Below are 72089 nucleotides of genomic sequence, written 5' to 3' on the forward strand. Positions count from 1 at the left end.
CACCCTTAGAGTGAGTAATTCAGTTGAAAAATAGCCCAGCAGCAATACCTTTTTACTTAAAAAGGAAAAGGTTAGTTTATTTCACACTATTGCTCTGGAAGTTACCGAAGAAAAGATGGGCCTGAACTTAGCGCTCATCGGGCGCACGTAATTGGCAGGCCCGGCAGTGAACGGGAAACGGGACCCCGACAGCAATCGCACCACCCCCCACCCCCCCCCCCCCCACACCGGGAATTCACACTGGCTGGCCAATTCGTGCCCAGAAAAAGCTCAGTGCTGCCAGTGAGGGCAGGAAGAGGGGGGGGTACTGCGGGCACAGGTCCGCACTTCCACTGAGCTCCCTGAGGGCAGACAGCCGCCTCAGAGAGCTGCAGACCACCAAATAATTAAAGGAAGCACAAAAATGCTGCAAAAACTGTCCATGCAGCCCAATCAAGCACCTGAAAACATAGCTCATTAAAACAAAACAGTCCCCAGATATTTCTTTTTATTTTAAATAATAACAAAGTTTTCATCTCTCCCTTGGATGAGGAAATGATTAAAAGGTGAATTCCGCCCACCCATTTCACATGTGCGACAAGTTAAAAATTGCACAGGCAACATAAAATCACAGTGAACAGGCTTTTTAATTGGCCCTTTAATTGTCGGCGGGCACTGCTCCGACACCTGCGTGCCCGCCAACCTCAATATTGTACCCGCGTGCGCGATGACGTCAGGACGCACACCCAACATCTTTTCGCGCCATTTTACGTGTGTTTGGGTCGGGCGTGTGCCCGACCTTAGAATGCAAGATTCAGGCCATGGAGTTACTAACACGCACACAAATTAAGATAAAACTATACTTATAAATGTAAAATCACGATTAGCCCATATTGGGTGCAGGTCTGATATGTTTTGAGGTCGAGGTGTTGTGTTGTCTGAAGTGAAGGTCTTGAGGTTGTAGAGTTGTCTATGCAACTGCGATGGCTTCCACTGTCAAATTGCTGAAGCTTGCTTTCACAAGTAGCTTAGTAAAGGGAATCAGATGGAGGGAGAGGTGTTCCTTTCGTGTTCTTTCAAGGAACTGTGGTGTGTCCCCTTTTTAGTCTAGCTGATGACAGCAACTCGATGGCTGAGCTTGTTGGACCCTCTCTCCCTGTGTTGAAGCTCCTGTCTGCTTCTCTGAAGATGTTTTTTTCTCTCATTTCATGAGCTCTAACTTTGCTCACAATCAGTAGTTCAGCACTTTATCAAATGCATTTTGGAAGTCCATGTCCACCACATGTAGGGAAGAATGGGCAGAGGCAAAAGATACAACTCTAAAGAGGGTGCAGGAGCAGAGGCACTTGGGGGTATATGTGTACAAATCATTGAAGGTGGCAGGACAGGTTGAGAAAACAGTTAAAAAGGCAAATGGGATCCTGGGCTTTACTAATAGAGGCATAGAATACAAAAACAAGGAAATTATGATAAACCTGCACAGAGCACTGTTTCAGCCTCAGATGGAGTATTGTGTCAAGATCTGGGCATTTTAGGAAGGATGTGAAGACATTAGAGAAGGTGCAGGAAAGATTCTCACAACTGGTTACAGGGATGAAGAATTTCAGTTACGAGGATAGACTGGAGAATTTGGACTGTTTTCCTTGGAGAAAAGAAGGCTGAGAAGAGATTTGATAGGGGTATTCAAGATTATGAGGGGCCTGGACAGTAGCTGGGGAGAAACTGTTCCCATTGGCAGAAGGACTGAGAATCAGGGGGTACAGATTTAAGTTAACTGCAAAAGAAGCAATAGTGAGATGAGGAAAATTGTTTTTACACAGCAAATGGTTAGGACCTGGAATGCACTGCCTGAGTGTGGTGGAAGCAGATTCAATCACGGCTTTCAAAATGGAATTGATTCATTACCTGAAGGGGAAACATTTGTGGGGCCATGGTGAAAAGGTGAGGGAGTGGCACGAGGTGAATTTATCTTAGAGAGCTGGCACAGACTTGACAAAATGAATGCCTCCTTCTGTGCTGTAACCATTCTGTGATTTTATGAGGGAATGAGGTGATGAATGAGCTGATCGTATTGAAGTTAAGATGTGATGGTGTGAAGATGAGATGCTTGACGAATGAGATGATACATACTCAACTACTTGAAGGAACAAATGCAACTGAACTTTGAGGCTATGGTTTCTCCTATTGCTGGTCACCTTACAAACACCACTTTACAGCCAGCCATGACTATGGAACACTGATTGCCTGTAGCATTCAGAGCTGCCATTATATGCTGATTACTTTTCTGGTTCTAGTGTTTTGCACCTGGCAGTGTGGGAAGGTCACCCCACCGAGCTGGATGTTTCTGGGACTGGACATATTTACATTGGAAAATGTTAAATGGAACAGAAAGCAATTGAGTGAGGAGAATAGCACTGAGGGTGCTACATGACAGATGGCTCGCTGTGTGGAATATAGTTAAACAGGTTCAACTGTCATGCGCAGTAAATTTAGGAGGCATCAGATCAGAGGCTTCTTCAAGAAACATACCTTGGGGAATAATTGGCACTAATTGGTAAAGACACAGATTTAAGGTTTTGGCAAGAGATACAGGAGGGAACTGAGGAAGAACTTTCTTATGCAGTCATTTGCACTAATTAGTCGAGACATATTGATGGCAATGAAACATCTCTCAGCAGAAAAACTGCATAAGGGTCAGATAATAAACCTCCTGACTAAATAATTGTACCCTCAGCAGATGGGAGAGAATGAGAACGAAAACAAGACGGGAATGTGACATTCTAAAGCGGGTTTACATGGAGACAGAGATATGAACAGATGCAATTCTAGCAATGTTGGACAGGAAGTCTTTATTGATTGATATTCCCACAATAACCGATAGCAACCTGTATTAGAGCCAGAGAGTCATTACAGCACAGGAGGAGCTCATTTGGTTCATGACAGCTTTCAGTAAAGCAATCCACTCAATCCCATTCCCTCACTCAATCCTCAGAGCTCTGCATGGCAGCATCCTCTTCCTTAGGACTTACCCATACATATAGAGTATCCCAGCCATGCCCTACACCTCTAAGCATACATCACTCTCTTTGTCCAGTTTGGACCCAGCCCACCTCTTATTAACCATTTACTATTTGTTTGTCAGTAGATTTTTTGGGTTCCCTTTTATGTTAACTGCCATTCTATTCTCATTCTCTCTTTGTCAGGCTTATTTTCCTTTTCACTTGCCCTCTCAACTTATTCTATTTGGCCTGGTTCTCACTTGAAGAATTCACCTGACATGTATCATTCACCCTCTTTTTTTATTTCATCACATTCTTACCCTCCCTCATCATCCAAGGAGCCCTGGCTCTGGCTCCCTTACCTTTTGCCTCTTGTTGGAATGTTCCCAGCCTGTATCTGAAACACCTCCTTAAAGATCACCCATTGTTCTGTTACAGATTTCCCTGTCAGTCTTTCGTTCCATTTTACCCTGGCCAGATCCCTTTTCATCCCATTGAAATTAGCCCTCTTCTAACTTACATGAGTAAGTTTATTACTTTAGATTTAGATTAAAGTAAATTACTTTAGATTTTTCCTCGCTTTTCTCCAATTCTAATCTAAGCTTTACGATATGATACAATGAGCAAAATACTGCAGATGCTGGAAATCTTGAAATAAAAACAGAAAATGCTGGTGATGCTCAGAGGTCTGGCAACATCTGTGGTGAGAAACAGAGTTAAGGTTTCAGGTCAATAACCTTTCATTTGTTGAGAAGGTGGTGGTGAACTGCCTTCTTGAACCACTGCATTCCATGTGGTGTAGGTACACCCATTGTGCTGTTAGGAAGGGATTTTGACCCAGTGACAGTGAAGGAACGGCGATATATTTCCAAGTTAGGATGGTGAGTGGCTTGGAGGGGAACTTCCAGGTGGTGATGTTCCCATGTGTCTGCTGCCCTTTTCCTTCTAGATGATAGAGGTCGCAGGTTTGGAAGGTGCTGTTGAAGGAGCCTTGGCAAGTTGCTACAGTGCATTTGGTGATGGTACACACTGCTGCTACTGTACGTTGGTGTTGGAGGGAGTGAATGTTTAAGATGGTGGTTGGGGGCGCCAATCAAACAAGGTGCTTTGTCCTGGATGGTGTCGAGCATCTTGAGTGTTGGTGGAGCTGCACTCATCCAGACAAGTGGAGAGTATTCCATCACAATCCTGACTTGTGCCTTGTAGATGGGGTGGACAGGCTTTGGGGAGTCAGGAGGTGAGTGACAATGCACTGAATCTTGCTGATTAACCCCATGATGACTGTTTCTGATGAAACCTGTGCTAGCTATCACTGATTAAACTGTGCTCGCTCTCTTGGATTAACACATTTCTGACAGTGTCAGATTAACTGTGTGCTGACTGTCACTGATAGCTCTCTACCACGTGTCACTGATTGACCTCCTGTGCTGACAGTCTCTCATGAATACTGTGCTGACTCACTGATTAACGCTGTACTCACTGCCTCTGATAGCCCTGGCTGACAGTCTGAGAGTTATCACAGAATTGTTACAGGGCAGAAGGGGAACATTTGGCCTATCTTGTCAATACTGGCTTTCCGAGAGTAATTCACCTAGTGCCAGTACCCCGCCTTCTCCCCGTAACCCTGCACGTTCTTCCCTTTCAAATAACACCCTAATTCCCTCGTGAATGTTTTGATTGAACCTGCCTCCAACACACTCTCAGGCAGTGCATTCCAGATCCTAACTCCTCGCTGTGGGAAAAAGTTTCTGTCATGTGGAGAGTATTCCATCACACTCCTTCTTTTGCCAATTACCTTAAATTTGGCCCTTCCACCAATGGGAACAATTTCTCTCTATCTACACTGTCCAGATTCCTCATGATTTTGAAAATTTCTATCAAATCTCCTCTCAACCTTCTTTTCTCCAAGGTGAATAGTCCCAACTTCTCTATTCTATCTACGTAACTGAAGTTCCCCCTCCCTGGAACCATTCTTGTGAATATTTTCTGCATTCTCTCTAAAGTGTTCAGATCCCCCTGTGATGATCATACAATGCCTGTGAAGATAATTGTCAGTGACTCTGTACTTTTCAAAAAAGAAGAAAGCCACGGAATATAATAATGGACACTGTACCCTTTCAAAATGGATGCAAGAAAGTCAGGTGACTTCTATTTGTTCCAGGACAGACAGAGTCATTGAATCATATCTTCTGCAGAGTTGCAATCACTGTCGGATTCCAGTCTGCTCCTATTTACTTCCTTTGCACTGGAGCTCCACGTTTCTCACCCAAGCTTTTGAATTGGGCTTCCTGAGAAATGTGGAGCTCCTTTGTAGTGTAAGAGCTGTGAGGGAAGCCCTACCACACTCTTTTTTATGGCACTAACTGTTGTATTCCAGTCAAGTTAAATGTCCCAAAGCCACTTTGATAAGCTATGGAGAAAAGGTAAGTGCATAAGGGTAAGTGAGTAGGGTGGGTCGGGGGGGATAGGTGGGGAGGGGTGGGGGGGGTTTGGTGTGATTGTTGAAAGGTTGGGAGGATAGCTGGGGGTCGGGGTATTAATAGGTGGGGCGTCGGGGGGGATAGCTGAGGAGTCGGGTTTATTCGGGGGGCCAGGGTTAGCCAGGTGGGGGGCTAAGTTGTGGAGTTGGGTGGGGTGGTGGTAGATAGTTTCCTGGGCCAAATGTCTTCTAAAGATCCCCCCTGAGCTAGCCCTGAACTCATACCTTTCTCTAGTTTCTCTCCTATCAACCCTTATGCCCTCTCCAAACTCATCTTGTCCATGAGACCTGTTCCCTCGACCTGATTGCCACTAAATAAACATTCAGTTTCCCCTCCTGGCTTCCATGTTAGCTGATACTGTTAATAGTTTTCTCCCTTTAGGTACCGCCTGATCTTCAAATATTCCACTATCATCCTGAGATTGAACCCTAAGATGAGCATCCAACCACATAAGGAGATATTAGGTCAGGTGTCCAATAGTTTGGTCAAAGAGGTATGTTTTAAAGAATGTCTTAAAGGAGGGTGGAGGGGTGGAGAGGTTTAGGGAAGGAATTCCAGAGCTTCCAGAGGTCTAAGCATAAGAAGTAGGAGCAGGAGTAGGCCATTCAGCCCCTCGAGCCTGCTCCACCATTCAATAAGATCATGAATGATCTGACTGTGGCTTTAACTGCAGTTTCCTGCCTGCCCTACATTAACTGTGACTCCCTTGTCAATCAAAAACCTGACTAACTCATACCTGAATATATTGAATGACCCAGCCTCCACTACTCACTGGAGAAGAGAATTCCAAAAACTAACGGCCCTCTGAGAGAAGAAATTCCTCCTCATCTCCATCTTAAATGTCTTGAAAGGAGTGACCAGTGAAATAGTTGATGCAATGATTTTAATTTTCCAAAGTTTCCTAGATTTGGGGAAGGTTCCATTAAATAGGAAAGTAGGAAATGTAACTCCTTTATTCGAAAAGGGAGGGAGACAGAAAGCAGGAAATTACAGTCCAGTTAGCCTAACATCAGTCATAGGGAAAATGTTAGGGAAAGGTTCTAGTGGATTGGAAAAAATGGTAATAATAACGCCTTTATTCAAAAAGGGGGGAGGCAGAAAGTAGGAAACTACAGACCAGTTAGTTTAACGTCTGTCATTGGGAAATTGTTGGAATCCATTATTAAGGAAGTAGTAATGGGGCATTTGGAAAGTCAAAATGCAATCCATCAGAGTCAGCATGGTTTTATGAAGAGTAACTCGTGTTTAACTAATTTGCTAGAGTTCTTTGAAGATGTGACAAGCAAAGTGGATAATGGGGATCCTGTAGATGTAGTATATCTGGACTTCCAGAAGGCCTTTGATAAGGTGCCACACAAAAGATTAATACACAAGATAAGATCACATGGAGTTAGGGGTAATATATTAGCTTGGATAGAGGATTGGCTAACCAACAGAAAGCGGAGAGTCGGGATAAATGGGTCTTTTTCTGGATGGCAAGCTGTAACTAGTGGGGTGCCATAGGGTTTGGCCCTTGGGCCCCAACTATTTACAATCCATATTAATGACTTGGATTCAGGGATAAAAGGTACTATAGCTAAATTTGCAGATGACTCCAAAATAGGTGGGAAAGTAAGTTGCAATGAAGAAATAAGAAATTTACAAATGGATATGGACAGGTTAGGTGAATGGGCCAAAATTTGGCAGATGGAGTTTAACGTGGATAAGTGTGAGGTAATCCATTTTGGTCAGAAGAATAAAAAGGCGACTTATTATTTAAATGGAGAAACTTCAGAATGCTTCAGTGCAGAGGGATCTGGGTGTCCTCGTGCATGAATCGCTGAAAGCTAGTATGCAGGTGCAGCAGGTAATAAGGAAGGCAATGGAATTTTGGCATTTATTGCTAAATAAATAGAGTATAAAAATAGGGAAATGTTGTTGCAACTGTACAAGGCATTGGTGAGACCGCACCTGGAGTACTGTGCACAGTTTTGGTCCCCTTACTTGAGGAAGGATGTAGTTGCACTGGGGGTAGTTCAGAGGAGGTTCACTAGATTGATGCCAGAGATGCGGAGCTTGTCTTATAAGGAGAGATTGAGCAGTTTAGACCTATACTCGCTAGAGTTTAGAAGGATGAGAGGAGATCTAATTGAGGTATATAAGATATTAAAGGAGATAGACAAAGTAGATGTTGAAAGGATGTTTCCCCTTGTGGGGCATTTTGGAATGAGAGGCCATAGTTTTAGGCTAAGGGGTGGTAGATTTAAATCAGAGATGAGGAGGAATTACTTTTTTCAAAGGGTCGTGAATCTGTGGAATTCACTACCTGAGTGCAGTGGGTGCCGGGACACAGAATAAATTTGAGGAGGAGATAGACAGATTTTTAATTAGCAATGGGTTGAAAGGTTATGGGCAGCGGGTGGGAAATTGGAGTTGAGGCCGAAATGAGATCAGCCATGATCGTATTGAAAGGCAGGGCAGTCTCGAGAGGCTGAATTGCCTAGTTCTTATGTTCTTATGTTCTTACGTTAGAAGCTATTATTAAAGAAGTTATAGCAGGGCACTTACAAAAGTTTAAGGCAATCAGGGGGAGTCAAAGGTTTTGTGAAAGGGAAATTATGTTTAACCAATTTATTGGAGTTCTTTGAAGGAGTCACATGTGCTGTGGATAAAGGGGAACCGGTGGATGTACTGTACTTAGATTTCCAGAAGGCATTTGATAAGGTGCCACATCAAAGGTTATTGTGGAAAATAAAAGCTCATGGTGTAGGCATTGGCATGGATAGAAGATTGGCCAGCTAACAGGAAGCAGAGAGTTGGCATAAATGGGTCTTTTTCTGGTTGGCAGGATGTGATGAGTGGTGTGCCACAGGGATCAGTGCTGGGGCCTCAACTTTTTATATAAATGACTTTGCTGAAGGGATGGTGGCTAAATTTGCTGATGACACAAAGATAGGTAGGAAAGTAAATTGTGAAGAGGACATAAGGAGGCTACAAAGTGACATAGATAGTTTAAGGGCAAAAATTTGACAAATGGAGTATAATGTGGGCAAATGCGAAATTGTCCATTTTGGCAGGAAGAATAAAAAGGAAACATATTATCTAAATGGTGAGAGATTGCAGAGCTCTGAGATTCAGAGGGATCCGAGTGTCCTGGTGCATGAAGCACAAAAGGCTAGTATTCAGGTACAGCAAGTGATTAGGAAAGCTAGTAGAATGTTTCTTGTGACCGGAATTGATTATAAAAGTAGGGAGGTTATGCTTCAGTTGTACAGGGCACTGGTGAGACCACATCTGGAATATTGGCCAGAATTTTTCCGTTGGCGAGCTGGGGGCGGGACCCGCTCGCCGATGCGGGATGACATCGGGAGGTACCCCTGACGTCATCCCACCCCATTTAAATATTCAGGAAGGCAGGCGGACAGTGAAATCAGCTGTCTGCTCGCCTATCTGTCAATGGCCAATTGAGGCCATTGACAGGATAATTAAGCCAATTAAAGGCCCTGCCTGTCCAACCTTAAGGCTGGTGTGCAGGCCAGGAACCCCAGCGGGATTCTGAAAAAACATGAAACCTCATCCACTGGCGGAATGAGGTTTCATGTCTGTTTTTAAAAACTTTAATAAACATTAAGTGATATTTATTAACATGTCCCATCTCGTGTGGCATTGTCACATGTGGGGAACATGTTAATAAGTTTTTAATTTTTTTATCTTTTAGGTTTATAAAACTTTCAGCGCTCTCCCTGAGGCAGCACTCAGTCTAAGGGAGCTGTGCGTTCTTTCACGCGCATAGAGCGCGCTTTGACAGTTGGGGAATCCCTCCCCCTCTGCATAGCGCTTACCGTCGGGTAGCCCACTCAGAATGGCAGTGGGCCCCATTTTGGCAGTGGTGATCAGCTGCCCACCCGCCCATCAAGGGCAAAATTCTGCCCAGTGTGTACAGTATAACTTATTTAGTGTCCTGATTTAGGGAAAGATGTAAATGCATTAGAAGCAGTTCAGAGAAGGTTTACTAGGCTAATGCCAGGAATGGGCAGGTTGTCTTATGAGGAAAGGTTGGACAGGTTAGGCTTGTATCCACTGGAGTGGAGAAGGGTAAGAGGTGACTTGATCGAAACCTTTAAGATCCTGAGGGGTCTTGACAGGGTGGATGTAAAAAAGACATTTCCTCTTGTGGGAGAATCTAGAACTAGGGGTCACTGTTTAAAAATAATGGGTTGCTCATTTAAGGCAGAGATGAGGAGAAATTTTTTCTCTGAGGGTCATGAGTCTTTGGAACTCTTTTCCTCAAAAGGCAGTGGAAGCAGAGTCTTTGAATATTTTTAAGGCAGAGCTAGATAGATTGTTGATTAACAAGGGGGTGAAAGGTTATCAGGGACAGGTGAAAAGTTACAATCAGATCAGCCATGATCTTATTGAATGGTGGAGCAGGCTTGAAGGGCCGAGTGGCCTACTCCCACTCCTAGTTTGTATTTTGAGTATTGTGCAGTTTTGGTCCCCTTAAATAAGAAGGGATATACTTTCCAGAGAAGGTGTGCAACGGAGGCTTACCAGATTAATCTCTGGGATGGCAGGATTGACGTATGAGGAGAGACTGAGTCTGTATTCCTCAGAGTTTCGAAGAATGAGGGGTGACCTCATTGAAACTTACAAAATTCTTTCAGGGTGTGACAGGGTGGATGTAGATAAAGATGTTTCCTCTGGTTGGTGAGTCTAAAACTAGGGGACATAATCTCAGGATAAGGGGTAGGCCATTTAAGACAGAGATGAGGAGGAATTTCTTCACTCAGAGGGTGGTGAATCTTTGGAATCCTCTACCACAGAAGGCTGTGCGTGTTCAAGACAGAAACTGATAAATTTCTGGAGACCAATGAAATCAAAGGGTTTGGAGATAGCATGGGAAAGTAGTGCTGAGATAGATGATTAGCCATTATCTAATTGAATGGTGGAGCAGGCTCGATGGGCTGAATGGCCTACCCTTGTTTCTATGTTCCTTGCAAGGCTAATTGCGAATGCTGTTGGAGAGGATTTTAATTAACTTGGCAGGGGTGTGGGAACCAGGAGGAAATATCAACAAGGAATACCAATGTGCGCAGAACACAGGTAACACTAGCGTAGGAAGTAGTAAGTTATTAGGTGGGATCAGAGTAAGGGAAAAAGTAATAAAGTCTAAACTAGGGTTACTGTGCATGTCTGTGAATGCATGGAGTGTGGGAAATAAGATTGGTGAGTTACGGGTGCAGACTGCCATGTGGAAATTTGATGTTGTGGCTATAACAGAGACCTGGCTCAAAGAAGGTCAAGACTGGGTGTTAAATATTCCTGGATACAAGGTGTTCAAGAAAGCTAGGAAAGGAAGAAGAGGGGGAGGGGTGGCAGTATTGATTGAGGAGAGCCTTGCAATGCTGGAGAAAGAGGATCAAGGACAGAATCTATTTGGCTAGAGCTAAGGAACAAAAAAAAGAAGCAATTACTTTGCTCGGTGTAGTCTATAGGTCACCGATTAGTGGGGAGGATGTAGAGGAACAAATTTTCAAGGAAATTACAGAGAGGGGCAAGAATTATAGAGTAGTTATAATGGGGCTTTAAATATCCAAATATAGACTGGGATAGTATGAGTGTAAAGGGCAGAGAGGGGCAAGACGTCCTAGCGTGTGATCATGAGAATTTTCTGCAGCAGTATTTTCCAGTCCAACAAGGAAGGGGGCACTGTTGGACCTGGTTCTTGGGAATGAGGTGGCCATGTGGATCAAGTGTCAGTTGGAGAACATTTAGGAGACGGTGATCATTCTATCATAAGGTTTAGGCTGGACATATAAAAGAACAAGGAACAATCCAGAGTAAGAATAGATAACTGGAGGAAAGCCAACTTCAATGGGATAACAACTGACCTGGGCCGAATAAATTGGAATCAAAGGTTAGCAGGAAAAACAGAAACTGAACAATTTTATCCTTTAAACATCCTTCAGGCTACCTTCAAAGGAGATAGTTTGGGCTCCAGTCAAAGTATATTCCCTGGAAAGGGAAAGCTTGGGTAAACAAAGCCAGAGTTCCCTGGATGACAAAAAAAGATAGAAACAATTAGATGAAGAAGAAAAAGTGTGCTTATGACAGATGTCAAGTAGGATACAATTAAGAGCCAGGCTGAATATCAAAGATTCAGTGGAGAGGTGAAAAAGCAAATAAGAGAGGCAAAGAGGGAGTATGAAAAGAGACTGGCAGCTAACATAAAAAAGAACCCCAAAGTCTTCTGTAGGCATATAAATAGTAAAAGGGTGGTGAAAGGAGGATTAAGGATGATGAGGGGCCAAAAAGGGGATTTACACATGGAGGCAGGGGGCATGGCTGAGGAATTAAATGAATACTTTGCATTTGTCTTTACCAAGGAAGAAGATGCTGCCCAGGCCATGGTGAAAGAGGAGGAAATTCAGACACTAGAAAGGTTCAAAATAAATAAGGAGAAGGTATTGGATAGGCTGTCTGTACTTAAAGTTAACAAGGCACCAGGACCGGATGAGATGTATATTTCTATGCATATAGATATTCGTATAGAAGACTTTGGGATTCTGCTGTCAGTGCCTTTTCATGCTCCCTCTTTGCCTGTCTTATTTGCCTTTAAACCCCACCTCGGGGGGAAATGGGAGTAGAAATTGTGGAGGCACTGGCCATAATTTTTCCTTTTTCCTTAGACTCGGGGGAGGTGCCAGAGGACTGGAGAATTGCAACCATGAAACTCTTGTTCAAAAAAGGGTGTTGAGATAAGCCCAGCAACTACAGGCCATTCAGTTTAACTTCTGTGGTGGGGAAACTTCTAGAAACAATAATTCGGGACAAAATTAATAGTCACTTGGACAAACGTGGGTTAATTTAGGAAAGCCAGCATAGATATCTTAAGGGAAAATCATGTTCAACCAACTTGCTGGAATTTTTTGAAGTGTTAACAGAGGGTTGATGAGGGCAATGCTGTTGATATGGTGCACAGGGACTTCCAAAAGGCGTTTGATACAGTGCCACACAACAGGCCTGGGAGCAAAGTTGTAGCTTATGAAACAAAAGGGACGGTGGCAACCTGGGTATGGAATTGGTTGAGTGACAGGAAACAGATTAATGGAGGATTTTCAGGCTGGAAGAGATTTTGTAGTGGAGTTCCCCAGGGGTCAATGTTGGGACCCCTGTTGTTCCTGATATATATTAATGACCTAGACCTTGGTGTACAGGGTGAAATTTCAAAATTTGCAGATGATACAAAATTTGGAAGCATTGTGAACTATGATGAGGATAGTGTAGAACTTCAAAAACACATAGACAGATTGTTGGAATGGGTGGACAGGTGGAAGGTTAAGTTCAATGTGGAGAAATGTGAGGTGATTCATTTTGGTAGAAAGAACACGGAGAGACAATATAAAATAAAGGGTATAACCACAAAGTGGGTGCAGGAGCGAAGCAACCTGGATGTATATGTGCATAAGTCATTGAAGGTGGCAGGACAGGTTGAGAGCACGGTTAAGAAAGCATACAGCATCCTCAGCTTTATTAATAGGTGCATGGAGTAAAAGAGCAAAGAGGTTATGTTGAACTTGCATAAGACACTAGTTTGGCATCAGCTGGATTATTGTGTTCTGTTCTGGGTGCCCCACGAGAATTATTCCAGAGATGAGGAACTTCAGTTACGAAGATAGATTGGAGAAGTTGGGACTGTTTTCCTTGCAGAAGATTGAGAGGAGATTTGATAGAGGTATTTAAAACCATGAGGGGACTGGACAGAGTAGATAGGGAGAAACTGTCCCCACTCATGAAAGGATGGAGAACGAGAGGGCACAGGTTTCAAGTAATTGGCAAAAGAAACAAAAGCGATATGAGAAAAAAACTTTTTCATGGAGTGAGTGGTTAAGGACTGGAATGTACTCCTGAGAGCGTGGTGGAGGCAGGTTCAATCGAAGCATTCAAAAAGGATTTAGACTGTTACCTGAAAAGGAAGAATGTGCAGGGTTACGAGGAGAAGGCAGGAGAATGGCACTAAGTGAACTGCTCATTCAATGAGCTGGAGCTGACACGATGAGCTGAATGGCCTCTTGCTGGACTGTAACAATTTTGAGATTCTGTGAACCTATTACAGTCGTTATTTTAATATTTCTAACTCTCATTCTATTTTCTCCAGTTTTCTGGTCATTCTTCATTGGTTTTGAAAATTTTCCCAACCTGCAGGCTTTTTATGCATCTTCCGTTAATCTAATAAATTCCTTAGTTAACCAAAGTTGAACTACTTCCCTGTAGAATTTTTAAATTTCAGAATATTCTCAGAACCATGACTTATTTCTTTCAATGTTCCCCATTGCTTGTCCACTTTCAAATCTTTTACCACTTTCCCAATCCACCTCAGCCAGCTCACCTCTCATACCTATGTAATTGGCTTTGTTTAAATTTAGGATCCTCTTTTCAGATTTAACTACATCATTCTCAAAAGTAATATAAAATTCACCATATTATGGTCAGTCCCCACCAGTCAATCCATTACTGTGCTATAAGATTACTAATTAACCTTGTCTCACTACACAATACTCGAATCTCTAAACTAACCTGTTTCCTTGCTGGTGTCTCAACATATTGTCTCGAATGTATTCCATGAACTTGTCTTCCAACTAATTTTGCCAGTTTGCTTTGTCCAGTCTATATCAAGACTAAACTGTCCGTGGATGATTGAATTCCCTTTTTTTGGGCTCCTCTGATTTCCTGATTCATATTCTGTCCAATTCTATGATTACTGTCAGGGGGCCTACAAGCTGCTCCTGTCACTGTTCTCGCCTCCTTGTTATTTCTTGCCTCCACACAGACCGATTCTACATCCTCCTTTTCTGCACCAAGATCCTTTCTCACTATTATCTTTATCTCATCCTTTAAAATCAGGGCTCTCCCCCAACACACCTTCTTTTCCATTTTGCCTAACTTTTCTAAAAGTTAAGTTCTCTGAAATACTTAATTCCCATCTTTGATCACCCTGTACCCATCTCAGTAAAGGCTACTAGATTAAACTCTTTGTGCCATTAATTCATATATTATTATGAATACTTTATACATTCAAATATTGCACATTTAATTTTACTTTTTACTGTTTTCCAATGATGTGGCCTTAGTTGCTAATGTCCTGTTACTGAGATTAAACTCTTTAGCTGAGAAGTTTTGATCAGTAGATCTAGCTGCAGTGAGCATGCAGCATATCCAGTGCAATCCACATGGATCCCCAAGCCAGGAAGGGGCATATGAACATACTTAACCTATCTATATCCCTTTGTAGCCTCCTTACTTTCCTACCTATCTTTGTGTCATCAGCAAATTTAGCAACCATACCTTCGGTCCCTTTATCCAAGTTATTGGTATAAATTGTAAAGAGTTGCAGCCCCAGCACTGATCCCTCTGGCACAGCACTTGTTACATCCCGCGAACCACAAAATGACCCATTTATTCCCACTCACTCTTTCCTGTTAGCTAGCCAACCTTCTATCCATGCCAATATGTTACCCCCCTACACCATGAGATTTTATTTTCCACACTAACCTTTGATGTGGCACCTTATCAAATGACTTCTAGAATTCTAAGTACAGTACATCCACTGGTTCCCATTTATCCACAGCACATGTTACTTCTTCAAAGAATTCCACTAACTTGGTTAAACAGGGTTTTCCTTTCACAAAACCAGTTTGACGCTGCCTGATTACCTTGAATTTTTCTAAGTGCCCCACTATAACGTCTTTAATAATGGCTTCTAACATTTTCCCTATGACAGATGTTAAGCTAACTGGCCTGTAGTTTCCTGCTGTCTCCCTCCCTTTTTGAATAATGGAGTTACATTCGCTATTACCCAATCTAATGGAACCTTCCCCGAATCTAGGGAATTTTGGAAAATTAAAACCAACGCATCTCACTGACCACTTCTTTTAAGACCCTAGGATGAAGTCCATCAGGACCCAGGGATTTGTCAGCCCCCTGTTCCAACAATTTACTCAGTACCACTTCCCTGGTGATTGTATTTTTCTTGAGTTCCTCCCTCCCTTACATTTCCTGATTTTAAAATGTGCATTCACTGACCTAGACCACCTGCGTGAGGGTATTAAATGCCTTGTGAAACTGCTACCAGGTCTTCAGGGTCTGTCTGATTGCAGTGACCTCCTTTTCCACATGCTCCCAATCCTTTCGAATGGTGGCCTTTGAGTACCTCCTGGACTCTTGTGGACAAACTCTCCTCCTCTGCATCTCCATGACTAAAGCTTCAGAGCTGCATCCATGAACCTAGGAGCCCCCTCTCTCTCTTCTATGGTGACCCAATTTTTGCAAAACCTACATGCAGAAAATGACAGTACAGGCAGCCTGAACAAGCTCCCTTCCACTGAATGCAGCTGAATGCTGACTGCACCACATGATATCAGTGCACTCTGCTAGGTCCCCCTGCTGAGTGATTAGGCAACCAGCAGTTGCAACCCCACTTGGACCAAACTACAGTCAGGTAAATGGGGAAGCAGCACTAAATTTGTACACTGAATCATAGAATCATAAAAGAACACAACACAAAATGAGGCCATTTGGCTCATTGTACATGTGCCGACTCTTTAAAAGAACTATCCCATTAATTCCACTACCCCAGCTATTTCCCCACAGCCCTGCAAATTTTCCCTCTTCAAGGATTTATCCAATTGCTTTCTGAAAGTTAATATTAAATCTGCTTCCATCACGTTTTCAGACAGTATATTCTAAATCATATGCATTGTTCCAGTGAAGCTCAACGCAAACTGGAGGAACAGCACCTCATCTTCCCTTTTTCCAATAATTTATTATTTTTTTAAAATATATTTTTCTTTTCCCACCTATTTCCATTATTTTTAAATGTATTTCCATTCATTGTTTCATCTCCACCTTTTAGCCTATTTCGATCCCTTCCCCCCACCCCACCCCCACTAGAGCTATCTGTACCTTGCTCGTCCTGCTTTCTACCCTTAATTAGCACATTCCTTAGCTAATATCACCACCGTCAACACCTCTTTGTCCTTTTGTCTATGACATCTTTGGCAATCTCTTCTTTGCCTCCACCTATCACTGGCCCTCTATCCAGCTCTACATGTCCCACCCCCCCTCAAACAGCTTATATTTCACCTCATTTCTATTTTTCCTTAGTTCTGATGAAGAGTCATACGGACTCGAAACGTTAACTGTGTTCCTCTCTGCAGATGCTGTCAGACCTGCTGAGTTTTTCCTGCTATTTTTGTTTTTGTTTCAGATTTCCAGTATCCGCAGTATTTTGCTTTTATCATTCTAAATCTTAACTTGCTGCATCAAAAAATCTTCCTCTTGTCACCTCTGGTTCTTTTGCCAATCACATTAAATCTGTGTCCTCGGATTACCAACCTTTCTGCCATAGGACACAGTTTTCCTTATTTATTCTGTTAAAGTCCTTCATTTTGTTTTGAACACCTCTATTAAGTCTCCCTTGAACCATCTCTGTTCTAAGGAGAACAACATCAGGTTCTCCAGTCTCTCGGTATAACTTAAATCTTTTGTCCCTGGTATCGTGCTTGTAAATCTCCTTTTCACCCTCTCTAAAGCCATGGCATCCTTCCTAAAGTGTGGTTCCCAGAAATGGCCACAACACTCTAGCAGGGGTCGAATCAGAGTGTATAAGGGTTTAACATCACCTCCTTGCTTTTCTCCTCTATGTCTATACATATAAAGCCTATATGACTAACAGTCCTGACACCTTCAAAGGCTTAAAGTACATACGCCCACGGGTCTCTCTTTTCTTGCAGCCTATCCTACACTGCACTATTTACTGTTTATTGCCTATCCTCATTCTTCCTACTAAAATGAGTTACTCTCTACCTGTCGGCAATGGGTGCGGGCACCTCATCAGCCCTGATGCCCATACCTGGAAATGGATTATAACAAATTTTAAATCTATTGTCCTTCCTGGTATGATCAGCTTGATTTTATCCAGATTACTACGTTACTCTACAGCCTTGACTATTCTCTTCAGACTTACACGTTTATTCCTATCTGAACCCTCCCGCCCCCTTATTAGCTTAAAGCCCCATCTCCCACTCAGGTTATTCGGCTTGTTGGGACAGTGATCCTAGGCTAGTTTAAGTGGAGTCTTTCCCAACAGAACAGCTCCTTTTTCCCCAGTACTGATGCCAATGCCCCATGAATCAAAACCTCTGCCTCCAACAGGGCAAAGTCCAATTTTATGCAAAAGACAGGCCAGGTTGTTTGCTTATATGTTGGTCAGTCTAGCTTCGGAATAATTACTGAGATGTTGGTATGTTCAAACAACAACTGGTTTATTTTATGCAACTGATCTATGTACAGATACCCATGTCTAGGTGTTACACTGCTGAAGCCGTGAACATTCTCGCTGCCTCCTTGCCCAGTCATACGTTCTCTTACATCATCATTATGGGAGATGCTATTTACACACTCCCACACATTAACCCTTACAAACCTTAAGACTACATCTCCTACCAAGTCTTCGTCCATATTTTTTACATTCATATTTCAGTACAAACTGGATGGGTTACACCTGGGCAGGACCGGGACTGATGTCCTAGGGGGAATATTTGTTAGAGTGGTTGGGGAGGGTTTAAACCAAAATGGCAGGGAGATGGGAACCTATGCAAGGAGTCAGAGGAGGGGGAATCAAGGACAAGAACAAAAGACAGAAAGGAGAATAAGAAAAGTGATAGGCAGAGAAATCAAGGGCAAGAATCAAACAGGGCCTCAGTGAAAAATAGTGGGAACGGGACAAGTAATGTTAAAAAGACAAGCCTTAAGGCTTTGTGCCTTAACGCGAGGAGCATTCACAATAAAGTGGATGAATTAGCCACGCAAATAAATGTAAACGGGTATGATACAGTCGGGAATACGGAGACATGGCTGCAGGGTGATCAGGGATGGGAACTGAACATCCAGGGGTATTCAGTATTTAGGAAGGACAGACAAAAAGGAAAAGGTGGTGGAGTTGCATTGCTGCTGAAAGAGGAAATTAACGCAATAGTGAGGAAAGATATTAGCTCCGACGATATGGAGTCTGTCCAGATGTGGAATCTGTAAGGGTAGAGCTGAGAAACACTAAGGAGCAAAAAACGTTAGTGGGGGTGGTATATAGATCCCCAAACTGTAGTGATTGTGTTGGGAATGGCATTAAACAGGAAATTAGAGACGCATGCAATAAAGGAACATCTGTAATTATGGGTGACTTTAATCTGCATATAGATTGGGCAGATCAAATTCGTAACAATACCGTAGAGGAGGAATTTCTGGAGTGCATACGGGATATTTTTCTGGACCAATACGTTGACCAACCAGCTAGAGAATAGGCCATCCTGGACTGGGTATTGTGTAATGAGAAAGGAATAATTGACAATCTAGTTGTGCGAGGCCCCTTAGGGATGGGTGACCATAATATAATAGAATTCTTCATCAAGATGAAGAGTGACGTAGTTGATTCTGAGACTAGGGTCCTGAATCTTAATAAAGGAAACTACGATGGTATGAGGCGCGAGTTGGCTATGATGGATTGGGAAACGTTACTTAAAGGGATGACGGTGGATAGGCAATGGCAAACATTTAAAGAGCGCATGGGTGAACTGCAACAATTGTTTATTCCTGTCTGGCGCAAAAGTAAAACAGGAAAGGTGGCCAAACCATGGCTTCTAAAGGAAATTAGAGATAGTATTAGATCCAAGGAAGATGCATACAAATTGGTCAGAAAAAACAACCTGAGGATTGGGAGCACTTTAGAATTCAGCAAAGGAGGACCAAGGGATTGATTAAGAAGGGGAAAATAGAGTATGAGAGTAAGCTTGCAGGGAACATAAAAACTGACTGTAAAAGTTTCTATAGGTATGTGAAGAGAAAAAGTTTGGTGAAGACAAATGTAGGTCCCTTACAGCCAGAAACAGGGGAATTTATAATGGGGAACAAAGAAATGGCTGACCAACTAAATACTTTAGTTTTGTCTTCACAAAGGAGGACACAAATAACATACCAGAAATGTTGGGGAACACAGGGTTTAGTGAGAGGGAGGAACTGAAAGAAATCAGCATTAGTTGGGAAATGGTGTTGGAGAAATTGATGGGATTGAAGGCCAATAAATCTCCAGAGCCTAATAGTCTACATCCCAGAGTACTGAAGGAAGTGGCCCTGGAAATAATGGATGCATTGGTGATCAACTTCCGAGATTCTATAGACTCTGGAACAGTTCCTACAGATTGGAGGGAATCTAATGTAACCCCACTATTTAAAAAGGGAGGTAGAGAGAAAACAGGGAATTATAGACCAGTCAGCCTGACGTTGGTAGCGGGGAAGATTCTAGAGTCCATTATAAAAGATTTAATAGCTGAGCACTTGGAAAACAGTGGCAGAATCGGACAGAGTCAGCATGGATTTACGAAAAAGAAATCATTTTTGACAAATCTACTGAAATTTTTTGAGGATGTAACTAGTAGAGTTGATGAGGAGGAGCTGATGGATGTGGTTTATTTGGACTTTCAGAAGGCTTTCGACAAAGTCCCACGTAAGAGATTGGCGTGTAAAATTAAAGCGCATGGGATTGGGGGTAGTGTATTGAGATGGATAGAAAACTGGTTGGCAGACAGGAAACAAAGAGTAGGAATAAACGGATCTTTTTCCGAATGGCAGGCAGTGACTAGTGGGGTACCGCAGGGATCGGTGCTGGGACCCCAGCTATTCACAATATATATTAATGATTTAGATGAGAGAGCTAAATGTAATATCTCCAAATTTGCAGATGACACAAAGCTGGGTGGGAGGGTGATCTGTGAGGAGGATGCAGAGATGCTTCAGTGTGATTTGGACAAGCTGAGTGAGTGGGCAAATGCATGGCAGATACAATATAGTGTGGACAAATGTGAGGTTATCCACTTTGGTAGCAAAAACAGGAAGGTAGATTATTATCTGAATGGCTATAAATTGAGAGAAAGGAATGTGCAACAAGACCTGGGGGTCCTCGTACACCAGTCATTGAAGGTAAGCACGCAGGTGCAGCAGGCGGTAAAGAAGGCAAATGGTATGTTGGCCTTCATAGCGAGACGATTCGAGTACAGGAGCAGGGATGTCTTGCTGCAATTATACAGAGCCTTGGTGAGACTACACTTGGAATATTGTGCACAGTTTTGGTCTCCTTATCTGAGGAAGGATGTACTTGCTATAGAGGGAGTGCAGCAAAGGTTTATCAGACTGATTCCTGGGATGGCGGGACTGACATATGAGGAGAGATTGAGTCGTTTAGGATTATATTCACTAGGGTTCAGAAGAATGAGGGGGAATCTCATAGAAACCTATAAAATTCTAACAGGGCTAGATAGGGTAGGTGCAGGAAGGATGTTTCCAATGGTGGATGAGTCCAGAACCCGGGTTAACAGTCTGAGGATACGGGGTAGACCATTTAGGACTGAGATGAGGAGAAATTTCTTCACCCAGAGAGTGGTGAGCCTGTAGAATTTGCTACCACAGAAAGTAGTTGACGCCAAAACATTGTATGTTTTCAAGAAGGAGTTAGATATAGCTCTTGCGGCGAAAGGGATCAAAGGGTATGGGGAGAAAGCGGGAGCAGGCTATTGAGTTGGATGATCAGCCATGATCATAATGAATGGTGGAGCAGGCTTGAAGGGCCAAATGGCCTACTGCTGCGCCTAGTTTCTATGTTTCTATGTATGTCTATATTTACATACTACTCCATCTCCCCCAATTCTTTGATATCACCATTTCAGCCTGTCAGAGGGCTTCAAAACTCTCCCTGATCGTGTTCCTGTCAGACTTGGAAGATCAGTCGACTCTCCCTGAACTCCTTTTTCTCGACTTGGATAGTCTTCATTGAGAGTTGTAATATCTGGTTCTTTATTAATTTCTGACTCAATGTCTGGTTCTCCCAAATGTAGACAAATTGGTTGTCGTCTTTGATGAATAGAAATAAGATTCCTCCAGTTTCTATATATAGTATCTTCTGAAGCAGGTACTAAATAAGATCTCTGTTGATTGTCATCTCACTGGGCTATTACTCCTTCTCTCCCTTGGCGTGACTTCTGGACTTGGTCCATTTCTTCCTCTCTTTACTGTTATACTTTTTTCCATCGCATTTCCCTCTCTTTATTTGATTTTGCAGGTTTATCCTTTTCTTTGCATTTTGCATGCTTCTTATCCTTGCTTCTGAGTTTGCCCTCTTTCCCATTTGGTTTAATCTGTCTTTCTTTACTTCTGGAGCGATGACTCCTTGTAGTCTCTCTTTCTTGAACTCTTGGATAGTCCTGAACCCTCGGCCCTGGAAGTATTTTCTTTGGGTAGCATGGGAAGCTGTGAGGAACCCACCTGATCAATGTCTTGATTTCCCTCAAAATCTAGCAGACCTGGTTCATCAATGAGTCCGTTTTCTCCCCAAGTAGAAAAAGCAGACATTGTGTGTCTAGGTTCCATGTCTAAGTTTTGACTTCTTTGACTGCTAGCACCCTTGATGACCACTTTTGGTGGATGGATAGGTGTAGATGTACTTTCTACAAGGTCATCACTGTTGGATGAATGTGGTATTTGAACAGAGTATTCCATTACCAGATTTTCCTCTTCCACACTTTTGAAGCAATATTCCAGAGTGATGATCACTCTCATTCTCAGGTTTTCTCTGGTCTAATTTTTTCACTGTGCATTCATTGTGAGTGAGTGGACTTCCACCCCCCCCCCAAATCTGCTTCCTGGATGTCCTCTTGCAAAATGGCTGGATTATCAATCTCCGTTAAGCGTGTCATAAAGTCAGCGTTGAAGTCACAATCCAGATCTTCATTGCAGTTGGATAGTTTCAGGGATTCATTTCAAAAGTCAAACTTGGATTCTTGCTGATTGACATCTTCTATTTTCCTGATACGACTGAGGTCTATATAAGCTCTTCTACTTAAAAGAAAGAGTACCTGATTCTGTAGAACATATAATGTTTTGAATATCTGCTTTCCCTGGGACTGGAGTGTTTCCTGTAACATTCCCTTGACTTTTAGTTCAATCCCTCCTGGACTATTCAGCTTGGTTTCCATTCACTACAGGCAATATATTGGTAACATTGGTTAGTTGCCTGATAAACCTCACTCCAGTATCTAGTTTAAAGTTGGTGATATGTCTGTTGACATATATCTGCATTCCAGAATGTTTGATTGGGGTCATTGATCTCAGCCAGGAAATGGTTTTGTTGCTCTTCTGGCAGAAATTCTTCAACTTCATTAATAGCCTTATCCATGAAGACGCCTTCAAAATCTGTGAAGTTAGAAGTTTTACTTCAGCAATTATTCCCAAAATGGCCAATCTTTCTGCGGAGGAAGCATTCTGCAATCTTTGTGACACTGTTTGTGCCTGTGGGTCTTTTTGGTGCCACAGCGCCAGCAGAGGTTTCTGGCATCTTGTACTTTCTCTCCAAATTGTACCTTCTTTTCTGATGTTTCTTTTACATTCCTGGGCTTAAGGAACTGCATGTTCACTGGATGTTTTCTGAGCTGAGGTTTTTCTTCACCTCTCAGTTTTGCCCTGTTCTGTTTTTGGACCTCTGCTTGTCTCACCAGCTGTATTGCTTTCTCTAGTGCAAGGCCTTCCTTAGATTGCAAAAAGTCTGATAGGGATTCATCGGTAACACCGACTACAATGTGGTCTCGTATTAATTCTGTTTTTAGGTCTCCATACTTGTATCTATCAACCAGCCTGTAAATGTCATTAATAAAAACATCAACTGGTTCACCCGGTTTCTAGACCATTCTGTTGAATTTGGCCCTTTCCAGAATCTTATTGCTCCTCAGATGGAAATAGTCATCAAAGGCTTTTAAAACTTCTTCAAATTTATCAGAGGTCTCATTGATGTCCTGTCTTGCAATAGCATTATCTGCTACTGTTCCTATAGAGTAAAATAATGTGTTGACCTGTTCAGCTTCCGACTTAGTGTCTAATCCTGAAGCAATTCAGAAACCCAAGAATATTTTCTTCAAATTGCCCCGTTTGGAGTTTGATTTGGTCCTTCCATATCCAAACCTCTCAGGTAGCATAAATTTAAGATCCATGGCTTTTCTAAGATCTTGGGTAGTTTACCTGAAGTTTAAATTTTCCTTCTAGTATTTGAAGCATTTTTGCACTGTTCAGCCTTTCACTGAGACCTGCTGTGGTCTCACTGGGGGATCTCTCAGTTAGACTTGGTATTTATTTGTTGAACACTGTGAAGCTGGTAAAAACTGCTTCGCTTTAAGTTATTTCAATAATCTCTTCATTCCCTTCCCTTGGAGCATTGAGTATTTGCAGCCACTTATTTTATCTCTTTTTGCTTTTGTGCTGCTTCATGGTTGCCATGTGTAATGGTGCCAACCTTGGATGCAGACTGCAGGGTATTTGGGTAACCCGCTCTTAACAGGGATCTGGTTTCCCCAGTGCTGCTTGCCCAGTGCGCCATTAAAAGCAAATTTTACCCTTTTTTAAGAGTTGTTCACCAGTTCCATGACCATTGTTTGGTTTTCTGTCTCAAAACCTACGATCGGTGGGCTGGGATTTTCTTCACAGGCCACCATGTGCTGTGGTGCAGCCCTGAGTGAGTTTGAAAGCTGATTTTCTGACTCTTCCTGCCTCCACCTCACCTATGGAGCAGCTTTGGAGTTCTTCAACCGTCTCTTACAGAGCTCTGCAGTTTTGGCACCATATTTAGAGGTCTGACATCTATTCTTTAAATTTGAATTTTCAGTGTTTTGAGGTCTATCACTGTTGCTGCCATGTTGTATGTTGGTTACTCTAGCTTTGGAATGATTACTGAGACGTTGGCATGTTCAAACAAAACTGGTTTATTTTATACTCAGAACTATGAACAGTTATCCATGGCTAGGGGTTACACTGCTGAAATCATGAACATTCTCTGTCTCCTCTCCTGATTATGTGTTCTCTTACCTCATCATTATGGGAGGTGCTATTTACACAGTCCCACACATTAACCCTTACAAACCTTAATACCACAGCTTGATCTGTAAGTTAGTTAAGATACAAAGCCTTTGGTTCTGGTGATAATTAAACAATGTAAAGTCAAAATATTACAGCTGGCAACATCAGCTTATAAGTCCCTCTGTTTACCAGAAGCAGTGTGTTTTTGAGGTTGATTGCTTGGCAACTTTAAGATCTTTGCTGCAGGAAATACAAACAATTTCTCTCATTTCTTTGGCTTAGTTCCATTCATTTGTAAAGTAGATCTGCATGAGGTCAACATCAGTTCAAGATGATTGCTTTGGGACACCTACAAAGACTTCAATGAAAGGTCTGGCTGATTATCACATTGTAAGAAATGCACTCTAAAGTGAGTATTTCAAATCCCTGCAGAGTAAGTTTATTATTAATATTGACATTATTGTCCTACACAACTAGTTTTTGTTTTGCCTTATTGTAACTCTGCATTACACTGATTATAAGTCTAATGATAAAGTTTATTTTGAGAATGATGTTTTCCCTATTGTCAGAGAGACTGTGTTGGACACCCACGTTTTACAAAGAAGGAACCTTGCAGAATTCAATGCAGTTTTAGCAATCCAGAAGGATTGGTATTAAACTGTTGGTAACCCAGCCGGCCAAACATCCATTTTGAGCCTGAATAGGATTGTATTATGTTTGGAGAATGTATCTTTTTAAAAATTCATTCATGGGCTGTGGGCTTCGCTGGCTATGCCAGCATTTATTGCCCATCACTAGTTGCGATTGAGAAGGTGGTGGTGAGCTGCCTTCTTGAACTGCTGCAGTCCATGTGGTGTAGGTACACCCACAGTGCTGTTAGGAAGGGAGTTCCAGGACTTTGACCCAGTGACAGTGAAGAAACGGTGATATATTTCCAAGTCAGGGCGGAGAGTGACTTGGAGGAGAACTTCCAGGTGGTGGTCCATGTTCCCATGTATCTGCTGCCCTTGTCCTTCTAGATGGTAGTGGTTGAGGGTTTGGAAGGTGCTGCCTATGGAGCCTTGGTGAATTCTTGCAGTGCATCTTGTAGATGGTACACACTGCTGCCACTGTGCATCGGTGGTGGAGGGAGTGAATGTTTGTGTATGGGGTGCCAATCAAGTGGGCTGCTTTGTCCTGAATGATGTCAGGCTTCTTGAGTGTTGTTGGAGCTGCACTCATCCAGGCAAGTGGGGAGCATTCCATCACACTCCTGACTTGTGCCTTGTAGATGATGAACAGGCTTTGGGGAGTCAGGAGGTGAGTTTCTTGCCACAGGATTCCCAGTCTCTGACCTGCTCTTGTAGCCACAGTATTTATGTGGCTAGTCCAGTTCAGTTTCTGGTCAATGGTATCCCCCAGGATGTTGATAGTGGGGGATTCAGTGATGGAAATGCCATTGAACATCAAGGGGCAATGATTAGATTCTCTTGTTGGAGATGGTCATTGCCTGGCACTTGTGTGGCGTGAATGTTACTTGCCACTTGTCAGCTCAAGCCTGGATATTGTCCAGGTCTTGCTGCATTTGGACATGGACTGCTTCAGTATCTAAGGAGTCGCGAATGGTGCTGAACATTGTGCAATCATCAGCGAACATCCCCACTTCTAACCTTATGATGGAAGGAAGGTCATCGATGAAGCAGCTGAAGATGGTTGGGCCTGAGACACTACCCTGAGGAACTCCTGCAGTGATGTCCTGGAACTGAGATGATTGACCTCCAACAACCACAACCATCTTCCTTTGTGCTAGGTATGACTCCAACCAATGGAGAGTTTTCCCTGATTCCCATTGACTCCAGTTTTGCTAAGACTTCTTGATGCCACACTCGGCCAAATGCTGCCTTGATGTCAAGGACAGTCACTCTCACCTAACCTTGGGAGTTCAGCTCTTTTGTCCATGTTTGAACCAAGGCCTTAACCATGAATCTTAAAAAGTGACTTATATACTTTTAGGGTTTGTTTTATTGAATATTTTATATTCAACAATATCTGTCTTTCATTCCCATTTGTCAAGGCCTGAACATTGGAAATAACACACTATGTTAGAATCAACTACACCCTCAGCCCAGGTTAGATACAGGGTAAAGCTTCCTGTACACTCACTTAGTCTGTGCTGATCACACAATCACCGAGGTACAGGGTTAGTGTAAACTTATACCCTCACATTCCTCTGTTTCTTCTCTTTGTTCTTTATGGTCTAGTTAGTTTAGCCCACCAGCAGCATTGCCCACTTGTAGTTCTTTTTTCAAACATGTTATTTTGTAATAAATCCAAATTTACCAACTTCCACATGTCCAGTCTGATCCAATGTTATGTGAACATTCTCAATTTCAGCCATGTGATGCTTAATATCCTCAACAAGTACTTGATTCAAATATTAAAGCTATTGAAACCTTGCATTTCATTTCCACATCTCCTTTCTCTAAATAGCAAAATGATTCAGATCAAGTCCACAACTTAATCATTCACCCCCTCCACCACCAACACACAGTGGCAGCAGTATGTACTATCTACAAGATGCACTGCAGGAACTCCCTGGGAAATGAGTGCAGACCTTCATCCTGTGGTCACACTCCAGTTGTATGTTCAAGGAGTGAAAGCTTTTACAGTTCACAAATGCAGCTAGCTGTTCCCAGGCAGCTCTGATAGCCATGTGAGTGCGGTAAATGATACCTTACACGGAAATCCAGCGATGGCACCCAACACAGTTCACTTTGCTGTCTGGCTGTCTTCCTTGGTGGAGAAGTGGACAAATTCATTTGCACGGCTAAATAGGGCATCAGACACCTCTTTTATGCACCTACATGTTGCAGCCTGGGAGATGCCATCCATGTGCTGGAAGCCACCACTGGCATAAAAATGGAGAAATCCTGAGGGCACTGGCATTGAGCTCCCACCAAATCCACGTGGCTGCCTTAATGAGCAATCTGACATATCTCAGTGTCCATGCCCCAGGCCAACCTCAGACGTCTCTGGTATTGCCTCTCCGACATCTGTTCTTGTGCGCTAGATGTGTTGATGCACCAATGCTTATCTTCGCCGATGTCTTCCCTGGATGTCTGCGTCTGGATCAGCCTCTCTCTCTGGTGCAGCTGCTATTGGCCTTGAAGCCTCTGTTAGTGGGCAGCAAAAGCTCTCCTCCTGCTCCTGAGTATGCAGGAATAGCAGGGGAGTGAGGCCGATGGCTATTGCAGTAATTGCACTGCGAATTGTTCATGTGAGAACATACTTGTCCATTGTTCTCATTCACAGAACTAATGACCAAGGCGTGCCTTTAATCAGCCAATTGTGTGCACCCAGAACTCCATCCACCCAAGATGGTGGTCCTCCCATTCTAATCTACATTCCTTACATGCAAATGTGTGTTTTTCATGAGCCCCCAATACCATGTGTGTGAACTTCCAAACTCATTCTTGTACCTCCCACTCTTCTCCTGTCACCCTCACCCTTACCCCCATCACCCTTGACCCACCCAACATAACCCTTCACCTTCCCTCTGTGACCCTTGAACCTCACCCTGTTACCCTGAACCCTATCAACCTTTCCCTTGACATTCCATCTGTCTCCCCCACCCTCATGCCTATACCCATGACAGTCCAAATGCCTACTCTGACCCTGAACCCTTCTGTTATTATCTTTGTTGCTTTTGTCCACTCCCATAACCCACCTCATGAGACCTTTGAATACCAAACCCTGACACTAGACCTGCCCCCTACCAAATCCAAATTCAAATTCTCCCTGTGACTGTGACTGTTCCCTCTGCCACCTAGCAACCTCAATTCAACACATAGGACCCTAATATTGACAGCACCAACCCCACCTTTAGGTTCATCATTCACCTTACCACCCCTGCCTGGAACCAGCCTCTCCTTCACCCACTTACAGGAGCAACACATCAGGACACTAGGTCTTCCCTCCTCTGCACTTCCCTGCACCCGAATGTCTACTTTCCACACACACCTCCCCTTTGTACCACACAGCTCCGCATGGATAGCCACTCACCCTAGGCTTTGCAGCAAAAGTTGTTGAACTTTCCGAGATGTGAGTAGATAATGAAGTTATGGGTAGCAGAACTACCAAACTAAGACAAGTTGAGATTTCACCTGAGAGAAGTCTGGCAGTGAAGTAAAAAAAAAAGGCCAAGACTAAATTCTACGGTAGAAAGAAGACATGTAGGAAGAGGATGCAGAGTTACTGATGAGGCGCTGTTTTCGAACAAGACTAAGCCGGTACTTCCCAATTTGGAAGAGAAGGTGGAGAAGAGTCAAGGGAACCAAAAAGTGACTCATGATTTGCATAGTTGTGAGCGACAATTTACCGTTGGAGAAGCGTATATGTAAGGAATTTCAGTGGAGGAACGAAGTGGTTACCTGGTAAAGTCAGCTCTGTGACCGGACCATTGTCGTACCACATGGATGTGGAGGGCCAGATGACCCGCAAGCATGTGGATCATTTAAGAAGAAGGGAGATACCCCAACAAAATGATGTTCCACTTGTAACCACTGCTGAACCTGTGGTTCCTGTTGAAGTTGCTCAACCAAGGACAGACATGCCCGATGTCTCTGTTGGAATGGACGACACTGAACTGCCTGTGCCTAATGAGGTACCTGATGTTAATGCGGTTCCAGAGAATGTGGTTCCTGCAAAAGAATCGGAAGTCGTGGAGCTACAACATTCCACACGGACCAGGAAACCACCTGAAAGATTGAACTTGTAATTTCATGACCTGTGTAAACATTATAATGTCATGAGATAAATATCCTTGTAAATACAAAATATACAGAAAAGTTAAAGGAGGAGGAATGTAGTCATTATAGTTCTGATAAACATTAGGACTGTAGCTTTAAGAATAGCCTTGTGTTGTAAGATCACATGATCTGTGTAACCCAATGAGTTAGCAGCACGGGGAACCTCTAGGGGAGAGTTCTTCTTTAGTTATAGAGTTTGATGCACACATGTGGCTACTGCTGCTGTCTTGTAAACAAAGGTCAATGTTTCCACCAAGAAAAGCTGCCCAGAAAATCAACTCTATGTCATTGGGTAACCTAAAAAGAGAATACTGCTCCCAAGTGCCGTGCCAGTTCATCTCCAGGAGGGCACCACATCCTCTACTGCTGAAAGTCAAAGAGGAACTTGACCACATGCTGCACAGGGGTGTTATATCACCTGTCACAGAACCAACCCAGTGGTGATCCCAAACCCTGTGCATTGCCCTCACACAATTAAACAAAGCAGTCCAGAGGGAAGTCCACTTCCTGGCCTCTGTGATGACAGCTTGGCAAAGCTTGCCACCAGTGTTGTCTTCACCAAACTTGATGCTAATAGTGGGTTTCGACCAGGAGTCCAGGCTGCCAATGACCTTTATCACACTGGATGCTTTTGTCTTTACTGCCTTCCCTTCGGCATCTCATCATTTATGGAAATATTCCAGCGCACCATGTCCTGTATCTTAAAGTAAATAAGGAGTCATTTGTCACATGGATGATGTCCTTATCCATGACTACAGGGTGTGGGAGGTTCTCAGGACCCTCCAAGAAGCAGAGCTCACTCTAAATGACGTGTGAATTTATCAAAACCATAACATTTCTGGGGCATATCACTCAAAGACAGAGTGTAATGCTAGACCCTCAGAAAAGGAAAAGCATCAGTGACTTCCCCAGCCAAAGTGTGTCACATACGTCCGGTAGTTCCTAGGGATGGGAAATCAGGTGAATAACATTATCCCAAATCTAGTCCCCATCGCGGAACCTTTAAGAGATTTCCTACGAATAGCCCAACAATGGTTCTGGGGCTTTGAAGTAATCAATGCCTTTCAATGTATTAAACAAAGGTTGGTCTCTTCAAATGTACTAGAACATTATGATCCAGCATTGCCTACAGTGCTGGCCACCAATGCATCCTCCTCTGGCTTTGGCGCTGTATTCATCCAACTCTTGAAAAACGGCAATAGGAAGCCTGTGCACTTTGCCTCCAGAGCACTGACAGAAACTGAATGATGCTACGCCACCACCAAGAAGGAAGCACTGACATTCACATGGGCCATTGACAGATTCTCTTACTAACTGATGGGTTTACCTTTCCACATTGAGACACATCACAGACTGCTCATAACTCTCTTACATTCCATGGAGATCATTAAAATGCCCCTATGTTTTCAACTGTTTTGCTTTCATTAGATGTGTTATCAATACATGGCCATCTGCATTCCAGGAAAGTTGTAAACCATGGCTGATGCTCTCTCCAGAGCTACAGTGGACTAGGCTTTCTCAGGGGTGAAAGCATTCTCTTTGACCATACTGAACTTATTGCCAATCTCCATCACAAAGCTCCACGATGTCCGAAGTGCACAAACAGAGGAATGTGCCCGAATGCTAGAACTCTGCTTGAAAGGTTGATCTAAATTCAGTCCTGCAGACCAGCTCCTCTGTAAATACCATGAGCAGCGCAGATGCTTAACCATAATGGATGACCCCTTAGTTTTAGATCATTGCCTGGTCATTTCTCAGTCCAAGCAGGAAGACATCCTCCACAGGCTCTATAGAGCCACCGAGGGATTGCAAAGTGCAGAGTATGTGGTGTCCATTCATTCCTCGGACTGGCCAAGATTTCATTCTGTCCTGTCACACCTGCCAGCCAGACATCCATGGAACCTCTGGTGCCGTCCTTCTTCCCAGAATGACCTTGGCAGAAACTGGGCCTCGACCTCTTTGATTATCGGGGTAAGTAGTGTGGTGATATTTTATCATTCCAGATGGCTGAAATTGGTCAGACTCCACACCAAGACAGCTGAGTCAGTGATCAGGGTGCTGCAAGACCATCTTCTATACGCATGGATTTCCTCATGAAATTATCTCAGATAACGGTTCACAATTTGCTAATGACCACTTCAGAAAATTTGCTGATGACAATGGGATCACCCACATAGACAGTTCTTTCCTCCATCCACAAGCTAATGCAGAGGTTGAATGAGCAGTGAGGACCATCAAGGCCCTAATGTTCAAGAATTCTGATTGGCATTCAGCCCTGCTGCAATATTACATTGAAACATAGAAACTAGAAACTAGGAGCAGGAGTAGGCCATTCGGCCCTTCGAGCCTGCTCCGCCATTCATTATGATCATGGCTGATCATCCAATTCAATAGCCTGCTCCTGCTTTCTCCCCATATCCTTTGATCCCTTTCACCCCAAGAGCTATATCTAACTCCTTCTTGAAAACATACAATGTTTTGGTCTCAGCTACTTTCAGTGGTAATGAATTCCACAGGCTCACCACTCTCTGGGTGAAGAAATTTCTCCTCATCTCAGTCCTAAATGGTCTACCCCGTATCCTCAGACTGTGACCCCTGGTTCTGGACTCCCCCACCATCGGGAACTCCTTCCTGCATCTACCCTGTCTAGTCCTGTTAGAATTTTATAGGTTTCTATGAGATCCCCCCTCATTCTTCTGAACTCCAGCGAATATAATCCTAATCAACTCAATCTCTCCTCATATGTTAGTCCTGCCATCCCAGGAATCAGTCTGGTAAACCTTCGCTGCACTGCCTCTATAGCAAGTACATCATTCCTCAGATAAGGAGACCAAAACTGCACGCAATATTTCAGGTGTGGTCTCACCAAGGCCCTGTACAATTGCAGCAAGACATCCCTGTTCCTGTACTTGAATCCTCTGGCTATGAAGGCCAACATACCACCTGCATGCTTACCTTCAGCAACTGGTGTACAAGGACACTCAGGTCTCATTGCACATTCCTTTCTCTCAATTTATAGCCATTCAGATAATAATCTGCCTTCCTGTTTTTGCTACCAAAATGGATAACCTCACATTTATCCAAATTATACTGCATCTGCCATGCATTTGCCCACTCACTCAGCTTGTACAAAACACACTGAAGCATCTCTGCATCCTCCTCACAGATCACCCTCCCACCCAGCTTTGTGTCATCTGAAAATTTGGAAATATTACATTTAATTCCCTCATCTAAATCATTAATATATATTGTGAATAACTGGGGTCCCAGCACCGATCCCTGCGGTACCCCACTAGTCACTGCCTGCCATTCGGAAAAAGACCCGTTTATTCCTACTCTTTGTTTCCTGTCTGTCAACCAGTTTTCTATCCATCTCAATACACTACCCCCAATCCCATGCGCTTTAATTTTACACGCCAATCTCTTACGTAGGACTTTGTTGAAAGCCTTCTGAAAGTCCAAATAAACCACATCCACTGGCTCCCCCTCATCAACTCTACTAGCTACATCCTCGCAAAATTCCAGTAGATTTGTCAAGCATGAATATTGAGCCACATCTCTAGCTAACAGATTCTCATGGGCCGGTGTGTGAAGATCAAGGTTCCTCTACTGCCAAGGAACCTCCAGACTAATGTTACCCCTGCTGACCACAAGAGGGTGAGGAACAGGGAGACGGGCCCCTGTGACAAACAACAACCATCCAGAAATGGGGCTGCGAACCTAACCCCCTTAACACCGGGCCAGAGGATTTGGATCTGGGATTGTAAATCAGAAGTTGTGGTCTTTGAAGAATGGAGCACCCAGGTCATACCTGGTCCAAACACCGTCTGGTACTTTCCAATGCAACAGGAGAGCCCCTATTTCACTGGTGCCCATGAGAACACAGGTCTTTAATTACCACACGAATGGGATGGAGACCTCAAAGATACTTTGAATGGGTTGCGAGATGCTGACCGACCTAACGATCCACTTCAAGACCACCTTCGCCGTGTACCAGTCGCAGTTATGTGGTGCAGGAGAGTGGTGAAGGCACCACAGAGACTTAACCTCTGACAGGGGGACTTTGGGGGGAGGAGGTGACAGAGCAAACGAAATGTAAATAAAGCCAATGCGATGTAAGTAAATAGAAAATAGTTAACACCATGATTAAAAAGTTGATAGCATGCTTGGGGGGAGGTGTAGTGTAAATGGGTTAATAGAATAGTTAAAAGCAATGTAGGCCAATATGTAACCATGACATCAGCGGTCCTGTGCTAGAGAATCTGTACAGCAGACAGAAGCAGGCAGCACTTGGGGTAGATGTGTCAATTCACTAACCCACCTTGTATATATTGTACATAATGTAAATAAGCCAGTTTGAAGTAACTACCTGATTCAGGCTCCAGCCTCTCTAGATAAGATACATCACACCACAGTATGTGAAACACATAGGAGCAGGAATAGGCCATTCTGCCCCTCGAGCGTTCTCTGCCATTCAACTAGATCATGGCTGATCATCTACCTCAACTTCATTTCCCTGCACTATCCCTATATCCCTTGATAATCTTTAATATCTAGAAATCTATTGATCTCTGTCTTGATATATGCGTCGTGTGAAATCACATTCCCACGTGTGGCATTACCATTTCCCTCTCCACACGTTTTGTTGATATTTCTGAGTGAGTGTGGACTTACACTGAATTAACTTTTGGTTTGTGCTCTGAACTTTTGCCCAAGTGGTACTGGGTGAGACTGTCCCTGCCTCACCACACACCACACTACTGTCACTTGTGAATTTTACCCGATTCGTCTGGCCTGAGTTAAATCCAAATTCCAACTGTAACCCAGTCCAAACAGGAACAACCCAGTTCAAACAGGTACAACCAGGCCCAACTCCCCCCACCGCCCATGATGCACATTGAATTGCAACACGTGTGATTGGATCATCAGCCACACGGATTCAGCTGTCTCCTGGCTCCTGTGTAATTCCTGCTGCACCATAAGTAACGAGGAAGAACGAGAGATCAGAGTCAATGTCAGTTTAACAATATGTGTGAAAATCAGACATGACAAAGTTAGTTTTGAATAAATTGAGGCATTGGATTAATCATGGGCTGCTGCACAGGAAATGTCAGCATAATAAACCCAGCTCGGAGATCTGATGGAAGGTTTCAGAGTTCTCTCAGTACTTTATAAATATAGAAATTACAAACCATGTTGTATCCTCTAGTCAACTGTACAAGGCACACATCAGATAATGGGAGGTTCTACCACATTGTAAACTATTCCCACAAACTATGGCCAGGATTTTACATTTGGCGTGCAGGCCCGCACCCAACACGCCCGAACTTAAAATGACACACAATGACGTCAGGCATGTGTCCTGATGTCACCGCGCACCGTCACGACATTTCACTAGATGGGCACGCGATGAGGACGGAGGCACAACCGCCATTAATTAATGGGCTAGTTAAGGCTCTTAAAGCACCAATTGCCTGTGTTTTTACGCAGCCTGTGCGATTTTCAGAGCATCGCACAGGTGCAACAGGAAGGCGGGTAGGCCACATTTTTAAAAACCTCATCCACGGGCAGGATAAGAGGGGTGAGTGGGCTTGCTAATGTGAGTTGTTTGTACTTTAGCTTATAACTTGCTGCTACTTGCTTGTGTGAACAGGACAACTTCATTTCGCTTCAGAGCTGCTTTGACAGAAATAACCGGCTTCAGTTCAGGACTCTGGAGGAATCATACCACTTGGGGTCTTCCAGGTATCAGACAGCCTTCCCTTACCCTGGTAATTGGGATTGTGCTCTCCGCTGGAGGCACCTCCTCCTCTGAGGAAGAGAGGGCCAGAAGGGAGAGGAGGCCAGGTGTCCATATTCAGCCTCCAGGGGAGCTACCTTTGGGAGGAGAGGCACAGGCACAAGGGGCGCAGGGCCAACAGGACGTCCAAGGTGGAAGGGGCCACAGAAGACGCCTCTATCCTGCTGCCAGGGTTTACAGGAGGCGAAGCAGCTACCTCAATATGTCTGAGGTGTAATGCCGAAGGAGGCTCCATCTCTCAAGGGAGACAGTGACTTCCATCTGTCAGAGGATCAGTCCTGAGATCAGCTCTGACTGTGTGGGTGGACACCCCATGCCAGTGGCTCTGCAGGTCACAGCTGCCCTCAACTTCTACGCCTCCGGCTCTTTCCAGGGGTCAGTGGGGGATCTGTGTAGAGTCTCCCAATCAGCTGTCCACAGTTGTGTTAAGCAGGTTACAGACACTCTGTTCAGGCAGGTACCGACCTTTATTCCTTACTGTACGGATGAGGCCAGCCAGGCTGAGTGAGCCAGAGGCTTTGCAGCGATTGCTGGCTTCCCCCGTGTCCAGGGTGCTATAGACTGTACACATGTGGCCATCAAGGTGCCAGAGGTGAGCCCGGTGCCTTTGTCAACAGGAAGGGCTTCCACTCCATGAACGTGCAGATAGTGTGTGATCACAGGATGCAGATTCTACAAGTCTGTAGAACGACATGCCAGCTTCCATGACATTTACATCCTGAGACACTCCCAGGTGCCGGGGCTCTTCAGTGCTCCAGCCCGGCTGGATGGATGGCTGCTGGGTGACAAGAGCCTCAGAAGGTGGCTCTTGATGCCTCTCCGCCACCCAAGAACAGAGGCCGAGCAGCGGTACCAGGGGTCCACAAGGGCAGTAGAGAGAACCATCGGCCTTCTCCAGATGTGCTTCCGATGCCTGGACCGCTCAGGGGGTGCACTGCAATACCCCCCAAATCGTGTGTCACTGATAGTGGTTGCATGCTGCACTCTCCACAACCTGGCACTGGAAAGGGGGGGCGCAGTGGAGGAAGAAGATGTAGACATAGAAACATTGAAACTAGAAGCAGGAGTAGGCCACTCGGCCCTTCGAGCCTGCTCCGCCATTCATTATGATCATGGCTGATCATCCAACTCAATAGCCTGCTCCCGCTTTCTCCCCATATCCTTTGATCCCTTTCGCCCCAAGAGCTATATCTAACTCCTTCTTGAAAACATACAATGTTTTGGCCTCAACTACTTTCTGTGGTAGCGAATTCCACAGGCTCACCACTCTCTGGGTGAAGAAATTTCTCCTCATCTCAGTCCTAAATGGTCTACCCCATATCCTCAGACTGTGACCCCTGGTTCTGGACTCCCCCACCATCGAGAACATCCTGCATCTACCCTGTCTAGTCCTGTTAGAATTTTATAGGTTTCTATGAGATCCCCCTCCCGAATATAATTCTAACCGACTCAATCTCTCCTCATATGTCAGTCCCGCCATCCCAGGAATCAGTCGGGTAAACCTTCGCTGCACTCCCTCTATAGCAAGTACATCCTTCCTCAGATAAGGAGACCAAAACTGCACACAATATTCAAAGTGTGGTCTCACCAAGGCCCTGTATAATTGCAGCAAGGCATCCCTGCCCCTGTACTCGAATCCTCTCGCTATGAAGGCCAACATGCCTTCTTTACCGCCTGCTCCACCTGCATGCTTACCTTCAGCGACTGGTGTACAAGGACACCCAGGTCTCGTCACACATTCCCCTCTCTCAATTTATAGCCTTTCAGCTAATAATCTGCTTTCCTGTTTTTGCTACCAAAGTGGATAACCTCACATTTATCCACATTATACTGCATCTGCCATGCATTTGCCCACTCACTCAGCTTGTACAAATCACACTGAAGCATCTCTGTATCCTCCTCACAGCTCACCCTCCCACCCAGCTTTGTGTCATCTGCAAATTTGGAGATATTACACTTAATTCCCTCATCTAAATCATTAATATATATTGTGAATAACTGGGGTCCCAGCACCGATCCCTGCGGTACCCCACTAGTCACTGCCTGCCATTCGGAAAAAGACCCGTTTATTCCTACTCTTTGTTTCCTGTCTGCCAACCAGTTTTCTATCCATCTCAATACACTACCCCCAATCCCATGCGCTTTAATTTTACACGCTAATCTCTTATGTGGGACTTTGTCAAAAGTCTTCTGAAAGTCCAAATAAACCACATCCACTGGCTCCCCTTCATCAACTCTTCTAGTTACATCCAGTAGATATGTCAAGCATGATTTCCCTTTCGTAAATCCGTGCTGACTCTGTCCGATTCTGCCACTGTTTTCCAAGTGCTCAGCTATTAAATCTTTTATAATGGACTCTAGAATTTTCCCCACTACCGACGTCAGGCTGACTGGTCTATAATTCCCTGTTTTCTCTCTATCTCCATTTTTAAATCTCCACAACTGCTCTGGCAGCAGATGATGAGTCCAGCAGTGAGTTCAAGGATGACCATGGTCAGGAGTACCCTGAGAGGATCGATGCTGATCTGGGTAACCTCCAGGGAGGCAGGGACACCCAGGACGCTTTGATCCAACACTCCTTCAGCTAAACTGCCAAATAAGAACAAACACCACCACATGACAGGGCTGCAGGCTCCATACTCGATACCTGATAGGAAGATTTGCCTGGTGAACAACATGCACTATGTGCCATTTCAATAAAGTTTAATGAGAAACAAATCACTTATAACATCATGGGTTACCCTGCACCTGCAGAACTAATGAAGCACCCAGAGGCTTGTTGAACATAAACACAATTAATGATGAGGTGCCTGGCATACATAAAACAAATTAAATTGAAAGGTGTTATCCATCACACCAAACAATATTTAAAGTAAAAACAAAAACAAAAATACCTGGAAAAACTCAGCAGGTCTGGCAGCAAATGCGGAGAGGAACACAGTTAACGTTTCGAGTCCGAATGACCCTTCAACAGAACTAAGGAAAAATAGAAGAGAGGTGAAATATAAGCTGGTTTAAGGGGGGGTGGGACAAGTAGAGCTGTATAGAGGGCCAGTGATAGGTGGAGATAACCAAAAGATGTCCTAGACAAAAGGACAAAGAGGTGTTGAAGGTGGTGATATTATCTAAAGGAATATGCTAATTAAGGGTAGAAAGCAGGACGAGCAAGGTACAAGTTCAGGCAGACGGAGGAGAGTGGTTGTCACTTGTTCTCGCACTGAACAATTTCTCCTTAAACTCCTCTCACTTCCTCCAAATTAAAGGTGTAGCTATGGGTACCCGCACGGGCCCCAGCTATGCCTGTCTCTTTATGGGGTATGTGGAACATTCCTTGTTTCAGTCCTAATCCGGCCCCCTCCCACAACTCTTTCTCCAGTACATCGATGATTACTTCGGTCCTGCTTCATGCTCTCGTCGGAACCTGGAAAAATTTATTAATTTTGCTTCCAATTTCCACCCCTCCATCATTTTCACATGGTCCATCTCTGACACTTCCCTTCCCTTCCTTGACCTCTCTGTCTCAATTTCTGATGATAGACTGTCCACCAATATCCATTACAAGCCTACCGACTCCCACAGCTACCTCGACTACAGCTCCTCACACCCCGCTTCCTGTAAGGACTCCATCCCATTCTCTCAGTTCCTTCGCCTCCGTTGCATCTGTTCTGATGATGCCACTTTCAAAAACAGTTCCTCTGACATGTCCTCCTTCTTCCTTAACCGAGGTTTTCCACTCATGGTGGTTGACGGGGCCCTCAACCGTGTCCGGCCCATCTCCCACGCATCCGCCCTCACACCTTCTTCTCCCTCACAGAAACATGATAGGATCCCCCTTGTCCTCACTTATCACCCCACCAGCCTCCGCATTCAAAGGATCATCCTCCGCCATTTCCGCCAACTACAGCATGATGCCACCACCAAACACATCTTCCCTTCACCCCCCCTAGCGGCATTCCGCAGGGATCGTTCCCTCCGTGACACCCTAGTCCACTCCTCCATCACCCCCTACACCTCAACCCTCTCCCACGGCACCTTCCCATGCAACCGCAGAAGGTGCAACACCTGCCACTTTACTTCCCCTCTCCTCACCGTCCAAGGGCCCAAACACTCGTTTCAAGTTGGAGAGACCAAATGCAGACTGGGTGACCGCTTTGCAGAACACCTTCGGTCTGCCCGCAAGTATTACCCAGACCTCCCTGTCGCTTGCCATTTCAACACTCCACCCTGCTCTCATGCCCACATGTCCGTCCTTGGCCTGCTGCATTGTTCCAGTGAAGCTCAGCACAAACTGGAGGAACAGCACTTCATCTTCTGACCAGGCACTTTACAGCCTTCCGGACTGAATATTGAGTTCAACAATTTTAGATCACGAACTCTCTCCTCCATCCCCACCCCCTTTCCGTTTTTCCCCCTCCTTTTTGTTTGCTTTCCTCCCTTAATTAGCACATTCCTTAGATAATATCACCACCTTCAACACCTTTTTTGTCCTTCTGTCTGTGACATCTTTTGGTTATCTCCACCTATCACTGGACCTCTGTCCAGCTCTACTTGTCCCACCCCCCTTAAACCAGCTTATATTTCACCTCTCTTCTATTTTTACTTAGTTCTGTTGAAGGGTCATTCGGACTCGAAACGTTAACTGTGTTCCTCTCCGCAGATGCTGCCAGACCTGCTGAGCTTTTCCAGGTATTTTTGTTTTTGTTTTGGATTTCCAGCAACTGCAGTTTTTTGCTTTTATCTTAATATTTAAAGTAAAACTGAGGGAAAAAAAAAACACCAGTGATAAGCCCGTGATGTACCTAGGGTGATTCACATTTGCCTTTGTGGGTGCTACATCTAGGCACTCACCCCTCGCTGGCACTGGCATTGGAGACAGGCTGCTGACTCTGCTGTCCTGTTGGCCTTGGTGACCTTGGTGGGCGTCCTCTGGCCAGTGGAGCCTGTGCTGGCCCCGCCTGGGAGGGAGCGGCCAGTGCCATGGCTGGCATCTCCCCAGGCACCGCAGCCTCATCAGATGCCACGGTCACTGGCAGAGGAGCTGCTGCCCTCATCCAGAGCACCCTGAGGGGAGCCCGCAGAGTCGACAGGCAGCTTGTGCGCCAATGTGAGGTCGCTTTGGACCTCCCTGCTCACCATTGATGGATAGTCATCTAGCTGGGATACTGGGTGCCCAATCCATCTCCCACACTGACACTGACCAGCTGAGGTCATTGCCGGTGTGAGGGCTGCAGGTCCGAGCGCATCCCCAGGACCCCCTGATTCAGATCCTGGAGGGGTCTCTCCACGAGAATCACTCTCTCCAGGGAGGAGGCAGTGCGCTCGGCCATGAGGGTGATTGCATTGCTCACACTCCGCATGGACTCCTCCATCATTGAGACTATGGCACACGTTCCCTCATGTATCTCTGCCAGATCCTCCCGCACACCCTGCTGGACTTCCAGCATCTGCTGCCTCAGGGACGACTCCAGAGGCTCATCATCAGCCACCGACTGAGCATGTTCCTGGTCCCCAGCCGTCCTCCGACTGCCGGCACCCTGGACACTCTCTGCCTCCATCTGCACCTCAAGTGAGTGTGAAGTGCCCTCACCGCTGTGACTGAGATACTTTCCGCCTATCGAATGCCCACCGAGGTGCTGGTATCTGAGCTGGTGCCTGCCTGGCTGAGAGGGTGTGACGCTGGTGTGTTTCTATGGCCGCTGTTCTCTGGAGTGAGCAGTGGGCCTTCAGGCTCCTCACCCTGACGAGGCTCACATTAATATAGAAACAACAGTGGAATGGTTGCTATGCCCTGTCCTCTCCTGCCAAGCCCACCCGACATATGTAAAATTCCGGCTTATGATATTGAGACAAACATCTACAAACGATCAATCTTTGTGCTGCATTATTTCAGTACTTCAACTTCCAGGGGTGCTAGAAACTGAACCCCAATAGAATCAGACAGCCCCCATCAAAGAAAGGGTCGGCATTTGTGTATTGATAACAACATTTAATGTGTCTAGGAAAATTGCTCTGATGTCTATTTATAACCAAAATGATAACTTATCGTTGATTGGTACATGCAGTAATATCTACATATCTTTAAGTTTATTTCCAGTTTCCTGCTCTGCAATCAACTGCAATAAGCAACAAACTCCTTTCTTTTCACAATTCCTGCCCTTCACTTCCTCACTAACACTGAGCAAGGTAGTAGTAAACGTGACTTCGACTTCTCAGGATGGGAATGCTGGAAATGTGGCCCATGTGTCAGGAGCAGTGAGGGGTATAAAAGAGGAGGCCTGAAAGAGAGCCTGCAAGAATGATGGCCATCCAGGAGAGTAGGAAGAGGCTGACGGTTCAAGAGTCTTTGGGGTGTGTGCCACTCTCAAACCAGTATTCAGTATTGAAGACTGCTGGGAGTGATGGCACCTTGAAAGTCGATGGGTAAAGGACTGTCCAAATGGAGGAACAGCAAATTGTAGAAATGTGGTTGTTATATGAGATTCCATAATCAAGGGGACAGATAGACATTTCTGTAACCATCATCATGAGTCCCGCATGGTGTGTTGCCTCCCTGGTGCCAGGGTAAAGGAAATCACAGAGAAGGTGCTGAATGTTCTACAGGGTGAAGGGAATAAGCCAGAAGTTATGGTACCAATGACATAGACCAGGCAGGTCCTACGGTCAGATTTTCAGGAGCTATAGAGGAAGTTAAAAAGTAGGACCTCAAGGGTAGTAATCTCTGGATTTCTCCCAGTGCTAGGTGTTAGTCAGAGTAGAAATAGGAAGATAGGGAGGATCAATGCGTGTCTTGAGTCCTGGTGCAGGAGGGAGGGCTTCAGATTCTTGAGCATTGGGACAGGTTCTGGGGCAGAAGGCACCTATTCAATAGGGACAGATTGCATCTCAGCAGGACTGGGACCAATGTTCTCGCAGAGAGGCTCACCAGCATAGCTGGGGAGGGTTTAAACTAAATTGACAGGGGGATGGACACCAGCATGTATAGAGAGAGAAAAGAGGAATAAGTGCATAAAATGAGTGTGTTGGGCAGTACTAGGGAAATAATTAGTACCGTGTTAGATAGGAGCAGACTAAGAAGGCCTATGAGGAATGACAGGACAAGATTACAATGCATGTACGTAAGTGCACAAAGTGCGGTGAATAAGTGCGGTGAGCTCCAAGCTCAAATAGCCGATTGGAAATAAAATGTAGTGGCAATAATGAAAAAGTGGAAAATTATTGAACAAATTCACAGGAGTCTGCTAATGAACTTTTAACATAAAGAATAAAACACCTATTAAAGAAGGAAGAAAATGAATTACATTACATCAGACAAAATGGTTGGAAAGATCTCAGTGTAAATACAAGAAAATGATTCAAATTCACACCATTCTTTTTATCCCAGCAATACCCTCACAGACACAAAACCTTAATGAAGATTTATCATCGTCTCAACACCAACACTTCTTGCTTGGGCTGGCCCAATTGTAAACAGTTTCCCTCCAACCGATTTCTGAGCATTCATTAGATGCTTTTCCCCCAGCTGGAATCTCTCCCCGAGATACCCAAAACTGCTTCTCAGATCTTTGATACTTGACGCTCATGGTTACTGAAATGCTATTTCGGAATTCTTCCATGATCATAATTTCCCTCACTTTCTCAAAGTGTTTTCTAATTTCAGTGATTGAAACCACTGACCCCACAGCCTTTCTTTTTCTCTTGCAAATTCTATAAATGTCTGATTAAGTTTCTTTCTTATGGTCTGAAACTTTAATTGATAAGCTTCAGGGACAAGTTCATAAACATTGAACATTGCCCTTTTAATTGTTTCATAGTCTGCAGATTGCTCTTCCGACAGACTTGTGCACACACACATAGCTGTACCTGACACTTTGTAACACTAGGGCCCAAGCATCTTTTGGCCACTTCAACTTCACATCTATCTTTTCAAATGAAGTGAAATATCTTTCAACTCCATCCTCTGAAAATTTAGTCACTAACAGAGATTTTTAGTTAAATCAAACTCCTCAGTGGAATTAGAGTCATACTCTAAACCACTATCTCTCCTTTCTTCCTTTATTCGAGGTTTTTCTTTACCCAGATCATGCTGATTTCTTTCTCTCTTTGAAACACAAGCTCAAGCTTTCACATTTCCATTTATTTTTCAAATTCAAACTTTTGCTTTTCTCTATCTCTTTCTATCTCTATTTCTTTCATTCTGAATTGAATGTTAGCTAACTCTAGTTTGTGAGACACAAATTTCAGATTTCTGTCCTTTCAATTCTAAATGCTGGGTAATTACTTTAATCATGTCATCCTTACAAAATCTTGCTTTTATTTCTACATCTGTCAATTTTCTCAGTTTACCCTTATTCAAGGATTTCAAATAATCCACTGTTACATCTTCTGCTCCCAGAAAAGTCTGAGCAGCAGTCAAAGCCATTTTGTAGCTCCAACCAGTGTAATATACTTCACAGCAAATCCTGTTCCTATGCCCAGTACCTCCATGTACTTGTTTCTTTAAGGATTCACAGATCCCACCAAACTTCAAGGAATTTTGATACTGCAAGAGCCCCCACTTTGTTACAATCTCAGCTGATGTTAATACTGGACAAGTCAGATCCCAGAGTGAAACCTGGATTGATAGGTCCTGACTTTGTTTTATTTTAGAAACTGTGGAGGAAAGTTACTGAACAAATTCACAGGAATCTGCTGATGAACGTTTAACATAAAGAAAAAAAACATTTATTAAACAAGGAAAAACAATTCATTATATTACACCAGACAAAAAAGGGTGGAATGATCTCAATACAAATGGAAGAAAATGATTCAAACTCACACCATTCCTTTTATGGTCATAAAATAAGAGGGTCAGTGTCAACTTGGAAAAGAAAATTGGCTTATGGACAGAGAACAGCGAGTCGTAAATGGTTATTTTTCAGACTGGAGGATGGTAGACAGCGGCGTTCCCCAAGGGTCAGTGCTAGGATCATGGTTCTTTTTGCAATATAAATGACTTGAATCTTAGAATACGGAGTAAAATTTCAAAATTTGCCAATGATATCAAACTTGGAGGAGTAGCAAACACTGAGGATGGTATGAATCACCTGCAACAGGACATAGATAGGCTAGCAGAATGGCAGACAAGTGGCTGAAAGAATTTAATGCAGAGATGTGTGAGGTGATGCATTTTGGCAGAAGGGATAGGGAGAGGTCATATAGATTTAATGGCACAGTTCTAAAGAGTGTGCAGGAACTGGGGGCACATGTGCCTTGATCTTTGAAGCAGGCAGGGCATATTGAGAGAGTAATTAGCAAAGCATATGGAATTCTTAGGCTTCATAAAAAAAGGTGTGGGGTACAAAAGAAGGGCCATTATGCTGAACCTTTATAAAGCTCTGGTTAAGCCCTAACTAGAGTATTATGTCCAGTTCTGGTCACCACACTTTAGGAAAGATGTGAGTGTTCTTGAGAGGGTCCAGGGGAGATTTACCAGAATAGTTCGAGGGATGAGGGACTTTAGTCACAAGATGAGGGCGGAGAAGCTGGGGTTGTTCTCTTTGCAGCAAAGAAGATTTATGGGGAGATTTGATAGAGGTGAACAAGATTATGTCAGGTAAACAAAGAAAAACTCTTCCCATTAGCTGATGGTATAAGGACCAGGAGAAACATATGTAAGATTTTAGGCAAGACATGCAGGGGGATGTGAGGTGGAACTTTTTACACTGTGAGTGGCAATGACCTGGAACTTACTGCCCACAGGGTGGTGGAAGCAGAAACAATCAATGATTTCAATAAGAAGTTGGATGGGCGCTTGAGGGAAATAAACTTGCAGGGCTAGGGATATTGGACGGAGGAGTGGGACTGACTGGGTTACTGCTTGGAGAACCAGCATGAACTCGATGGGCTGAATGATCTCCTTCTGCCCTGTAAATAACTCTATGATTAACCAAATATCTGCCTAAGCATGTGCAGAAGTATTCCTCAACTCCTGCAATATCTGATGCCAAATTGCAGGAGCAATGGGAAAAGGGGAGTTGGAAGAATGGCTCCCCAACACAATCCCCATTCTGTCGATGACATAACTACGCAAACAAGCCTACCATTATCTGGATGAACATGATTTTGTCCTTCCATGAGATGCCCAGAATGCACTGCAAACAGCAAGAATGAAAGTTGTTGAGCTTCTTCTCTTGACAGCTATAAATCGTCCATGTTTCACAGCCATAGAACAAGGTGCTGAGAGGCCTCATAAACCAACATCTTGATTCTAAGAGTCAGCTTGATTCCGTGCACATTTTGTGAGTCGGCCAAAGGTAGTAGCTGCTTTTCCAATGTATGTATCGAGTTTTGCATCAACAGACAGATTGTTTGTCACCAAGGACCCAAGATAGCAGAATTTGCTAATCAATTCCCGAATGGTGTTACTTAGTGTATGTGAAGTGCTTGGTAAGAAACAGTAAGACTCAGAAAGATTTGGTAAGAAGCAGACAGCTGTTAAAACATGGAATCCTTTATTCCCCTCCAGACTCCCTCTTCTGGTATATGAGTTTGGTAGCTTTAAGTGGACAAAATTCACAGTGCAATTTTCAATACACTACATCCCTCCCCTTCTTAGTAAATGAGAGGCATAGCATGTTTCAATGTTCCCGAAAGTGTAAACAATAAACTTCAATGTAACTTGAATATTCAACTTCATCAGTAACACTATTGCATATGTAAACTTTTGTATTAATTTAACAATGCACTCAGTCATATACAATGAGATGAAAGATTTGTTCACCAACTCAAAATAGCTCACTTTGTAACATAAACACTGGTGGTTGTTTTCTCTCCCAAGTAGGATATTGTCTGACATTAGGTGTGGTGTCATTTAACTCATGCTCTTTATCTGGGATGTCGATGTCACAATCGGATTCAATGCTCACAACTGGTGTTTTCAGTCTTTGAAAAATTATGCATTTTGTGTGATGATTTGCTAACTGCGCTTAGCTGTGATCATTGATCCTTTTGTGTTATTCACAACAAATGGCCGGATGTCACTGGAGCTTCCCAACATGACCATCATGTTTCACAAGCGCTTTTTCTCCTGACTTTAGTGGTGTAGCTCTGAGTTACATGTTTCATTCTGCAATTACTTTCATTGGATGCTTCTTTTCTTGATTGCATTTATGTCCATGTTGATCACCAGCTCTGCTGGGTATCTCAGGAAGGCTTGTGCACATAGGATGTGTGAAGATGAGTGTAGCAGGAGGCATTCCAGTGGTTGTGTGAAGAGTTGCAAAGAAAGTGATACAACTCTTGCTCCATAACTTGCTCTCAGCTGTAGCTTGTACATATCACTTTTTTCAAAGTAAGCATAAATCTTATCACTTCTCCATTAGCCATTGGCCAACATGGTGTGATTTTTTGATGAGTGAGGAACAGGTAGTTCACAAATTTACTAAACTCATCACTGTTGAATGGGGATCCATGTCCCTTCTCACCGTTTGAGGGATTCCAAACAAGGTGGACATATGGTCAAGCTTTGGGATGACAGCTTCATTGAAGTTGACGTAACTATTTCCATGAAAGGGAACCTGCTGTAGTCATTAGTGACAACAAGCAGATGTTCACCAGTGTGTAACTCTATCAAATCAACACTATTCTCAAACCACGGTCCTGGAGGCAGTTCAGACATCTTGAGAGGGTCACAAAGATTTGACATGGCAAACACTGACGGATATTGCGTTTTACCATATGGTCAATTCCCGGGAAACATCCCTTTTCCCAGAGGAGTTGTTTGGTTTTGACAGTTCCCTCATGACCTTCATGTGCCCTATCAGCAACAATGATTATAGAATAACAATACAGTTTTTGCGTAATATGAGATCAGATGTGGTTATAATGGTGAGCTCATTCTGAACATTATGAAGACCATGTAGCATGTGAGCAATTTTGTTTGTGGATGCTCTCTCAATCATGTCTTTCCAGTTTTGTGATTCCATAGCTGTCATACATGGTTGCAATGTCTCATCTTGTTTTGTTGCCACTTTGATATCAGCTAGTTTTAGTGTCTTTGGCATCACATTTAGGCTTACAAAGTTAAGATGTTGTTTGGCAACATGTACCTCATGAATAGTGGGCAATGGGTATCACAATAAAAGTCCACTGGGTTGAACTTGCCTGACTGATACTCAACATGGAGCTCGTACTCCTGTAGTTTGAGTATCCAATGCTCTATCTGAGTTTTGTGGTTTGCTACATGGATTGTTGAACAAGCTATGGTCTATGATTGGTTATTACATCAAATTCCCTTCCATGCGTGTAGAGATGAAAGTGTAAGATATCCCATATGACTGAGAGTGCTTCTCTCTCTGTTTGTGAATAACATCACTCTATGAGTGTTAGCAGTCGGCTTGCCATCACAATGATTGCTGGGTTATAATTCTTGTCTTTCTACACATGAACATTGGAGCCATTCGGCCCTTCCAGCCAGTTCCACCATTCAATAAGATCATGACTGATTTGGTTGTGGCCTCAACTCCACTTTCTTGTCTGCCCCCCGTAACCCTTGACTCCCTAATCAATCAAAAATCTGCCTAACTCTGCCCTGAATAAATTCAATGACCCAGCCTCCACTGCTTCCTGCAGAACAGAATTCCACACACAGTGACCCTTTGAGAGAAAAATATTCTCCTCATTTCCAACTTAAAATGGAGACCACTTATTTTTAAACTGTGTCCCCTAGTTCTATTCTCCCCCACAAGAGGAAACATTGACCCAATATCCACCCGATTAAGTACATCTTATATGTATCAATAAGATCACCTCCCATTCTTCTAAACTCCAATGGGTATAGGCCCAACCTATTCAGTCTTCCTTCATAAGTTCCATCATAAGGTCAGAAGTGGGGATGTTCGCTGATGATTGCACAATGTTCAGCATCATTCACGATTCCTCAGATACTGAAGCAGCCCATGTCCAAACGCAGCAAGACCTGGACAATATCCAGGCTTGGACTGACAAGTGGCAAGTAACATTCATACCACACAAGAGCCAGGCAATGACCATCTACGACAAGAGAGAATGACATTCAACGGCATCACCATCACTGAATCCCCTACTATCAACATCCTGGGGGGTTACCATTGACCAGAAATTGAACTGGACTAGCCACATAAATACTGTGAATACAAGAGGCTGGGAACCCTGCGACAAGTAACTCACCTCCTGACTCCCCAAAGCCTGTCCGCCATCTACAAGGCACAAGTCAGGAGTGTGATGGAATACTCCCCACTTGCCTGGATGAGTACAGCTCCAACAACACACAAGAAGCTTGACACCATCCAGAACAAAGCAGTCCGCTTGATTGGCACCCCATCCACAAACATTCACTCCCTCCACCACCGACACACAGTAGCAGCAGTGTGTACCACCTACAAGATGCACTGCAGGAATTCACCAAGGCTCCTTAGACAGCACCTTCCAAACCCATGGCTGCTACCATCAAGAAGGACAAGGGCAACAGATACATGGGAACACCACCACCTGGAAGTTCCCCTACAAGTCTCACACCATTTGGAAATATCTCGCCGTTCCTTCACTGTCGCTGGGTCAAAATCCTGGAACTCCCTCCCTAACAGCACTGTGGGTGTACCTACATCTCATGAACTGCAGCGGTTCAAGAAGGCAACTCACCACCACCTTCTCAAGGGCAATTAGGGATGGGCAATAAATGCTGGCCCAGCCAGCGATGCCCATATCCCATGAATGAATAGCAAGAATGTTGATACTCATTCACTGCTGAACACATGACCAAAGAATTTGATTCTGCTTTCATTGTACAGGCACTTGTCTTTGTTCAAGGTGAGGTTACATTCTCTGAAGTGTTGTAGACATGTGTATGGGCATGTCTCGAGTTCACTTCACTGTGGCCATAGATGTGAATTTCATCACTGATATTCAGCGTGTCTTCAACTCCTTGCAGTACAGGCTGAACCATGTGCTAAAATACCACAGCTGCTGAATTAACTCCGAAGTTGAGGCTCTTGTATTGAATGTGAGTGGAGAACACTGTAAGATACCTTGATCCTTCTGCAAGCTCGACTTGACCTGCATTGAGGTCAAGTTTAATAAAGTGTTTAGAACCATTCACTTCCTCTGTGATATCACCAACTGTCAGTGTCAAGTTTCTTCCTTGTATGGCTTGGTTTGGTGACTATATCAACACAGATTCCAACCTGGCTCTCAATCTCGCGTTTCTTGATGACTTGCGTGGGTGTGATCCAAGAGGTAGTCTCATCCCCAGCTTTCTCAATAATGTTAAAGTCAAGTAGGCAGTAAGGCTCCTTCTCTGTCTGCTTTCTGACATAAAATGGTGATTGTCGTTGTTGATACGTGACTGGGGACACATTGGGGTCTATATGCAGCTGGCATTTAATCCTTTCAGATTGCCAATTCCAGTGAAGTGGTCAGTATAAAATTGGAGAACGTTGTTAGTATGTGTAGGAATCGTGTCCGTGACTGTAATCAATCACAGGTCTGTGGCTGTGTGGAAACTGATAAGTGTGTCACATTCTCCAGATATGACAGAATACAGCTTTCATTCTAGTGTCTCTGAATGAGATTGATGTTTCAAAGTTCTGAGAATGAGTGGTTTGTCACTGTTGTGCGGGAAAATTTTCATAATCGCTGGTTTGCAGCGAATGGGGAAAACTTGGAGTTTGTTGAATGTTTTGTCTCCCACGAATTGACAGGTGCTCCTGTATCTATGGGAGCGACTACTTCCAAGCAGCGAATGGTCACTGTCTCACGTGACTGGTTGCTGTGTCCAAAAGAGAACGCAAAGTATATTCAGGGTCATCCATCTGGACATTGGTTACATTCTCTCATCCTTTTGTTGTGGTACACGTGGCATGTGGCACCCTCTGGTGATATTGGCCATAGTAATTGATTTTGCTGATGAGTGACAAACACGATCAAAGTTGTTGAGTTTTCCACAGGCTTTGCACTGTTTACTAGTAGTAGAATCCTGAGTGATGAACACTGTCACAGGAGTTGAACTTGGAGTGTGGTAGTTACTGTTGGCAGTCTCAACTTCAGTAGCCCTGGATTCTGAAAACGATAGTGATCTTACTAACTTCAACAGCTCTGACAGCTTTCTGTCTTACTTGAGTGCTTTGCAGTGCAGTTGAAAAGATAACCTTCATTTACTTATGTTTTGATTTTCTGCCTGACATATTCAACATCACTGAAGTCACGTTTGGTTGCTTATTGCCTCGATCCCAAGTAACACGGATCAATTGCCTTGTTTGCTTCTTGCATGGCATATCAGAAGACAATTGTTTTGTACATTGTATTTTTCTTGGGCATTAAATAGGTTGATAGTGCATTTCTTGCTGAGTCATAATCATTTTGCTAAGGCATAAATGTCTCAAAAATATCTTCCAATTCTTTCCCTCCCAGTGCAGAAGTAAGGCCTTTTATCCTTTGTCATCTTCAATTGCAAAAGATGCCATTTCACCTCCAAAATGTCGCAGCCATTTTAGCCAAAGTGATGATGATACAGCTGATGCCTCTGAATGCATGTTAGTGGCAGATTGAGAACAGTGATAGTGCATGACCAAGGATCTGAGATCACATTCCTTTCAAAGAAAGACTTCTCTGTAATGATCCAATTTTTTTTGTTTGGATGACTATTTTGTCAAAATCAGTGTGTGTTTACACTGTGCAGGCTTTCCTGCTGCTAATCCCAAACTGGTATGCCTCCTGTGTGTGTCTGACAGCCTCAGTTGTTCCTTAAATTTCCAAATTAAGATCCCGTTTGCAAGAAGCATTACAAACACCTGCCAAAAGTTTCATGCCTAAGAGTAATATTTCCTACTTTTCACCCTCTTTGTCACCATTGTGAAGTTATTGGGAAGAAACAGTAGGATTCAGTAAGGTTCAGTAGGATTCAGTAAGATTCAGTAGGATTCAGTAAGATTCAGTAGGATTCAGTAAGATTCAATAGGACTCAGTAAGATTCAGTCAGATTCAATAAGATTCAGTAGGATTCAGTAAGATTCAGTAGGATTCAGTAAGATTCAATAGGATTCAGTAAGATTCAGTCATATTCAGTAGGATTCAGTAAGAATCAGTAGGATGCAGTAAGATTCAGTGAGATTCAGTAAGATTCAGTAAGATTCAGTAGGATTCATTAAGATTCAATGGGTTTCAGTGAGATTCAGTTATATTCATTAAGATTCAGTCAGATTCAGTGGGATTCAGATTGATTCAGTGAGAAGCAGTAAGACCCTATAAGATTCAATGGGGTTCAGCAGGATTCTGTAAGATTCAGTAAGGTTGAGTATGAATCAGTAGATTCATTACTGAATCAGTGAGATTCAGTAAGATTCAGTAGGATTCAGCAATATTCAGTAAGATTCAGTAGGGTTCAGTAAGATTCAGTAGGATTGAGTAAGATTCAGTAGGATTCAGTGCGATTTTGTAAGATTCAGTAATATTAAGTAGGATCCAGTAAGATTCAATAGGATTCAGTAAGATCCAGTAAGGTCCAGACAGATCCAGTAAGATTCAGTGGGATTCAGTAAGAAGCAGTAAGATTCTGTAAGATCCTGTAACATCCAGTCAGGTCCAGTAAGATTCAGTAGGATTCAGTGATATTCAGTAGGATTCAGTAAGATTCAGTAGGATTCAGTAAGATTCAGTAATATTCAGTAGGATTCGGTAAAATTCAGTAAGATTCAGTAGGAGTCAGCAAGATTCAGTGAGGTTCAGTAAGATTCAGTAAGATTCAGTAATATTCAGTAGGATTCGGTAAAATTCAGTAAGATTCAGTAGGAGTCAGCAAGATTCAGTGAGGTTCAGTAAGATTCAGTAAGAATCAGTAGGATTCAGTGATATTCAGTAGGATTCAGTAAGAATCAGTAGGATTCAGTGATATTCAGTAGGATTCAGTAAGAATCAGTAGGATTCAGTGATATTCAGTAGGATTCAGTAAGATTCAGTAGGATTCAGTGAGATTCTGTAAGATTCAGTCAGATTCAGCAGGTTTCAGTAAGATTCAGTAATATTCAGTAAGATTCAGTTAGATTCAGTAAGATTCAATAAGATTCAGTGGGATTCAGAATGATTCAGTAAGAAGCAGCAAGACCCTGTAAGATTCAGTGGGGTTCAGCAGTATTCTGTAAGATTCAGTAAAGTTGAGTATGAATCAGTAGGATTCAGTAAGATTCAGCAAGATTTAGTAGGATTCAGTGAGATTCAGTAACATTTGGTAGGATTCAGTAAGATTCAATAGGATTCAGTAGGATCCAGTAAAGCTCAGTAAGATTCATGAAGAAACAGTAAGATCCAGTCAGATCCAATAAGATTCTGTAAGGTTCTGTAGGATTCAGTAAGATTCAGTAAGAAGAAGTAAGATCCTGTAAGATCCAGTCAGGTCCAGTAAGATTCAATACGATTCAGCAAGATTCAGTGTGATTCAGTAAGATTCAGTTTGATTCAGTAGGATTCAATAAAATTCAATAGGATTCAGTAAGATCCAGCAAGGTTAAGTAAGATTCACTAGGAAGCAGTAAGATCCAGTCAGATCCAATAAGATTCAGTAAGATTCAGTAGGACTCAGTACAATTCAGTAAGAAGAAGTAAGATCCTGTAAGATCCAGTCAGGTCTAGTAAGATTCAGTAGGATTCAGTGAGATTCAGTAAGATTCTGTAGAATTCAGTAAGATTCAGTAAAATTCAGTAGGATTTAGAAAGATTTAGTAAGATTTAGCAGCATTCAGTGAGATTCAGTAAGATTCAATGAGATTCAGTAATATTCAGTAGGACTCAGTAAGGTTCAGTAAAATTCAATAGGATTCAGTAAGATCCAGTAAGGTTCAGTAAGATTCACTAGGAAGAAGTAAGATCCAGTCAGGTCCAGTAAGATTCCGTAAGTTGCAGTAGGATTCAGTAAGATCCAGTAAGATTCAGTAAGATCCAGTTATATCCAGTAAAATTCAGTATGATTCACTGGGATTCAGTAGGAATCAGTAAGATTCAATAAGATTCAATAGGACTCAGCATGATCCAGTAAGCTTCAGTAAGATTCAGTAAGAAGTGGTAAAATCCAGTCAGATCCAGTAAGATTCAATGGTATTCAGTAAGAAGCAGATCTGGAGCATGTGCTGTGAAAATGTGGACTCCTTTATTCCTTCTAGGCTCCCCCTGCTGGCATTATATGAATAGTAATCTTAAGTGGATAAAATGCACAATGCAATTTTCAAAGCACTACAGTGTGATCAAAAGTGGAGATATGACACCTGATTTTCCTGACACTTATAGCCAGGAAGAAAAGATTATTGGCAAGGGAAGAAAAGCTATGAATCTTTGTAACTGAGTTTCTGTGAGAGTGACTAGTGTGTCACATCATCAGGGTACAGGAGTTATCTGAACAAGACATGCTGTATTTCTGTCTTCACGTTCAATCCGGACAGATTATAAAGCTTTCTGTCTGACCTAGTATCCCAATAAACTCCTTCCATATCTTCAGAAAGGTACTGGAGCTATGACACAGCCCTGTCTCGTGCCTTTTTCACTCTAAAATTGTCAGAAATAATGCCATTACAGCACAGTACACTGCATGTTTTCATGGAAGGAGCAGCTGAGACTGAGGAGCTTTTGTGGAGAACCAATTTTCCCTCCAATCTTATGGAGTCCTGCCCTGTTCACGGTGTCAAATGCTTTAGTGAGACCTGTGAAAGTAAATTAAAGATGTTCCCTACACTTTACTTGTGCTTGGCATATGGAAAAGAGGTGGGGGTATGGGAAACACTGAGCGATATCACAATCTGCACTGTGATAGGTGTGGGTATGGGGAACACTGAGCAATATCACAATCTGCACTGTGATAGGTGTGGGTATGGGAAACACAGCAATATCACAATCTGCATTGTGATAGGTGTGGGTATGGGGAACGCTGAGTGAATTCACAATCCGCACTGTGATAGGTGTGGGTATGGGAAACGCTGAGCGATATCACAATCTGCACTGTGATAGGTGTGGGTATGGGGAACACTGAGCGATATCACAATCTGCACTGTGATAGGTGTGGGTATGGGGAACGCTGAGTGAATTCACAATCCGCACTGTGATAGGTGTGGGTATGGGGAACACTGAGTGATATCACAATCTGCACTGTGATAGGTGTGGGTATGGGGAACACTGAGTGAATTCACAATCTGCACTGTGATAGGTGTGGGTATGGGAAACACAGCAATATCACAATCTGCATTGTGATAGGTGTGGGTATGGGGAACACTGAGCAATATCACAATCTGCACTGTGATAGGTGTGGGTATGGGAAACACTGAGCAATATCACAATCTGCACTGTGATAGGTGTGGGTATGGGAAACACTGAGCGATATCACAATCTGCACTGTGATAGGTGTGGGTATGGGAAACACTGAGCGATATCACAATCTGCACTGTGATAGGTGTGGGTATGGGGAACACTGAGCGATATCACAATCTGCACTGTGATAGGTGTGGGTATGGGGAACACTGAGCGATATCACAATCTGCACTGTGATAGGTGTGGGTATGGGGAACACTGAGCGATATCACAATCTGCACTGTGATAGGTGTGGGTATGGGGAACACTGAGCGATATCACAATCTGCACTGTGATAGGTGTGGGTATGGGGAACACTGAGCAATATCACAATCTGCACTGTGATAGGTGTGGGTATGGGAAACACTGAGCAATATCACAATCTGCACTGTGATAGGTGTGGGTATGGGAAACACTGAGTGAATTCACAATCTGCACTGTGATAGGTGTGGGTATGGGAAACACTGAGCAATATCACAATCTGCACTGTGATAGGTGTGGGTATGGGAAACACTGAGCAATATCACAATCTGCACTGTGATAGGTGTGGGTATAGGGAACATTGAGCAATATGAAAATAACAAGTATAAACCCTCTATCCAAGAAGGGGGAGAGGCAATAAACAGGAAAACTATAGGACACTTAGTTTGACATCTGTCGTGGGGAAGTTATTAGAATCGATCATTAAGGAAGTTACATCGGGCACTTAGAAGAGCTCACGGGAGCAATCCGGATGAGTCAACATGGTTTTGTGAAAGGAAAATCATGTTTAACCAATTTATTGGAGTTTTTTTGAAGGAGTAACATGCATAGCGGATAAAGGGAAGCCTGTTAAAAGCACAGTAGTTGGATTTCCAGAAGGCATTTGATAAGGTGCCACATCAAAAGTTCTCATAGAAATTAAAAGCCCATGGTGCAGGGGATAACATATTAGCATGGATAGAAGATTGGCTGGCTGGTAGAGAAGCAGAGAGTATGCATAAATGGGTCTTTTTCTGATTGGCAGGATGTGATAAGTGGAGTCCTACCGTGGTCTGTACTGGGGCCTCAACATTTTATAACTTACATCAATGACTTAGATGAGGGGAGTGAAGACATGGTAGCTAAATTTGCAGACAACACAAAGATAGGTAGGAAAGTACGTTGTGAAGAGGACATGAGGAGGTTGCAGATGGATATAGAGAGGTTGAGTGAGTGGGCAAAGATCTGGCAAATGGAGTTTAATGTGGGAAAATGTGAAGTTGTTCACCTTGGCAGGAAGAACAAAAAAACAAAGTATTACTTAAGTGGAAAATGGCTGCATAATCCTGAGGTGCAGAGGGTTCTAGGTGTTCTTGTACATGAGTCACAAAAAGTTAGTATGCAGATACAGTAAGTAATAAAGAAGGCTAATAGAATGCTATCCTTTATTACGAGAGGGATTGAATATAAAAGTAAGGATGTTATGCTTCAGTTATACAGGGTATTGATGAGACCGCACCTCGAACTCTGTGTGTAGTTTTGGTCTCCTTATTTAAGGAAGGATGAAAATGCATTGGAGGCGGTTCAGAGCAGGTTTACTAGATTGATACCTGGAATGAGTGGGTTGTTTTATGAGAAAAGGTTGGACAGACTGGGCTTGTTTCCACTGGAGCTTAGAAGAGTGAGGGGTTATTTGACTGAAGTACACAAGATCCTGAACGTTTCCTCTTGTGGGTGAGTCCAGAACGAGGGGGCCCTGGTTTAAAATTGGGGGTCACGCTTTTAGGTCAGAGATGAGGAGAAATTTTTTCTCTTAGAGGGTTGTGCGACTTTGGAACTCACCGCCTTAGAAGATGGTGGAGGTGGGGTCATTGAATATTTTTAAGGCAGAGGTAGATAGATTCTTGTTAGGCAAGGGAATGAAAGGTTATCGGGGTTATATGGAAATGTGGAAATCGAAACACAAGATGATCAGCCATGATCTTTTGAATGGTGGAGTAGGCTTGAGGGGCCGAATGGTCTACTCCTGTTTCTATTTCTTATGTTCTTATATCACAATCTGCACTGTGATAGGTGTGGGTATGGGGAACACTGAGCAATATCACAATCTGCACTGTGATAGGTGTGGGTATGGGAAACACTGAGCGATATCACAATCTGCACTGTGATAGATGTGGGTATGGGGAACACTGAGCGATATCACAATCTGCACTGTGATAGGTGTGGTTATAGGGAACACTGAGCGATATCACAATCTGCACTGTGATAGGTGTGGGTATGGGGAACACTGAGCGATATCACAATCTGCACTGTGATAGGTGTGGGTATGGGGAACACTGAGCGATATCACAATCTGCACTGTGATAGGTGTGGGTATGGGGAACACTGAGCGATATCACAATCTGCACTGTGATAGGTGTGGGTATGGGGAACACTGAGCAATATCACAATCTGCACTGTGATAGGTGTGGGTATGGGGAAAACTGAGCGATATCACAATCTGCACTGTGATAGGTGTGGGTATGGGGAACACTGAGCAATATCACAATCTGAACTGTGATAGGTGTGGGTATGGGGAACACTGAGTGAATTCACAATCTGCACTGTGATAGGTGTGGGTATGGGGAACAATGAGAAATATCACAATCGGCACTGTGATAGGTGTGGGTATGGGGAACACTGAGCAATATCACAATCTGCACTGTGATAGGTGTGGGTATGGGGAACACTGAGTGAATTCACAATCTGCATTGTGATAGGTGTGGGTATGGGGAACACTGAGCAATATCACAATCTGCACTGTGATAGGTGTGGGTATGGGGAACACTGAGTGATATCACAATCTGCACTGTGATAGGTGTGGGCATGGGGAACACTGAGCGATATCACAATCTGCACTGTGATAGGTGTGGGTATGGGGAACACTGAGCGATATCACAATCTGCACTGTGATAGGTGTGGGTATGAGGAACACTGAGCGATATCACAATCTGCACTGTGATAGGTGTGGGTATGGGGAACACTGAGCAATATCACAATCTACACTGTGATAGGTGTGGGTATGGGGAACACTGAGCGATATCACAATCTGCACTGTGATAGGTGTGGGTATGGGGAACGCTGAGCGATATCACAATCTGCACTGTGATAGGTGTGGGTATGGGGAACACTGAGTGAATTCACAATCTGCACTGTGATAGGTGTGGGTATGGGGAACACTGAGCAATATCACAATCTGCACTGTGATAGGTGTGGGTATGGGAAACACTGAGCAATATCACAATCTGCACTGTGATAGGTGTGGGTATGGGGAACACTGAGTAATATCACAATCTGCACTGTGATAGGTGTGGGCATGGGGAACACTGAGCAATATCACAATCTGCACTGTGATAGGTGTGGGTATGGGGAACACTGAGTAATATCACAATCTGCACTGTGATAGGTGTGGGTATGGGGAACACTGAGTAATATCACAATCTGCACTGTGATAGGTGTGGGTATGGGGAACATTGAGCGATATCACAATCTGCACTGTGATAGGTGTGGGTATGGGGAACATTGAGCGATATCACAATCTGCACTGTGATAGGTGTGGGTATGGGGAACACTGAGCAATATCACAATCTGCACTGTGATAGGTGTGGGTATGGGGAACATTGAGCGATATCACAATCTGCACTGTGATAGGTGGGGGTATGGGGAACACTGAGTGAATTCACAATCTGCACTGTGATAGGTGTGGGCATGGGGAACACTGAGCGATATCACAATCTGCACTGTGATAGGTGTGGGTATGGGGAACACTGAGCGATATCACAATCTGCACTGTGATAGGTGTGTTTATGGGGAACACTGAGCGATATCACAATCTGCACTGTGATAGGTGTGGGTATGGGGAACACTGAGCGATATCACAATCTGCACTGTGATAGGTGTGGGTATGGGGAACACTGAGCGATATCACAATCTGCACTGTGATAGGTGTGGGTATGGGGAACACTGAGTAATATCACAATCTGCACTGTGATAGGTGTGGGTATGGGGAACACTGAGCGATATCACAATCTGCACTGTGATAGGTGTGGGTTTGGGGAACACTGAGCAATATCACAATCTGCACTGTGATAGGTGTTGTCCAACAGTTATGAAGTGCTTGCTATCAGGACTACAAGGTTGGTGAGTGGACTGACCATGGCACATGGTGAAGGATGCCATTCAAGTCGGGTGTGTGAAGAGAAATGTGTTAGTGATAGGAGACAGTACAGTCGGGGGATAGATACTGTTCTCTGCAGTCGTGAGGATGAGCGTAGGCGGCTGTGTTGCTTGTCCGGTCCTAAGGTTAAGCACATCTGCTCTGGGCTGGAGAGGAACTTGCAGTGGGAGGGGGAAGATCCAGTGTTTGTTCTCCATGTAGGTACCAATGACACAGTTAGGAGTGGGAAAATGTCCTGTATAGGGAGTCTGAGCAGCTAGGAGCTAAATTAACCTTTGGATTATTTCCTGAGCCGCAAGCAACTTGGCATAGAGTAAATAAAATTAGAGGGATGAATGTGTGGCCCAAAGACTGGTGTGGGAGAAATGGGTTTTGATTCATGGCGCACTGGCACCAGTACTGGGGAGATTGGGAGCTGTACCATTGGGATAGTTTTCACCTGAACTGTGCAGGAACCAGTGTTCTGGCCAATCATATAATTAGGGTGGCAGAGAGGGCTTTAAACTAAATAATGGGGGGCGAGGAATCATGTGACAGAAGATGTAATGAAGTAAAGGGAAACGACAAAGTAACAGAGCAGGGCAGCAATTTGGGTAATGAGTTCCAGAGTGTGACAGGAAGGGACAGAACATACAATCGTAAGAGTGCGCCAGCAAATAAAGCCAAAAATTGTTAAAAAAAAGAGTTTAAGACCCTGCATCTGAATGCAAGCAGCATTTGTAACAAAAGGGATGAATTGTTAGCACAGATAGCGATAAATCTGTATGACCTTATAGGCATTACAGAGACATGGATGAAAGGTGACCAAGGCTGGGACCTAAATGTTAAAGGGTATTTGACATGTTGAAAGGACAGGAAGCTAGGAAAAGGTGGTGGGGTAGCTCTGTTAATAAATGGTGGCATTAGTTCAGTACTGAGAGAAGACCTTAGCTTGAAAGAACAAGATGTAGAATCAGTTTGGGTAGAGATAAGAAACAGTAAAGGCAAAAGGTCACTTGTGGGAGTGGTTTATAAGCCCCTTATCAGTAGTTATATTGTAGGACAGAGCATACAGGAAGAAATAAATGAGATGTGTAAGAAAGGTACTGCAATAATCATGGGTGACCTTACATATAGATTGGCAAAGGTAGCCTGGAAAATGAATTCATAGAGTGTTTTCTGGAAAATTTCTTAGAGCAACACGTTCTAGAGCCAAGGCTCTCCTGGACCTGGCAATGTGCAATGAGACAGGATTAATCAATAACCTCATGGTAAAGCAGCAATAACAACATGATAGAAATTCATGCTCAGTTTGAAATGGAGAAGTGTGGGCCCATAACTGGTGTTTGAAACCTAAATAAAGGTAGCAATACGAGTATGAAGGTGCAGCTGGCTATGGTGAACTGGCTAAAAGCAGAGTAGAGATGCAGTAGCAGATTTTTAAGGAGATATTTACTAACGCTCAAAAAAGATTTATCCCAGTGAGAAAGAAAGGCTCTTTGAGAAGGATGCATCATCCGTGTCTGAATAAGGGAGCTAAGGAAAGTATCAAATTGAAAGAAACAATATACAAATCTACAAAGATTGGTGGTAGCTCAGAGGATTGGACAGATTTTAAGAATCAGCAAAAATTGACTAAAAAGATGATAAAGAGGCAGAAAGCAGAGTATGAAAGAAAGCGAGCTAGTAATATAAAAACAGATTGTAAAAGTTTCAGTTAGTATTTGAATAAGAAAAGAGTAACTAAAGCTGGTTTTAGTCCTCTAGACAGTGCATCTGGGAATTGATAATGGAAAACAAAAAAATGACGGAGGCGTTGAACAGCTATTTTGTGTCTGTCTTCATGATAGAGGGCTTTGAAAACTTCCCAAAGATTCTTGAAAATCACGAGATGATAGCGATGAACTTAGTACAATCACCATTACCAGAGAAAGTAGCTGGGAAAACCATTAAACCTAAAGTCTAACAAGTCCCCAAGACCTGTTGGCCTGTATCCTGGGATCTTAAAAGAAGTAGCAGTACAGATAGTAGATGCATTGGTTATAATCTTCCAAAATTCCTCGGTTTATGGAAGGGTCCCAGTGAATTGGAAAAAAGCTAATGTAATTAGCTATTTATTCAAGAAAGGAGGAAGACAGAAAGCACAAAACTATAGGCCAGTTAGCTTAACATCTGTCATAGGGAAAGTGCTAGAATCCATTATTAAGGAGATTATAACAGGATACTTAGACAATCATGATGTGATCAGCCAGAGCCAACACGGCTTTGTAAAAGGGATGTCTGTTAATCTGTTAGAGTTTTATTGACAAAGTAACATTCATGATGGATAATAGGGAACCTGTAGATGTGGTGTACTTGGATTTCCAAAAGGCATTTGACAAGGTGCCACATCAAAGGTTACTATACTAGATAAGAGCACATGGTGTAGTGGGTAAAATATTAGCATGGATAAAAGTTGGTTAGCGAACAGGAAGCAGAGAGTAGAGATAAATGGGTCTTTTTTGGATTGGCAAGATGTAACTAGTGGAGTGCCACAGGGATCGCGCTGGGGACTCAACTCTTTACATTCTACATCAATGATTTGTGTATCATGTATGGTAGCTAAATTTGCTGATGGCACCAAGATAGGTAGGAAAGTAAGTTGTCAAGAGGAGGTAGAGAACCTATAAAGGGATACAGACAGGTACATAGACAGGGTAAGTGAGTGGGGAAAAATTGGCAGGTGTTGTATAATGTGGATAAATCTGAACTTGTCCACTTTGGCAGGAAGAATAGAAAAACAGCTTATTATTTAAATGGAGAGAGATTGCAGAACTTGGTGATATAGAGGGATCTCGGTGTCCTGGTACATGAATTGCAAAAAGTTAGTATACAGGTACAGCAAGTGATTAGGAAGGCAAATTGAATGTTGCCATTTATTGCAAGGGGAATGGAATATAAAAATAGGGAAGTTTTACTGCAGTTGTACAGGGCCTTAGTGAGACCACATCTGGATTACTGGAGTTTTGGTCTCCTTATTTTTTTTTGAAAATATGTAATTGCTTTAGAAGCAGTTCTTAGAAGGTCCAATGGACTCATTCCTGGGATGATGGGGCTGTCTTGTGAAGAAAAGTTGAAGAGGTTACATCTATAGCCATTGGCATTTAGAAGAATGAGAGGTGATCTTACTGAAACATACAAGATCCTTAGGGGAACGGACAGGGTAGGTACTGGGAAGATGTTTTTAGGGACTAAAACCAGGGTACATAGGTTAAAAATAAGAGGCCTCCCTTTTAAGACAGAGATAAGGAGAAATTTATCTCCCAAAGGGTTATTACAATGTGTAATTCTCTTCCCCAGACAGTAGTGGAGGCTTTATTTATTTAAGGCTGAGTTAGACAGATTTTGTTAATGGGGGGCAGACAGGAAAGTGGAGTTGAGACCACAACCAGATCAATCATGATCTGAATAGTGGAACAGGCATGAAGTGCCAAATGGCCTACTCCTGCTCCTATGTTCCTATGGTTCAGTTTAGCAGGTGCGATGGCTTCTGTAGTTGAAGAGTTGGAGTTTACCTAAGTGGACAAAACAAGCAAAACAGGTCATGGGAGTGAGTGAAGGCTCCTGTTTTTACTTTTATGCTATTGCAGATGGTGGCTTTTGGTAGTCTAATTTAGTATAGCAGTCCGATAGCTGTTTCTGGAAACCTTCCTCAGTCCCTTTTTGTTGAGAAGCAGTTTCTGTTTCAAGGTGTCTCTCTCATGATGTTCAAGATTGTTCTCTCTTTAGGCAGCTTCCAGCCTTTTCTTATAGTAAAAACCAAAGATGGCTGTTCCCAGACTGATATTCAGTATTGGCCATTCAAACTGCCCTTTTCCCTCCTGGGGTTCTTTTTTAACTTGTCATTCAGGTTCTTATCAGTTAATCGTCTTTGTTCTGAAAGAAGACCAGCAAGTGGAGGGATTTCATTTACAAACTGTGGAGCACCCATTGAATGATGCCTTTGTGATCCTCCTTCAGTGTGCAGAGTAGACCTGGTAGGAGCAGGTCTAAAGTTTGTGCATTTCTTTGGATGATCAGGGTAACCCTTTGGAGAGGTGCAGGTACCCCTCTAGAATTTGCTTTAAAGTTCTCTTAATTGCCCCAGAATGGGCATCAACTCAATTTAGACTGTCTTGCTGTAACCCAAGGGAATAGGACTGTGGGGCTGTTGGACTCGCAGGACAGTTAACTTTGCCCCAATGGTCTTGTGCACCCAGATCCCAGGAAGAATTTTGTGCTTGAGAAGGGCACATTGTGTTTTGTGAGAAGGAAGATATGAGTTGGGCAAGGCACCCTCGCACATAGACATCATAGACACCAGTCAACATGAGCAGCCAAAGGAAGTGCAGAAGATCAGGAGGCAGGGGCAGTGCCATGCACACCAGGAAGAGGAGAACGAGAGTATTATCCTGTGGGAAAGGTGTACAGACTGAGGACATCATACCTCATTATGGCAGTGCCTAAGGCGACTGTGCTTACACCGTGAGGTGATGACAGATATATGTGGCACAGTGAAGCAATGCCAATGGCTGTGGAGGTAGCTGTCATTCTCAATTTCAGGCTCTTTCCAAGGTGCATCAGGGGATCTGTCTCTGTATCCCAGTCAACAGCACACAGCTGCATTAATAACAAATGCCCTGTTTGCTTGTTTGGGCGGGCACATGGAAGATTTGCTTCATGTAGGCTAGAGGAAATATCTCCCGTAATACTCTCACCATGATGGACAGTTCTGGGGTTAATGGTTACCAGGCTGAGAAAGGAAAAGCACTGAAGTAAATGCTCAGGACCATTTTGGACTGATTCTGGGAAAATTTAATGTCTATTTAAAGGACAGTGTAGGTGCTTTTAGGTTGATTGTTACAGTAAATGTCTTAAAAGGTGAAATCTTGTGTCATCCATTCAGCTATTAACTGGGAGTTTGAATTTCTTTTAAAAAGCAATTGATCTGAATGGGGATTGTTACAATATATATCAAAATACCCAGTGGTCCTAGTACTGAACCTCGGGGAATAGAATTATCTACCATCCTCCAGTTTGAAAAACAGCCAGGACTCACTGGCCGGGATTTTCTGTGCTTGCCGGTGTCGGCCATGTTCGGTGGTGTGAGCGCACGATATTGCATGATTGGTTTCACGGCAGCATGAAACCAGTTTGAGATCGTCCGCTCAGCCCATCGATAGCATTTGCCGCGTTGGGAACCTCATTGTGTTATATTTACATTTCAGTATTAGTCAGCCTGCTGGAATTGTCCCCCCCACTGGATTGTGCGCCCACATGTCGATGTGTTTCACAGCAGCATATAAACAGCGTGCACTTGGTGGCTGCACTTTGAGGGGAACTCAGAGCTGAGTACACAGCAGCGATGTGCAGCGCTTGTCAGGGTCGCCCGTTGGACTTCAAGCTGGAGGAGTGTTGGGGGATGGGGGGTGGTCAAGGGCAGCCCTGAGGTGACTTGTTGTAGGGTTGGGGGGGAAAGGGCTGCCTTGCAGTTGACTATAGCATTCAGGGTGGGGGGTAGGGTGGGTGAGGGAAGCAGCCATGTATTAGGAAAACCTGTAGAAAGTGACCATTCCTCTGCAACTGATGCAGTTCAGGTGCAGCCACATTGATATGATTGGAGTCGGGTCTCTAGCTTATCTGTCCACTCAAGCAACACAGAGGCATCAAAATGCCACCAAGTGCTCCAGGGCTTTTCACCACCCCCCACCCCCACCAACACCCCCCACCCCCCCCCCCCCAACCACCCCCACCACCCCCCCTGCGCCCAATGGCACAGACTGGACTGCAACATCAAGAGCATTTTAGTGGACTGCAGAAGAGGATGATGACCACATGCAGTGAGGACACTCCATAGATCTTCACACAGTCTCTGAGAATGTCTGACTCCTGTCTGGCCGAGGGCAGCTCACTTGTGCTCTGTGATCAGGGTCATATCATGGAGACACAGACATGGAACTTTAGAAGTATCTGATCCTTTGTCTGCCTTCAGCACCTGAGCCCTTCAGGAGCTGGTGCATAGCATCACTGGTCACAGATACTGAAGAGATGGGGGGGTGCCAGCCCCACCTTAAAGGTGCTGAGAGCACACAGAGAGAATGAGGGAACTCTGTGGTGCCTGCCCACTACATTCTGGCAGCAATGACCAGCACCATAGAGGTGCAGGTATCAGCCATGTTCCCAGGGAGTGTGAGGCTGGACCATCACTGTGATCTGAAGGCTGCACAGACACAGGGAAGAGGCCCTGGACTGAGACACCTGCCTTTATCTTGTGCAGAAAGGTTTCATATCTGAGTGACACGAACACTGCTCATCAGAACAAGGAGCCATAGGCAGGGAGACATTCTTGGGAGCTTATTTACAATAGTGAACAGTATGTACAAGTGATTAACACCCATGCCTAATGTCTTGGTGCTCTCCGGACATCCACAGCGGAGGTAGAGGCAGCCTGCTGAGCTGTGATGAGCATCCTCTGGAGGACTGAGACCTGGAGGGCCCTGGTCTGCTTTTGGGGTTCTGCTGTGTGGCAGTGACACCCTCCTCGGCCTGTGGAGCTGGAGCTGCTGAGGTCACAGGGAGGGGATTCAGATGGACCGGACACTCCTGGAGTCACCTGGATTGATGGCCCTGGGAGGTGCACCTGCTGATCCTCCTTCCTACGGGTACCTGAGGGCCCTTGGCTGACCCCTTGAGGGGATGGGGCAGCTGGAGTGAGATCAAGCTGAGATCAACCCTCTCACGTACACACTGTTGGAGGCCAACTATGGCATCAACGATGGAGTTAAGCCCACGCAGCAGTGCAGGAGCAACATCCTGGTCCAAGGTCTCCATGGCAGCCACCATCCTACCAGTGTTGACCTCAGTGCATTGTAATGCTGGTGCCATCACTGCAGACTGACGATGGACAGACTCCTTCATCATGACTTGCAATCTGAGGAGTGCAGCGGACATCCCTTCCTGATGTTCCCGAGCTTGTCTTTGCAGCTCCAGTAACTGAGGAATGACCGAGTCCAGAGGCTCCTCATCTGACTCGGACTCAGCAACATTCTGGCCTCCAGCAGCCCTTCGAGTGCCGGGGACCTGGGAAGTCCCTGCCTCCACCTGCTGTGGATCAGACAGTGCGATGTACTCAGCAAATTGTGATCCTGAGGCACTAAAACCAGGTTCCACCGAGCTGTGTGTCTCTGCGCTGGTGGAGGGTGTGGGTGAGCGCTGTGACAGGACTTCAGGAGGGTGCCTCCAGATTCCTCTTCAGAGGTTTCTTCGGGACTTGATTGGAGGCCCTGGGTCATGGACTCTGTCGGCTGTTTCCCAGATGTGCCTGTGAAAGCAAGGGGAGATAATGAGTGCCTGGCAGTGGCCTGTGAAACAGGACACATCACTCACAGCATGGTTATCTGATGGATGTTGCACTGCTGAATCCTCACTTGGTAGAGCAGCACCGACCTCACCGTCAGCACAGGACCGGTCCCGGTCATCGCCGGCCAGCTGGATGTCTGTGTTTTCAAATCCATGCCATCCTTGATTTCAGGCATTCCTCCACCAGTCTGTGACCTCTCCCCTTTGTTGTGAGCCAGCTTGTCCTGCATGGATAGAGATGGGGAGATTGTAAGGAGGACACCTGCCAGGCCAGATGATAAGTATGCCTGTGGGTGGTGAGTGGTCCCATGGACGGGATGAGGACAGTGACGGTGAGTGTGAGAGAGTGAATGGTGATGTCCCTTGAACCAGCAGTGAGTGAGGACCCTGTGGATGTGTGATGGGTTTGTGAGTGTGTGAATTGAGAGTGATGAGAAGAATGATTTACCCTGGCGGAATGGAGGAGATCATTGCGGCACTGGGTGGCTGTCCTCTTTTGAAGGGCGTTGGCGCTGACCCCCACTTCCCAAGCCTGGTTGGTCACACCGCTGCCCATCCTTCAGCCAGAGCTAGGGTAGAGGACATCACAGCGGGTCTCCACGGTGTCCAAAACAGCATTCCAATGATGCATTGCTAAACCAGGGGGCTTCAGTCTTCTTGCCTTTCGTGGACACCTGCAGCAGTCATGGGCTGGAAGCACTGAGATGTGGTATGCACGGCTGCACTTTAAATATGGTGCCCTGCATGATGAAGTGGCGAGGTGATGGTGGGTGGGCGAATGAGAGATGCCCACCATGGAAACGGCATGTTTCCCAGGAACGGGAATAATTAATGTTGTTTTACCCACCTGCTATTGTGCAAACCTGGGATGATTCCGCCTACTGTTTTCTGTCCTTAAAACAATTTTCTAAAATGCAGACTGACACTGACCCTCCTGTTCCATGAGACTCAATTTTGTTAACCAGCCTTTTTTGTGGTACTTTGTCAAAGGCTATCTTAAAATCCATATAGACAACATCCACCGCATTCCCTTCATCAACCTTCTCTATTACTTCATCAAAAAATTCAATTAGTTTGCATTTTATAAATCCATACTCTCTCCTTAACTAACTCAAACCTCTGCAAGTTTCTGTTGATTTTTCCTTGATTCCTGAAACCTCACCCACCACTGATGTTAAACTGACCAGCCTGCAGTTACCAGGAATGTCCTTCCACCCTTTCTTGAATCAGGGTCTCACATTTGCTGCTCTCCAATCCTCTGGCACCTCCACCATATCTAGGGAAGTTTATGCCAAGCCCATCCTCCATCTCCACACCCAATCCTTCAGCAACCTGGGATGCAAACCATCTGGATCAGGAGACTTATTCACCCTGAGTATAGTCAACTTTTCCTGTAAGTCCTGCCTCTCAATTTTCACCCCAACCATTAGCTCTACCATCTCCACTTCAACTGATATTTTGTCAGCATCCTCTTCCCTAGTGAACACCGATACAATGTACTCATTCAGTATTCTCATCTTGCCTTGATCCTCTAAGCATATATCACCTTCTTTGCCCCTGATAGGTCCAACATTGCCTCTAACAACTTGCATGCCAGTAGAAGATTTTTGGGCTCCCTTTTATGTTAACTGCTTTTCAATTCCATTTTCTCTTTGCCAGTCTTATTTTTCATTTGCCCTCTCAACTTATTGTATTTGTTCTGGTTCTGGCTCATTACACATTACAAAATCTAACATGGTTTTCCCCTTCTTGCTTCTACAAAATATTGCTTCAGAAAACTCTCCTGAACGCATTCAAGAATTCACTACCTTCTGACATGAGCTAGTCTGCTTATCCCAATCTATAAGAAAGTTAAAATCCCTATAAAACTATTTATAGGACGTATTTTTAGGACATTTATACATTCTTCCACTTCTCAGCTGCCATCAGAGAGCATATACACAGCTCCCACTTGAATGATAGAATGGGTTACAGCACAAAAGGAAGCCATTTGACTAATCATGTCTGTCCTGGTTCTCTGAAGGCACAATTGGCTCAATGCCACTCCCCAGCTTTCTCCGCGTAACCCTGCACATTCTTCCTTTTCCGATAATAATCCAAGTCACCTTTGAAATCCCAACTGAACCTGCCTCCACTGTACTCTACGGCAGTGTATTCCAGACATTAACCACTCGCTGTGTAAAAAGATTTTCCTCATGCCACCATTGCCTCTTTTACCAATTACCTTAAATCTGTACCCTCTGGTTCTCGATCCTTCCACCAATGGGAACAGAGTTTCCTTATCTACTCTGTACAGACACTGCGTGATTTTGAACACCATTATCAAATATGCACTCTTCAATTCTACTCATAAAATCTCCACTGCTTACCTTCCTCTTTCTATCATTGAAGTGATTTCAGACTTAATCATTAAAGCTACCACTCCACCCCATTACCAATCTCTCTGTCTTTCTAGAAGACCTTGTAAACTGTGATATTTAGTTCCGAGTTCTGGCTGTCTTGCAGTCATGTTTCTGCAATACCTACTATGTAAGGTAGTGCAGACACTTCTTCGGTGGAAACATTAAGTTTATTTACAATATATTCAGCAGCAACTACACGTGTGCTTTCAACTCCAACTCTATCTCTACACTGGCTGCTGAGGTAGCCCACGCTACTCTCCTATTGGTTACTACAGATCATATGATCTTCCTTAACAAGTATTATTCTTAAACGCACATTACACACTAAATAGAACCATAATTACTACATCCCCCTCAACCCTTAACTCAACTGTACATATTTTACTTTCAAGTACATATTTCTCAAGACAACATAATATTTACACTGGGTAAGGAATTTACAAGTTCAGTCTTTCAGGTGGTTTCCTGGTACATGTGGAATGTTGCAGCTCCACAACTTCAGATTCTTTGTCAGGAACCTTCTTTTCCGGAGTTGCCTGAACATCAGGTGCTTCGATGGGCACTTGCAGTTCTGTATCCTCAACTCTTACAGGAACATCAGACATGTCAGTGCTGGGTTGAGTATCCTCAACAGGAAATGCAGACTTGGTCATGATCACTGGTGGAACCAAATCTTGGTGATTTGTCTCCCTCTTCCTTAAATGGTCCACATGTTTATGGATGATCCGGCCGTCCACCTCCATGTGGTAAGATAGAGGTCCAGTCACTGCACTTATTTCACCCGGTAACCACTTTGGTCCTTCCCTGAAGTTTTCCACGTGTACCAGCTCTCACACGGTAAATTTCCTCTCGTGACTATGCCAGTCTAGTCTAGTTTTCTGGCTTCCCTGACTCTTTTCCAACTCCCCCTCTAAATTAAGCAGGATTAAACTCAATCTCATCCTGAGACAGTGTTTCAACAATAAATCCGCAGGTGTGACACTTGTTGTTGTGTGAGGGGTGGTCCTATAATGAAAAAGAAAGTGTGCTAGCTTGGTTGCCAAGGAATCACCAGTTAGCTTTTCCATGCCTGCCTTGAACGTTTGAACTGCCCTTTCGGCCAGTCCGTTTGAGGAAGGGTGGGTACGGTGCAGTTTTCATATGAGTGATACCATTAAGGCTGATAAACTGTTGAAACTCAGCACTTGTAAATGCCGTGCCATTATCGGAAATGACTACTTCTGGTGGTCCCTGAATGGCAAAACTCTGGCGTAGTTTCTCAATTGTAGCGCCCGACATTGGTGACTTCACCTCATATACGTCCAACCATTTTGAATGGGCATCGACAATGAGCAGAAACATTGTTCCCAGGAAAGGTCCAATGTGGTCAATGTGTAACCGTACCCAGGGTCTACCTGGTCACACCCACGGGAGTAACGGAGCTGTCACTGGCAACTTTTGCAGTTGCTGACATTGCACACAGTGCTTTACTAAACTCTCTATTTCACCATTCATCCCAGGCCACCATAGATAGCTGTGTGCTATGGTCTTCATTCGGGAAATTCCTGGATGGGCACTGTGTAGTTCAATTAAAAGTGGTTCCCTTCCCTTTGGAGGAACTATCACTCGTGCTCCACACAATAAGATACCATCCTGGCTGGTTATTTCATGTCTCCTGTTGAAGTACAGTTTCATTTCATCAGATATGGGCTCCTGTGACCAACCATGTACCACTTGTTCTCGTACTTGAGATAGTACTGGGTCCTGACTTGTCCAGTTTCTGATCTGTCGAGCACAATCCTAGCAATGGTTTGTGGTCTGAAGCGATTGTAAAATGGTGGTTGTGTATCTACTGGTGAAATTTCTTGACACCAAAGATGATTGACAGGCCTTCTTTTTCTATCTCTGAGTTTCCCTTTTCCGCTGAGGTGAGTGTCACTGATACATAACCTATTGGCCGTTCCGTGCTGTTGTCCATCTGATGAGATAGCACTGTTCCCACTCCATAGGGAGATGCATCACATGTCAGCACCAATTCTTTTGACTGGTCGTAATGCACTAATAATTTGGACAAGTACAACAATTGTTTCACCTTTATGAAAGCTTCTTTCTGGGGCACCTCCCAAGACCAACATTAGCTCTTTTTGAGTAGAGAATGCAGGGGGGTCAGCACTGTAGACAAATTGGGTAAGAACTGGCCATAATAGTTGATCATTCCTCGGAATGATTTGAGCTCTGAGTTTCTTTGGCGCAGGTGCCTCTCTTATGGCTCTCACTTTCTCCTCAACCAGGCGGAAGCCCTGTGAATCTACCCGGTGACCCAAATAGATTACCTCCCTCATTTGGAACGTGCACTTTTCTTTTTTTAAACACACTCCAGTTTGCAAGAAACGTTTTAAGACTTCTTCTAAGTTTGCCAAATGCTCTTTTTCAGTGAATCCTGTCATTGATATGTCATCTAGATAGACTACAACCTAGGGCAATCCCTGCAGTAATCTTTCCATTGTTCCCTTAAAGAAGGCGCAAGTGGAGGAGACACCGAAAGGCAATCGTGTATATTGGTACAACTCTTTGCGGGTATTAATTATGACAAATTCCCAGGAGGCATTATCTAACTCTAGTTGTTGATAAGCATGACTCATGTCAAGCTTTGTGTACGTTGTCCCTCCTGCCTGCTGGGCATACAGGTCTTCGATTTTTGGAATGGGGAGCCTGTCTAGCTTAGCTACTTTATTAACCGTCAGTTTATAGTCTCCACAAATTCGGACGTTTTGGTCAGGTTTAAGGACAGGGACTAGGGGTACTGCCCATTCTGAGAACTGAACAGGTTGTATAACGCCCAGTTTCTCTAGTTTGTTCAGTTCAATGTTGACTTGGCACCGGTCTCGCCTTCATGAAGCGAGGGGTTGCTTCTGGATCCACATGAACCTTGGCCTGCAGGCCCTGGATTTTCCCCAATTTGTCTTTAAAGACAGTGGCGTACTTTCTAAGTAGCTCTGATAGCCCACTTGCTCTCAACTGGAAAATTTCAGCCCATTCTAACTTAATGTCCTTTAACCAATTTTGTCCCAGGAGGCTTGGCCCTTCACCTGCTATCACCATCAAGGGCAGCTTTGCCTATTGGCTTCCATAATGGACAGTCATTCTGCTCATGCCTTTTACTTGAATGTTTTCACCCGTATATGTTTTTAGCTTGGCGGCTGTTTCTTCTCAATGTAATTGATGTTCACCATTATTCAAATATCTGAAGCAATGTCCCCAATTACTGTAGTGGAAGCTCCCGTGTCCACTTCCATTCTAACAGGTTTGGCATTTACTTTGTGACAAATATTGATTCTGTCTTTCCTACTTTCAGATTAAACAATGAGTAAATGTCAGAGTTTATTGTTTCAGGCTTTTCTATATTGTAGACTTCATTGGGCTTCTTCTTTTGTTTACTAGCCTGCTTGAATCTTTCCTTGTATTGTCTCATCATTGGCCATTTCTATGACAATAGTAGCATTTGATTTTTTTAAACTGCCAATCACTAAAAGACTGATTTTTTCCACCTCTATTCAAATTATGCTTTTATTTCGCTGCTAAATTATTTTTCTTTATTCTTCGGCTAGCGAGCTCTGTTTCCCGCTTCTCAGCAGAGTCTAGCTTTTTCACGCCGTTTTTTGGGTGAAGTTTCCCCCCGATGTGAAGGACCGTGCCATTTTTGCACACCCTGTGTTGCTTGTGAATCTCTTACTGCGCTTTTCATGGCCATCGCTATCTCTAGTGCCTTCTTGATATCCAGATTCACTTCGGACGAGAATCTTTTCTGTATAATGTCTTCTTTCACACCACACACTAAACAATCTCTGAGCATGTTGTTCAGAGTCTT

The sequence above is a fragment of the Cetorhinus maximus genome, chromosome 25 (assembly GCF_964194155.1).
Source record: "Cetorhinus maximus chromosome 25, sCetMax3.hap1.1, whole genome shotgun sequence".
Classification (NCBI taxonomy): Eukaryota; Metazoa; Chordata; class Chondrichthyes; order Lamniformes; family Cetorhinidae; genus Cetorhinus; species Cetorhinus maximus.